At 40.7% G+C, this 69,191-nt stretch overlaps 6 protein-coding genes and 1 non-coding gene across 14 annotated transcripts; 4 read left to right on the top strand and 3 right to left on the bottom strand.

Moving 5' to 3' along the window:
• Positions 1-12,373: 12,373 nt before the first annotated feature.
• LOC142382440 (cytotoxic granule associated RNA binding protein TIA1-like) lies at positions 12,374-23,235 on the bottom strand. Of its 2 annotated transcripts, none has more exons than XM_075468288.1 (12): positions 23,017-23,235; positions 22,166-22,262; positions 21,832-21,930; positions 20,924-20,978; positions 20,586-20,673; positions 19,087-19,162; positions 18,781-18,889; positions 18,599-18,694; positions 15,972-16,056; positions 15,501-15,639; positions 15,120-15,274; positions 12,374-13,743 (listed from the first exon to the last, which is right to left on the bottom strand). In XM_075468288.1, the coding sequence occupies exons 1-12, from the start codon at positions 23,040-23,042 to the stop codon at positions 13,605-13,607; spliced, it is 1,164 nt and encodes a 387-aa protein (XP_075324403.1). In that variant the 5' UTR covers positions 23,043-23,235; the 3' UTR covers positions 12,374-13,604. The 2 variants fall into 2 exon arrangements, with proteins under 2 accessions (XP_075324403.1, XP_075324404.1); XM_075468289.1 differs by having other exon boundaries at positions 15,120-15,271.
• A 358-nt stretch (positions 23,236-23,593) lies between these two features.
• On the bottom strand, positions 23,594-23,664 carry trnag-ccc (transfer RNA glycine (anticodon CCC)). Its single transcript has one exon. It is a non-coding gene; the product is annotated as a tRNA-Gly (tRNA).
• Positions 23,665-24,109: 445 nt separating this feature from the next.
• Positions 24,110-33,096, top strand: rchy1 (ring finger and CHY zinc finger domain containing 1). Of its 5 annotated transcripts, none has more exons than XM_075468287.1 (10): positions 24,110-24,251; positions 25,402-25,521; positions 25,702-25,817; positions 26,034-26,112; positions 26,222-26,266; positions 26,365-26,423; positions 27,423-27,452; positions 31,699-31,819; positions 31,940-32,172; positions 32,334-33,096. In XM_075468287.1, exons 1-9 carry the CDS (start codon positions 24,156-24,158, stop codon positions 32,156-32,158), a joined length of 885 nt encoding a protein of 294 aa, XP_075324402.1. In that variant the 5' UTR covers positions 24,110-24,155; the 3' UTR covers positions 32,159-32,172; positions 32,334-33,096. The 5 variants fall into 5 exon arrangements, with proteins under 5 accessions (XP_075324402.1, XP_075324399.1, XP_075324401.1 ...); XM_075468284.1 differs by having other exon boundaries at positions 32,280-33,096; XM_075468286.1 differs by having other exon boundaries at positions 24,111-24,251; positions 31,940-32,190.
• A 5,763-nt stretch (positions 33,097-38,859) lies between these two features.
• On the bottom strand, positions 38,860-47,597 carry lrp13 (low-density lipoprotein receptor related-protein 13). Its single transcript, XM_075469152.1, has 20 exons — positions 47,578-47,597; positions 47,321-47,517; positions 46,860-47,075; positions 46,566-46,763; positions 46,051-46,266; positions 45,741-45,970; positions 45,286-45,415; positions 44,853-45,040; positions 44,552-44,738; positions 42,889-43,101; positions 42,627-42,810; positions 42,357-42,558; positions 41,811-41,972; positions 41,418-41,618; positions 40,577-41,123; positions 40,385-40,504; positions 40,153-40,260; positions 39,821-40,054; positions 39,368-39,743; positions 38,860-38,965 (listed from the first exon to the last, which is right to left on the bottom strand). Exons 1-20 carry the CDS (start codon positions 47,595-47,597, stop codon positions 38,860-38,862), a joined length of 4,035 nt encoding a protein of 1,344 aa, XP_075325267.1.
• A 604-nt stretch (positions 47,598-48,201) lies between these two features.
• LOC142382437 (mothers against decapentaplegic homolog 2) lies at positions 48,202-57,879 on the top strand. 2 transcript variants are annotated; one of them, XM_075468281.1, is made up of 11 exons: positions 48,202-48,374; positions 49,777-50,182; positions 51,632-51,721; positions 51,926-52,119; positions 52,535-52,669; positions 52,886-52,948; positions 53,729-53,782; positions 53,978-54,190; positions 54,335-54,472; positions 55,260-55,404; positions 55,536-57,879. In XM_075468281.1, exons 2-11 carry the CDS (start codon positions 49,947-49,949, stop codon positions 55,657-55,659), a joined length of 1,392 nt encoding a protein of 463 aa, XP_075324396.1. In that variant the 5' UTR covers positions 48,202-48,374; positions 49,777-49,946; the 3' UTR covers positions 55,660-57,879. The 2 variants fall into 2 exon arrangements, with proteins under 2 accessions (XP_075324396.1, XP_075324395.1); XM_075468280.1 differs by having other exon boundaries at positions 52,886-52,960.
• A 1,287-nt stretch (positions 57,880-59,166) lies between these two features.
• On the top strand, positions 59,167-61,319 carry LOC142382957 (immediate early response 3-interacting protein 1-like). The gene is made up of 3 exons (XM_075469083.1): positions 59,167-59,319; positions 59,737-59,838; positions 60,679-61,319. Exons 1-3 carry the CDS (start codon positions 59,229-59,231, stop codon positions 60,732-60,734), a joined length of 249 nt encoding a protein of 82 aa, XP_075325198.1. The 5' UTR covers positions 59,167-59,228; the 3' UTR covers positions 60,735-61,319.
• Positions 61,320-62,381: 1,062 nt separating this feature from the next.
• LOC142382956 (uncharacterized) lies at positions 62,382-67,141 on the top strand. 2 transcript variants are annotated; one of them, XM_075469082.1, is made up of 5 exons: positions 62,382-62,693; positions 62,781-62,944; positions 64,898-65,173; positions 65,284-65,321; positions 65,607-67,141. In XM_075469082.1, exons 1-5 carry the CDS (start codon positions 62,449-62,451, stop codon positions 65,682-65,684), a joined length of 801 nt encoding a protein of 266 aa, XP_075325197.1. In that variant the 5' UTR covers positions 62,382-62,448; the 3' UTR covers positions 65,685-67,141. The 2 variants fall into 2 exon arrangements, with proteins under 2 accessions (XP_075325197.1, XP_075325196.1); XM_075469081.1 differs by having other exon boundaries at positions 65,284-65,493.
• The last annotated feature ends 2,050 nt before the right edge of the window (positions 67,142-69,191 follow it).

Genomic DNA, 69,191 nt, shown 5'->3' with positions numbered 1-69,191 from the left:
AGTGCAGAGCCGAGCTTCCAATTCAGATAACCTCGCCTCCAAAACTACAAAATGACTACATTTGTTATATGTACCATTATTCCTAAAGGAGGCAGAGGAGTAACTAAACATCTGACACACGGAGCAGGTGAAAGCAGGAGATGGAGGGAGAGAACTGGTAGCCATGCTATGCTAGAGAACCAGACACACCGCTAAAAAGTGAAAAATTGTGTAAGTTATAGGGAGAAAACAAGTGATTATCAGTAGTCCAAGAGGAGCAAGAAATTCCACAGTAAACAAACAAGGTAACAGGAAGTGATGCAATACGTCTTACCGCAAAGCAAAGCGTCACCTTGGCCTTGATTGTCAACCTGTTACTAACCTGTTACTAAAATTAACCTAATTAGTTATAACATCTTCCTCCAGCTGTTTATTTTCAGTGCCACATACTTTTCCAGCTTTTTGCTAGTTCATAATTGCACTATTTTCTTAGCGGTGGCGGAGTGATATCAACGAACATCCAGTACAAAATGTCAAATAAAACACGACAGAAGCAACTTTTCGCCACGAAATTTGATATGGATTACCAGTGCACACCAGTAACCACTCCGGTGAGTTGATTATTTTGAAAACGGACGTTTATTGTGCTTTTACGGCCCTTTCTAGACATGCGCATGACTTGCCATTCTGAAGCAGGTTGAGAAGAATCAAAATTAGGCAAATACCGGAGACAGCAGTAAACATCAAAAAAGCGGTGAGGGGGGTTCTAAAACATTGCAGACGACTCAGAAAAGAGGCTTAATGTTGAAAATACCGCAGTTCTCCTTTAAAACTGAGATGGAAGAAATGTTGAGACATCCATCATCTAATGGATGCTGGACGGTGTTAAAAGGTGGAAACATTATCGAGGTTATCAGTTTTGACTGAAAAGTAAGCTGCATGTCATCAATATCTTAGATATTTGGAGACATCTATGGATAAGTTCATCAGATGGGCCAGAGCTAACATTTATGACAGCAAGAGAAACAGTCCAAAGGTCGGAAACTTGCTACACACAGAGGTACATAATTCACTGCTGACATGTCTGTCTAAAACATTTAACAGTTTGAAAATCAAGAAGCTAAAAAGGGACCTTTTTGGTTAATATATCATCAGTAAGTGTGAGCAAAATTAGGTTTTGTCAGTTTGCTGCTCTGGAGCATTCAGGTGTGTGTTAACACAATGCCAAGGAGGAAAGACATCAGCAATGATCTTAGAGAAGCAATTGTTGCTGCCCATCAATCTGGGAAGGGTATGAGGCCATTTCCAAACTATTTGGAGGCCATCATTCTACAGAGAAAAAGATTATCCACAGGTGGAAAACATTCAGGACAGCTGTCAATCTTCCCAGGAGTGGACGTCCCAGCAAGTTCACAACCAAGGTCAAAAACCCAAGAGCTACATCTCAGACTCTACAGGCCTCAGTTAGCATGTTAAATGTTAAAGTTCATGACAGTACAATTAGGAAAAGACTGAACAAGTATGGCTTGTTTGGAAGGGTTGCAGGAGAAAGCCTCTTCTCTCTAAAAAGAACATGGCTTAGGTTTGTAAAGTTACATCTGAACAAACCACAAGAATTCTGGAACAATGGGCCTCATGCAAGAACCATTCGTACGCACAGATTTGTTCTTAAGTCGTGTGTACGAGTGATTTAAGAGAATTTGCGCATTCACCAATCTTTTCGTATTTTACGTTTTCTTTCAGGTACGAACAGAATTTACGAGTGATCCAGACCTGTTGTAGGAGTTTCGTAAAATAGTCCGCTGTTATTCCAATTAAGTTTGCCTGACTAATGGATTGTATATTTAATTCATTTGAAGCAAACATAAATAAATATATACATTATACCCCATAATTATGCTGACATTATTCTGTTTTACTTAAATTATGCACTAATAGGGCTCGGGCACACGCGTTGCATTCTGGGATATGGTCGCCATATTGGAGGCACAATCTCGTAAACAAACCCTGAGGCAAGACGGAGATCAAGGACCAAACAGTGAGAGAAAAGTGAGAGAAAAGCATGTTAAAATCGAAGAAAGGATGTGGGATATACCGGGATACATTACAGAAGGAAGCCAGAGATCGGTACATACAGAAGATTGGCGTTTTAAACGGACTGGACCCTTATGAAATACCGAGCAAGGAATGGATTGTCGACGAAGATTTACTGCCTAAGTTCACCCTTTCGGACATAATTGCGTATATAGTATGTGGTGTCAGTGCTTATACTTTGCAACAGTTTCAATTATAATGACACTTTTGTCATGTTACTCTACTTGTAAATAAATAATGAAACACACACACTTGGCTGTATCTCAAAGCATATTTATTTCAGACGACTTCAACTTTGCACAACACTCCTGCTCATGGTGGTCAGAGTACAACATACAGACACAATCTTGTCAAAGAATGTTTTGTCTTCACCTTGGCATGGCAAAACTATGTTGATAGGTACTTTTGCTGACAAAAAGGTGTATTGTTTCTGACAGTTCCAATCGCCCTTTCCATGTGAATTTGGAGATGGGCAATTTTCCTTGTATTTTCCACATTAAATTAAGATTAAGATCAGATTTATTGTCATGTATACATGCATACACACGAAATTTGTCCTCTGCTTTTAACCCATTGAGACATCCCTTGCTTCCAACTGACAGTGTCCTCTTGTGAAGGCGGGGATCTTTACCTCAGCACACAAAAGTCTGTAACTTACCAGAATGAAAATGCAGAGAACACACTCTCATCGACACCGGGATTGAGTGGAAAGTTATGCTTGGTCGTCTTACAGCAGCGATCCATGCTAGTCAACGACGCTTTGTTATCTCGGACACTTGGTCTCCGTGGGTGCGCCTCCAAGCAGGAAACCGGTAAAAAGATAAACCATTTACGATTTCCCCCCCATTCCTGTCACGGCTTACGCTATTGCACCCCACGACACAGCAACGTGCGACCATAGTGGCAAAGACAATAAGTAAAATAGATAAACCAACGAAGAAAGTTCCGAGACCAGGCGGGAGTACGTCTGCGCGCAGTGGAAAACAATGTAAACAAAACAGTTCTGAGCCTCCAGTATGGCCGCCGCTCACGTAGTGACGTCACGTGCCCGAGCCCTATAGGGGCGGCCGGTGGCGTAGTGGATTAAGCAGCCGCCCCATGTACAGGGGCTACAGTCCTCGCTGCAGCTGGCCCCGGTTTGAGTCCCGCACCGGACGGCCCTTTGCTGCATGTCTTCCCCCTCTCTCTGCCCCCTGTTTCTCTCCAACTGCCCTATCCATTAAAGGCATAAAAAAAGCCCCAAAAAATATTGTGGTGAGATCAGGAGAGATACCTGGTGGATGACGTCAGGAGCAGTGGCTCCTTAATTACATACATAGGGCAGCTGTGACTGAGACAGGGAGACAATCTGAGCTGGGAGTGTGAGGAGCAAGATGTCTGGCGACACGGCACTCTGTCAGCTGGGGAGGGTGTCGTTCGCAGTCATCTAGAGCTGCCGGCGACGAAGACAGCTAGCCAGGGGGAGTTTGCAGCGCAAGTGTGAGGAGGGGAGGCTGGGTGCCTCCTGTAGTCAAAACAGGGTCCACATCAGAGAGTGCTGGGCCGCCATCGCTCCCTGTGCGGTCTTGACAGCACACTACCAGCCGACAGCCAGTTACCGTCTTCGCCGTCCAGCAAAGCCGTTATTTCAGACCAGGGCGGCAAAGCGTGGCGGAACGGAAGCGATTTTCCCCGGCGGAGGTGAAAATACATGGAAACAGATCTGTCCTTGCACACCGACGCGGCGGTTGTCGGGCGGTAGCGGCGCGGAGACGCCTCCGTCCCGCGCTGCTTTTGGAAAATAGAACTCGAGCGGAATTTGGACGGCAGCGGCCGGCAGCGGCCGGCAGCGGCCGGCGGTGTCCCGTTGAAATGAATGGGGAATGCAGACAGGGCTGGAGCAGAACTACCGCGGCCGCGGACTGTCCGGTGTGAAAAGCCAAGTTGAACACACCGCCTGATAACCGGCGTAAGACTGCCGTCGTTTCGCTGCCGCCACGCCACGCTCTGGTCTGAAATCGGCCTTACCCCGGGGAGTTGGACGGCGGCACAACCTCAGACCCCGGGGGAGGGTCTCGCCAAGTGGGCGAGTTAAGTATTCCTCTACTTTTAACTTTGTGTTTTAGTGTTTATGTATAGGTCGGCCTATTTTTATGTGGTATACTGATTGGTGGGGTTGCGTGGGGAGGAGTGACGGGTCTGTGGTCAAACGGGCGCCATATGCTGCAGGTTAGCCGCGTGTTTTGTGGTGTGTTGACTCTGTGTGCTGTGTTTAAAGCGTGCCTTAAAGCTAGTGAAGCTAGCCTGAATTGTAGTGGGTTTTCATTCCGTGTGCTGTGTTAAGGCTAGCATGGTTGCCGCGTCTGTAAGCGCGAGCGGTGTTGATGACGTCATGATTTCGTGCCCGCAATATATAGTGGCGCAAATCAATGCGCCAGTCGTTGCAATTTTTTCCGTCACAAAGGTGGCGCTGCTACGTTAAGGTTACCGCTAACTACTCTACAACGAAGAAAGTGGAGAAGAAAACAATGCCACTGTCAAGAGCAGGAATAATGTCATTAATGATACTGCTGCAGTATTCGGATCATTTTAATTTTTTAATTCAGTTAAAAGAGGTGAAGGTTTGAAACACCCGGCATCACTACTTGGAGTCTCTGCCCTCTTCTTTGCCTTCACGTATCTGTCCCATAGCTTCTTCCACACATTCTTACAGAACTCTCCCTCTTTCCCCAAAGTTCTGCCAATCTCTGTGCACCAGTTTTGGGAGTTTACGTGCTCCCTGTGCTCTTTCACTGCAGTTTCGTACAGCTGCCTGTACAAACGCACCTCCTGACTGAGCCTGGTCTCACAACGGTCCATCCGGTTTTTCGTTGGTGGCGCCGCCAAGTTACAAAAATCGACTGGTGCACGACAACGCGCTGCGCCGTCTTTTCAAGGGAAGCGCCATGCCTGATACGTCATTTTGACGTCACGGTCCGCCACCGCCGTGACAGACGCGTAAACCATGCTAGCGCCTTTAAAGGTTAGCCTGTCTTGTGTCGCGACCAAGGAAGCCTGCGTTCCCGATCATTCTCTCTCTCCATTAGATCGGAGCCCCCCACCCCATGTGTTTTATGAACTTGTAACTAATAAAGCTTGTCCTCCTTTTGTACATTGCCCTTGTCTGTGTGGTTGTTCTATGGTTCTGACATTCTTAACCTTATTTAAAGGTAAAGACCCACATTTACTACAATATTTAAAAAAATAATAATTATTATTACTGTAACACCATTCAAAGGATATCTGTTGGAACAGGGAAACACGAGTTAATGACCACAATAATGTCACATATACATAAAGAGAGTAAAGTGAGGAAAGGTGTGACAGATGAGGCCCCCCCAGCAGTCTAGGCCTATAGCCAGGGCTCTCACGTTCACGCAATGAGCGTGAGACACACGCATTTCAACAAGTTCACACGCTCACACGCCACACATGCCATTTCTCACGCTGAGAAATGATCAACTTCGTCGCACAGAAATTCTAATGGCCGATACTATAAACGAGTCAATGGCAGGTTACTGTGCGCTTGTACAGCTCAGAACTATAGCTCCAGTACAGCTGTCTTGATTTAGCAACCCATCGGCAAATCACAAAATAGAATTTCTCAGCCAATCAGAAAAGAGAATTTCTTGTTGCCGGGTGAGGTCTGAAATAGCTTTCAGCTGCAAGCACGCGTGCAGAAGTTGTAGACGAGCTGGAGGTGGAAGAGAACCGTCAGGATCATCAGCAGGTCATATCTTCATTTATTTGAATCTTTTATTAGTTACTATAGTTTTCCTACTCTTTGTAAAAGACCAATACCTGCCGATTAAAGTGTTCGTTGGAGTAGTAGACCTAAATATTCAGCACACACCCTTTGACGTGAGCAACTAAATGAAAAATATGTAGGAGTGTAATTAGGCTTCCATGGTTAATTTTTTTCAAAGGTGACTGGTATGAGCAGATTCCCAAATTCCCATCTACAATTGCCAAACTGGTATTAGTTCTGCCACACTGAAAAGCTGATGCAGAGAGGGTTTTTTCCATGGTGGGGCTCAATAAAACCAAGACCAGGAACACGTTGGCTCTGAATGGAACTCTGTCATCCATCATGACTGTGAAAATGGCTGTGCTTTAAATGGGAGCCCCCAATATCAGTCATCAAGCATCAAAATCTGCCACAAACACTTACAACAACACATACATTTTTTTGTTTGTTAAGACTTTGCATACCTAAAACAATTTCTTTTAAAATATAGCAGAATTTAGTGTAAAAGTGAAGATTTGTGATTTTGGTATAAATAAAACAATTTCTTTGCTCTTTAAGTAGCTAGTTTATGGCGATGGGATACTGCAAGGAACCAGCCCCCCCCCCCCAAAAAAAAACCCGAAAGAAACCCCCCACGCACACGGTCCGGCCCCTGCCCCGTCCGAATCTCACTCCAAGCAAACTTGAAAACTTGAGAGCCCTGCCTATAGCAGCTTAACTATGGGATGTTTCAGGATCACCTGAGCCATCCCTAACTATAAGCTTTATAAAAAAGGAAAGTTTTAAGCCTGGTCTTAAAAGTGGAAAGGGTGTCTGCTTCCCGGACATTTACTAGCAGCTTATTCCACAAGAGAGGGGCCTGATAACTGAAGGCTCTCCCTCCCATTCTACTTTTAGAAACTCTGGGAACCACAAGTAAACCTGCAGTTTGGGAACTAAGTGCTCTGTTAGGAAAATATCTTACAATGAGATCTTTAAGATATGATGGAGCTCGGCCATTAAAAGCTTTATATGTAAGGAGAAGAATCTTAAATTGTATTCTGAATTTAACAGGGAGCCAATGAAGAGAAGCTAAAACTGGAGAAATATGATCTCTCCTACTAGTTCTCATCAGAACTCTGGCTGCATCATTTTCGATCAACTGAAGACTTTTCAGAGAATTGGACTACTGTAATAAAGAATTACAGTAGTCCAATCTTGAAGTAACAAATGCATGGACTAGTTTTTCTGCATCACTCTGAGACAAGATGTTCCTGATTTTAACAATATTACGAAGATGAAAGAAGGCAGTCCTAGAAACCTGTTTTATATGCGAGTCAAATGATAAATTCTGGTCAAAAATAACTCCAAGGTTCCTCACTGTAGAACTAGAAGCCAAGGAAATACCATCTAGAGTAACTATATAGCTACACAATTTCTCCCTGAAGCGCTCAGGTCCAAAGATAACGACTTCAGTTTTGTCTGAATTTAGAAGCAGACAGTTCTGAGTCATCCAGGACTTTATGTCTTTAAGACATGCTTGTAGTACGACCAACCTTTTGGGTTCATCTGGTTTTATAGATAAGTACAACTGGGTATCATCAGCATAGCAATGGAAATGTATGCCATGCTGTCTAATAATGTTACCTAATGGAAGCATGTATAAAGTGAAAAGAATCGGTCCAAGCACAGAACCCTGAGGAACTTACTCTGACTTACTCTGGTGTGTGAGGAAGATTCTTCATTTACAAGAACAAACTGAAATCTATCAGATAAATATGACTTAAACCAGCCTAATGCAGTTCCTTTAATCCCAATAACATGTTCAAGTCTCTGTAATAAGATACTGTGATCGACCGTATCAAATGCAGCACTGAGATCCAACAGGACAAGCACAGACATAAGTCCGCTATCAGAGGCTAAGAGGAGATCATTGATAACTTTCAGCAGTGCTGTTTCAGTGCTATGATGCACTCTGAATCCTGACTCAAACAGATTATTTCTGTGTAAATGATCACATAGCTGAGCTGCAACTATTTTTTCAAGAACTTTAGACATAAAAGGGAGATTGGATATAGGTCTATAATGAGTCAACACCTCTGAATCAAGAGTAGGTTTTTTAAGTAAAGGTTTAATTACAGCAACCTTAAAAGGCTGAGGTACATATCCTGTCAACAAAGACAGATTGATCAAATCCAATATGGAAGTGTCAATTAATGGGAAAACCTCCTTGAACAGTCTGGTTGGGATTGGGTCTAAAACACAAGTTGATGGTTTAGAAGAGACTATTGCTGTTGTTAGATCAGAGAGATCAACTGGACAGAAGCCGTCTAAATACAAATCAGGTTCTAAAGATACTTCGAAAGCTGTTGTACTTGATGATACATCACTGATAATAGTGGGAAGGACTCCATCAATCTTCTCTAATAACCAGCGGCTGACTTGCTACTTTTGTATGCCTTAGCGCGTCAGGCTCTTGGAAGAGACCATGTAGATAACCATGTGGAGACAGACAAATGGCTGATATCGCGATTTAGATTGCCAAGGACTGTACTGCTGCAAATATGCAGCTTGCTAGAGCCACAACTCCAGAGAGAAATACGCCGATCAAACCCAATTCCACCACACGTCCAGGTCCTCACCACCCTTGGATTTTTGGCCACTGGAACCTTTCAGAAGGAGATTTGAGACAGATCGGGTGTGTCCCGGTCCTCTGTGAGTCGTGGTCATCAAAGCTCTCATCAGTTTATCACCCATGGTACATCACATTCCCATACACCGCTGTCCAACAAGTAAAAATTAAGAGGGACTTTCATCCCGTGGCTGGACTGCCAATCATAATTGGAGCACGAGACACATATTCGCATCAAAGCACCCGTGCCCCTGTCGTGGAGTGCACTGAGCTGAAGGCCATGTGGGTGTGTCTCGATACAGCGGGGGGCAAATAGCCCAGAGAAGGCATGCCAGATTTGCACAATATTGCCATGAACGAGGGTCTCCTACAACCTGAACAGGCCCAGACAGACCAAAAGGTGTGGTGCCAGAAGACCCCCCTCATGGACCGTCCCATCAAAGAGCCATCATGATGAGGCAACAACTGATTGCACGGCTTTAGTTGCAGTCATCAATTGCCTGCCCATGGCGAGACGTTTTTTTCTTAAGCTATTTTCATATTAAACTATTTATTTTTTATTTCGGTGACATTACAGGTGACACAGAATTAACAGCACTCCTAATTGCTTCCCATTTCTTTGCTTTAGCAGGTCCCGTAATTCCACTGCTGACACTGCTAAAAGACAGATTTTCCTTTTTGGATCTATGAAAGCAGAACTTCAATCTCAGAAACCGTAAAGTTGTTCTTTTTGCGCTTTGATGCCGTTCTCATGACTCAACATTCAACATTTCCTGGCACAGGAGCGAGGAAGCGCAGCCTTAAATGGTATGATCTTGGGCATGGAGTATGCAAATTTACTATCCTCGTGCACGTGCACTTAAATACGGACGGACGGACGGACGGACAAATGGGTGGTCAGGTTGGCGGTGGCGTAGTGGGTTAAGCAGCCGCCCCATGTACAGAAGCAACAGTCCTTGCTGCAGCTAGCCCCAGTTTGAGTCCCGCTCCCAGCAGCCCTTTGCTGCATGTCTTCCTCATCTCTCTGCCCCCTGCTTCCTGTCTCTCTCCAACTGTCCTATCATTAAAGGCATACAAAGCCCCAAAATAATATTTTTTTTAAAAATACGCACGGGTGGGATTCATCATTTACGCAGGTCGTTTACACGCTTTTAAGAGCATTTGTTGAATCTAACGTGGCGTGTTCGTACAAGACCTTCTTACGAAAAAAGTAAGAGAAATTTAGAATAAAAATACGAAAATGTTCTTGCATGAGGCCCAGTCAAAGTCCAGACCTCAACCTGACTGAAATGCTGTGGTGGGACCTTAAGAGAGCTGTGCATAAACCAATGCTGCAAACCTCAATGAACTGAAGCAACGTTGGAAAGAAGAGTGGGCCAAAATTCCTCCACAATACTGTGAGAGACTGAAAATGTCATACAGAAACAATTACATGGTCCTACAAGCTGTTGGATCATGTGTTGTTCAGGTTGACTTTACATCATTTTAAGACCCTGCCTTTTTCAATAATTATATAGAGAAAAGACTGAAATGTTTTCTTTTGTTCCAGCTCTGAAAGTAAACAGAAAATGATAATGAGAAAGCAAGAAAGAAATATTCTCCTTTGATTGAGTTCAGCTGTAATCTGCTCAATAAGGCATCTCCTGACATCTCTCTCTTTGTCCATCTCTAACAAACCCTCCGTCCATTAGAGCCCAGCCGGGTCCTGGCCGAGAAGCTGGGTCGAGACGACACATTTATCAGCCTGTCAGCTCTTGCCGCCTGTTTGTTTATTGTACTGTTGATGTTGTTGTTTTTTTTAGGCAACTAAACCTAAGATTAATTTACACTGAGGAGAGCTGGCACTTTGGCCTGACATAAAACTAACATACACACCACAGACCGTTTTACTGTTAACTGAAAGACTTTTAAAGAAGAGACGTGTTCAGAGACAAAAAAAGTACATTTTGCCTTGTGTTTGCCTTGAAAACTCAGTTTTCACGTGCTGACAGAATGATTGATGGTGTGAGTTATAACTTGATAAATTACAGCAAAGCCACTTAGTTTCTCCACAAAATGAAGGAAATTTGGACTGATAGTGCCATCTGGTGCACAAACCCGCATCTACAGAATTGGTTTGCTCTGTATATCCTGCAGGATTTCAGGGAATATTCAAACACCCACCTGTTTCCTGTACCGGTTACATCTTGTTGGAGGTCATGGGGGGGCAGTTATCTCAACTGCTATCGGTGAAAGTCGAGGCATACCCTGAAAAGTTCATATCAAATATTACTTCATCCATCCATCCATTTTCTATACCCGCTTAATCCAACTGTCGGGTCGCAGGGGGGCTGGGGCTTATCACAGTGGTCATTGGGCAAGAGGTGGGGTGCACCCTGAACAGGTCTCAATTCTAACTTGTCTGAGTAAAATATATCATGTCAAAAGCACTGATGAAATCTAAAGGATCACAAATCAGAGCCGCTTGCAGGTCTGGAGTATGCAGGAAGCTCTTTTTTTTGATCAGTTGTGGTAGCATACGTGTTAAATAATCAATTAAAAAGGTCAAGAAAGACAGCACAAAGGATGAGTGATGACTCATTGTATAAGTCTCAATAAGTTTTGACACTGTCAGATGTAAAAGAATACAAATAGTGTTAGCATTCCGATAACACAGCCACAGATTATAGAGGTGTGAGTTTTACAGTTTAAACCAGTGCTAAAGCTACAGAGACAACTTTGGGGACATATAAGAAAACCATAGGAGAGAGAAGAATGTGTAGTTGTAGGTGGGTGTACACCAGGTGATCGTGTTGGATTAATAAAAGTACTGTAGAGAGGAGATTACAACAAGTTTAAAAGGCCCAGGTGACATGGGAAAACTGCTATGGTAAGTGATAACGTCATTGGGTAAATCATGTAAATAAAGGAGAGTGGCTGAATCAAATCTCTTTGTAAGTTAAGTTTTATTTCAGAAATAAAAATTAAACAATCAGTTTCATTCTTTTTGTTTTCAAGCTGGAGCTCAAACAATTAAGAATGGATGGGTGCTGTTGTTTTGCTAGCTACGTCTTTGAAAATGTAAGTACCGGTAGCATAACTATAGTTGCACCAACTCTCAAAACAAGTAGTATGTCAACAAATTGGGCTTTTTGCTTCCTGTGGTGGAGACGTAATTAGGATTTATTTCAAACAATAAAGGTTTCTAAAAACTCTTTCATTCAAGAAGAAAAAACATTAAATTGCATGTCTAAAATTAACAACCCAAGACAATCACTTTCCCAGTGTTTAAAATGCAATTATGTGCACTGAATTTATGATATTTGTGTCATGCATGCTGGTTCATAGCTGTGGCCATCCGTAATATTATTAGCAACATTTTTAAGGGAATTAATCATACATCCCTGAACTTTGAAGGAACTTTTACCATTTAATCACACAATATATACTATATGTACATACTGTATTTATGCTGTCAGACAGATGAGTGAGTCTCACATGACTCTAAAATACCACCATTTACATATCATACAGTCATGAACTTTAATATTCAACATGCTAAATGAGGCCTGTAGAGTATGAGATGTAGCTCTTGGGTTTTTGACCTTGGGCTGAACTTGCTGGGACATCCACTCCTGGGAAGATTGACAGCCGTCTTGAATGTTTTCCACCTGTGAATATTTTTTCTCTGTAGAATGATGGACTCCAAATAGTTTGGAAATGGCCGAATAACCCTTCACTGATAGATGGGCAGCAACAATTGCTTCTCTGAGATCATTGCTGATGTCTTTCTACCATGGCAAACACCTTTTTAAACTATTCCACACTTCAGTTTTGTGTGACAAACTAACAAATAAATCAAGATACTTTCAGTTTTCAGACTCATTTTTATATTTAAAGCTCATTATAGTTTACAATTAAAAAAAGAAAAAGCCAACACAGTATGGTATATGTGCATTAGCATTTTAATTGGACAAAGCAAGAAAACATTGATTACAGTAGCAGAGTCATCAGTTCTCAGGGCTAACACCTTTCTAAACAAAAGGGGCTGAAAATGTCAGTAGGCACTGCCTAATTAAAAAGAGGATCTTGTCAGCTAAAAGAAACCAGCTCTGTAAGGCAACAGTTACAATGTAGGCCTCCGCATTTCTCTGGCAAAAAGAGCAAGTGTAAAGGTTGAACCCACTCAGATTTTGTTATAAAATACTGGCGTTTCAATAGATATTTAAAAAAAACATCAATTTCAAACATACACGTTCACCCTTTAACATCTAAACTGTGTTAAATTTAAGTATGCACTGCATGGCAATGCCGTTTTATCCCTGCAAGGAAGAATTCTGTGCCAGTGTCACATTTGATAGTGCCACTCTGCTACGTACAATGTTGGAGTCAGCTGTCAAATTATCAAAACAAAAACTGAAAGCAAGCACCCACAGTAAACAGTAGCATTTTACTTACATCGTTTCAAATGAATGAATGGATGGTTATTTACATGTGGCAAAAAGATTTGAGGCTGTCAGAAAGATATGAAGGAGAAATGGAATGCAAAAAGGAAACACTCTTGGTAGTCAAATTTGTCTAGTAAGTACAAGAGAGGAAAAAACTGTGCAATATTTATCTGCCCTTACAGAGAAAAAGCAGTGGCAATGATCCCTGCAATTGATCTTAATCCAAGAGAGAAAATTAGAAAAATATTTAACAGATTTCGTTCCTCAAATAATAAGTTGAGTTCACAACGGTTTCTCTAAAGAAAAAGAAAACGAAACCCCCTCTCGGTGGCTGTCACAAGTAAAGATGTGAAAATGGAAGCAAACTGTAAAACCCAGAGACAAAAAAAAAAAAAAAAAAAAAAAAAATCCAAAAGTTTCTCCTTTACAGTTTTATACTCATTTACAGTTAACTTAAAAATGGTAAGAGCCCTGGTTCATGGCCAGTCTTGCCAACCACAAAGGTGTGTAGATACCTGTGTGGGTCAAATCATTGCTCCCTGGCTCCCGTTACCTCAACTCCCCATGAAATTCCATTTACATTTCAGAGATGTCAACCTTCTCATTAGGTTCCACATCTTGTACAAAGTCTTAGTCCTGCCACAAATGGAGGCGGTGTTAAACAGCCCAGCGGGGCACCGCGCAGCCAATAAGAGACTGTTGACAAATCTCCCACCCTGCCCACTTATCAGTGTGTGGGGTATCCTGCGGCTCCCATACCCGGCTGGTTGGCTAGCATACTCCCATTCAATCCCTGTGTAGGCTCCATAACCCCACCGTTACTGATGGCGCCCATGCCAGTCCACCCAGCACTGGCCGGTAAGTGACTGCAAAAGATGAGGTAAAGAGAGGGAGAGAGGGAGAGAGACAGAAAGACAAAATGCCAGCAGGTTAGAATAGACGAGGCGAAAGGGAGCCCAAAAGATGCTTTGTATTAGAGTTACAAGAATATGGACAGGCAGGAGTGAGAACAAGAAGGCAAACAGTCATCTCAGGTTGTGAGGATGAGGAAGGTTGGGTTAAAAAAATAAAGCAACAAAAAAAAAAAAAAAAAAAAAAAAAAAACAAGAAGGAAAACAGAAAGTTGAGGGTTCTATGAAGTGACCAAAGGAGGTGTCATTTGGTTATAAATGGGTGCACAAGCAGACAAAAGGCATACAGGCTAAGCACAGCGAGCTAAATATTCCTTCCTATCCCCCTCATTAACATCGAGCAGCTGTAACCAGGAAAGAGACAGACATGCCACACAGTATATGTAGACATATGTAGACATCTTCATTTCGTAGACCACCACAGTGGGGAAATTACAGAATGCATTTTAAAGCTTTTATCATTCAGGAAATAGGACTAAATTCCAGGTTTTAGCATGAAGATTCAACAGCTTATTCAGGATAAAGTTTGAACTCAAAACAGACCATGGTCGTGTCTTAGAAACTGTGAATTAAATAATAAAATCAAACACTGCCTTCAGCTACCTCACACCTTTGTGTGGAAACTATCTGTACAGTTGTTCACCAGTGATGTTAGATCGCCAGCAACATGAGGCTTTTCCTTTATTACTCATGAGTGCACACATCTCTGCACACTGGCCATCTTAAAAACAAAATCTGAGCCATGAAGTGACACTTAACAGATCTTACTCACATACATATGCAAAACAAATTACAAAGTAAATCAAAAGAAGAAGAATGTAAAAATGCAATGACACGAACAAACAAAACAACAGAACAGCCTTGAAGCACACAGTCCTGACTCACAGTGAGCAATGTTACACTACAGGAAAGCAGGGTTCATCATCAAGTTATCCCTGGGTGCGGACAGAAGGAGGAAACTCTACACCGAATGTTATTGATATGTTCAGTCAATCATGTTTTTCTAGTTTAAAGAAGTTTGCATTGGGGCTGTGATTCAACAAACAAGAACATTTTGTAACAAACTCCTTCAGCTGTTAGGCTGTGCTGAAAATCAATTAACAACAAAATTTCAGTTCAAATCGCTGTGTGTATGTTTGTTTCTTCCTCAAGACGAGGCGAGGGGAGGAGGAAGGAGGCTGGGGGAGGGTGGGAGGCTATAGCTCCATCTCATGGCCAGAGCTGGCTCTTGCTGCCCCGGTCTTGAAGGAGGGGACTCTGGTGGTGCTGGAGTAGGAGGAGGTGGTGGTGGTGGTGGTGAAGGGGAGCCCTGTGCACACTGCGCTACTTACTTGAAGCCCTGCTGGTTCCAAGCCTGGCTGTAGACACCATAGGTGGGGACCTGCCACCCATTTGGGACATACTGGCTGATCTGGGGCCCGTTGCCGTACCACTGGCCCCACTGGCCGTAGGGCTGAGCCGCAGCAAAGCCGATCTTGTTCTGCTGCTAAGTTTAACAAAAAAAGTACGACTTAAACCTCACACAATGGTAATTTGGCATTTTGTTGTATAAACAAAAGTGCAAACTAGCAATACAAAACCACACAGAAAAAAATAAATAAATAAAATAAAAATAAAAAAAATCAATACATAAATTTGGTTACCGTTTCCTGCTGGGAATTTGAAAGATAATTACCACTATAGATGCTTTTATCTTTATCAAGTATCCTTACCTGGGGCATGGACATCTGCTGCATGGAGTTCATCATGTCTGGGGTCTCTTTACCCCAGTAGCATTTCACTATGTGGCCCTCTATTGAAGAGCCATTCACAGAGACGATGGCATGGGCTGCTGACTCATGGGAGTTAAACCTGGAGACAAATGGAGATGGAATGAGACTAAAGAAACATCTGAGGTCTGTTAGCAAACCGTGAGGTAAATTGGAATTATGGCTATTTGGAAAGCTGAACATTTTCCCAAGAAAAACTTAATTACTGCACGGAAGAAAGACCAAAACTGGTACAACAAGGAACTGCAGCAGTGAGCAGAAAAACCTGTTTGTGGACATGACTCATGCAACAACTAAGAGTATGAATACAACTTTCAATCCAGGTGCAAAGAGTTCTCACAGATTTACATGAGTCTTGTGCGGGCATAACACTGACCTTGCCTTAAAGTAGAGGGAGTTTAAGATACCACATACCTCACAAATGAATAGCCTTTGTCGGGAAAAACTCTGACTTCCATGATTTGTCCAAATGGGGAAAAGGTCTGCCTCATTAGTTGCTCTGCAGAGAGGATAAAGGACAGTTCCTGGGTAAAAACAGTTCTGGGTACAGGTCTCTTGGTGGTTAAAATTAAACACATTAAAATGAACAGACCCGAAATGATTTTGCTGCCAACATTACAGCTCTTTCGAATGACCTAACAGGGCAGTTTAACCTCAGCTAAAACATAATGACTAAAGCCGACTTCACACCAGCTGAGTAAAGTGTGTGCTGCACGAGCAGAGGTTCATTATTTTCATTTCAGCTCTTGTGTTAACACATTAGAGCTGCTCGACACACATGCTAGGCACATGCTATCTGGGGTTGGAATGTGGTAGAGACAGACTGCAAGCGTAGAAGAGTTTGAACATCTTTTTAGAGGTTAAGTTAACAGCTGAGCATGACAGAGAAACACAGATCAATTTGAAAGTCAAAACTCTTGGTTAATGCAACGTGTTCATGATCTGTGCAACAAAAGAGATGTTCGTGACTTATTATGGAAATTATCTGTCAAAGTTTAAACAAGGAAGTGCGTTGGTGTGTGCTGCTGCACACAGATGAAGATTCTCTCTGGCCAATCAGCAGTGTTTCCACATCACTGTATAATATCAACTTGGCTCGCTTGGAAACTCAGCCGATTTAGTACCAAAAGAAAAAAGTAGCAGTATCAGTTATGTGCAGTGAGGAAACAAAAAGATTCTGCAGGGTCTCCCATAACTTGGCAGCTCTCTTGCTTTCCCTTTGCAGTGTGCAACCTACAGCCAAAAAAGGCACTTTTCCCTGTTGTCCTCTTTCCATTATTTTAAGTTTTGTATGCATCTGTTATGATCAGAGCAGAACAACTGCTCATGCTGCGGCTGGAACTAGAGGTGCACCGAATATTCGGCAACCGAAAATATTCGGCCGAAAACGCAAAAAAAAACACATTCGGCTTTCGGCCGAAAGCCAAATGAGTGGCCGAATCGGAGGCCGAATAGTGGTGACGCAAAATTATCCACAGACGGTGGAGTCGACAGAACCAAAGTCATCTGTAAACTCTGCCAATATGCCGCCCATTGATTCAATGCGAGACTCCGGTTCTTTTCACAGACGCCACATCAACACCGTAGAACTAAATGTTCAAGTAAACAAAATAAAATACAACATTAGTTGTTGTAATCATTAAAGAAATAGCACTCTTAGCATTTTCGCTGGTACCAATAAATAATCAAAGTAATACTGGCCACTTTAGCTGCTTCTCAACCAGCGGCAGAGTCATTCCCCAGAGGCAATCTGCACGGTTAGAACTAGGATTCTTTAACTTACACTTCTCCTATGCATCACATTCACACAGTTACAGCAAACACCACGAAGCATGGAGTGATGAAATAAAAATAAACTAGCAGGTAACATCACGCTACAGGTGCTCTTTGGTCTCTGTGTGAAGCTCTCGGAGCTAACCGGTGCTACTTCCTGTTTTACTTGTTTCAACATAAAAGCATGTATTTCAAAATACATTTTTAAAAAACTCCTGCATTTACAGCCAAGTTGAATTGTCTTCTCACCGTAGTAGTTTCAGTCTAAAATATCACTTAAAGGCAAAACACACAAACTACAAAAAATGCTGCCACTGTTCCTGAAGGAGCAGGCTACCTAGACTCTATGCCAAAAAGGACACTCAGATAATTTGTTATATTGCATGTTTTTACATTTTTGTGTTGGAACGCTTTTATAATATGTTGTATTTTTTGTTGTTGTATGAAATGAATGAAAAAAAACCCAGAATGAATTGAAAAAGGGAATTAATTACACTTATCTCTAGTTATTAGTTATAGTTATTAGTAATAACTTTTGAAGATTTCAAATAAACATTTATTTTCTTTGAAAAACATGTCTAAACATTTATTGTAAGGCGTAGATTTAAGCAATATTTAAAAATGGTGAAAAATCTAACTTTAGATAACTTAACTGAACTGTAATATTCGGTTTCGGTATTCGGCCAAGTGATTAATTATTATTCGGTTTCGGCCACAAATTTTCATTTCGGTGCACCTCTAGCTGGAACAAAGCGTCCCTGTCAAAAGCACCAGAGCTTAAACTTTTCTATACAAAAACTGTTACCAGATAGATATTTTGGGACTTTCAGTCATCTGACTGTAGTTCTTAGTCGTCAACACTTGTTAAGCGAGGTCCAAGGGGTCATTGTTATTCACAAACGCAACAATAGACAGATGGCGAAAAAAAACCTGGTTTTGTTAGTTTGACAAACTCACAGCCACTAGTTTAGGGCTACACACACTCTCTGATTGACCCTTATTTTTATGCAAAGAGTTGCTATGATTTTCCATGACCGATCTAATGCATCAAGCCCTGAAACATATCATCCATTTCAACTCGTTGGCTCTATAAGATGAGTTGTCTAACTGCATTTGAAGCCAACTGAGACTTACTTCACAACACAATGAATGTGAGAGGACAATTGATTAAATGTAAAGAGACTGAGAAGTATATCAAATTGAATTTTGGAGAAACACAGTTTAACTACAATAGCTAAAATAACAGTGATGCTTGTAGACTTCTCTACCTGTGAGTCCTGTGCTGACTCCACCACAATACACGGTGCAGTTACTGGGGCTGGACTGACTCATCACCTCATCAAAGGATAGGTGCTTGGAGTTATCTGGCGGGAAAAACAGATAAATTCTACTGTTAACGTGTCAATTCAATATGCTCAGCAAAGAAAATCTACACATTGTGACAACCTACTTTCATAGGTGGTCTTTGGGGCAGGAGGCTTTCTTGTAGCCCAGTTGGTTCGAATCTGTCTGCCTCCTAACCACTGACCCCCCATGTGCTGAATGGCGTTCTCTGCGTCCTGGAAAAAAAAGAAAAAAAACTGGTTATCGCCATCAAGCTGGAGCCCAACAAGATTGAGTCTAAAATGCAGCCTTTTAGAAGCAGCACACAAACCACAAAACACTTCATGTAACAACAGACTATGGAGTGCGTTTCATTAAACAGGATTATATTTCTTTGAGGATCCCCGCCATTAACAGGACGATGCTTACTCACCCATTTGTTGAAGAAAGACACAAAGCCATAGCCTTTAGATTTCCCTGTAGCCATATCTTTCACAACACGAGCATCTCTGTGGACCAAAAACACCAACTTCAGCTCATCACAAACACACAAAACAACTTGATGACTCTTTCATATGAAGCGTACAGGTACAACAGCTTAGATTTATACATTAAATTGGTACCGCAACTGACATTTATTTACAATAATAACAAACATATCAGATGATTAGTTATTTTGTTAATGTTTTTTTTTTTTAGGTAGACATAAGGTAAGGAAAATGATTCCGTTTCCTTTAGCCCATGTTGATATGTTGAAAATGGACTATATAATGGACTGCTTTTATGAAGCTTTGAGTCCCAAATTTGGCTGTCTTGGTTAGTGCTGTGCGATATGGACAAAATTTTATATCCCGATAACAATATATACCGAAATACTATTTTTATATATATATATATATATATATATATATATATATATAAATAAATGAAAGGCAATTTTTGAACTTTTAATGGAAATAGCATCTGTGATTTTGCAGTGTCTACGGGACTCCGCCTTTGGTCAACGATTCGTTCAGGCTCATTTGGTGCGTTTTTTTCTTCGTTTGTGGTTTTGAGGTAGTCGCATCTTCATGCCGTCTCTGTACTGTTCTTCATGTTGTGTCTTTAAGTGATATTAGACGTGTCCGAATCGCTAGTAACGACTTTTTGACGGCATTTTTTGCAAATTACCGTTGTCTGGTCGGTGTCTGACTTTTTAAATCCAAACCAAAACCACACAATGGAATTCCGGTTCCCTCTTTTCGGCACCAATTCCTCCCTGGGTTCTGCTTCCATTGTGTTTTCCATCGTACTCCCCGCCTCTGTCATGTTGTTGCAGTAAATGAGTCTTTGCGGGTGACGTAAAAATGCTACCGCAAAGTGGTAGCGTTGATGGAGTTACATTTAGCCTTCATTCATTGTTCATACAACGTGTAATTTTAATTTTAAAAAAATATTTTTTTTTTTAAAAATTTAAAAAACACGATACAAACAATACAATAGGCTATAATCGTACGGTAGACATTTTTATATTGCACTACGACATATCGTAATATCACACAGCACAAGTCTTGGGCACCTTGGTAATTTTGGATATAGAAGCAGCCATAAAGCTAGCTGGGGTGTCTCACTGAAAAAGGTGAGGCACCAGAATACCTCTCAGAGATCCTGTATATGTTTAGTTACGAAATTATAGTCAGAAGGACAACAGGCACACTGATCAGAAGGAGCAGTTCATGCTAATGACAACATAGTGCCTTCAGGGAAGAATTTACTGAGTTAATATTTCATGAGAGAATTTTCAAAATGGAAGATCTGTTGGAGCCAGAGACGTTTTACAACCCCTGCCAACCATTGCCACTGCAGGCCGCGTGTCTTCCGGGTATCAGAGCACAGTCTGTCCTTAATTTAATCATTTTCAAAAAAAATTGTAAATGTTAGCTTGAAACTTACGATATCCTGCCAAATGGACCAAAGGCTGCTTTAACATCTTCTGTGGTTATTTCTGGACTGAGGTCTCCCACAAAGACATGAAAGTGATCTGTAGATATAAAAAATGTTTAGATCCGTCATGTGTTATGAGACACAATCAGCTTCGAAGAGTCTTATTTCATGCCTAAAAAAAAAAATAGGGAAAAAAAACAAACAAACAAAAAATCCCAGCAAAGCAAGTTTGTAAATAAACTTTTGCTGCGATGCAACGTCAGCCTTCCCATTTATTCAATATTTCTGAACTTCAGACTTTCTAGTGTGAGCGTGCACATTCCCAGTGAAAAGGCACTTGTACTTACTACTCGTGTCTTTTTTCTGGCTGGTTGGCGTTGTGGCCCAGTTGACTTTCACCTCCTGCAGACACGGGCAGAGAAAGAACAGGGCAGGTGGGGTATGTTTACATCATTAAGTCAAACCTCCACTGTAAAAGGTGAATAATCTAAAGGCAAATGTAAAACTAACTTGTTTCTATGCATTTTAAAATGGGGAAAAAAAGAGCTTTGTGAATAACATCTTAAGCTCTTAAATCTTTCAACATACAAGTACAACTTAGATATGTTACAAGGAGGGGCATCAATCCAATCTAGCAGCACTGTATTCAAAGGCATGAGCCAATAGCAAGAAGTATACGTGCTAATAGTTCATTATTAAGGATACAGTTGTCATAAACAGAGTGGTTTCACAGATGAATGCCAAAACCATCTGAGTTCTTGCTTTATGTCCAAAAAGTGAAACACTTTCATATCCTTTTATACGGCTCTGTGGTTTTTAACGTTTTAGATTAAAATGTTAATGGTGTGCTGCACTGTTCTAAATAACCTGGCTTTATAACCTTCTTCTAAGGCTATGTTTAGACCTCTTTGGAACTACAATTAGGTCCTTCATTTCTCTTCTCAAGCCTTACTTTGCTTAAAACATTCAAGCCACAAAAAGACAAGTCATACAATTGAAGCCTAGGACACATGAACACATCTCCAGACCTTTCATTTTTAGAGGTCATAAAAGAAACAGCTTAACCAGAAAAAAAAAGTGATTTTCTCCCTGGATCCAGTAGCTTTCCCTAGCCATTGAGCATATCCTCTCTAAGTAATACAACCTCCATGTAAGCAGAACAGTAGTTTTATGTTTGTTTATAGAAAGCACACAGCCTACATTTCCAATCCAAAGCCCACCCAAGCCCACTCACCCTGTAGATACGATAGCTTACCTTACCCATTATTTTCCTTCCATTCATGGCTGCCAATGAGGCAGCAGCATGCCTGTGGTCATAAAACTCCACAAAGCAGTATGGATCATTTCCAGCCGTCTGTCAATGGGAAAATAAGATTGATATCAAGACAACAGTTCAACCACTCCACAATGATAAGAGCCACCTACTGATGATTAATCTATACTAACAAAATACATTCACACATGAGTATAATTTTGTACTTTGACTTTTAGGAGTATTATGACCAGAATAACAACCTTTCAGTAAATTGCTAATTGTCAGTTCTTACAGTTTATATATCCATATACATGCATGAAAGAACAACACTCACATCAACTATCATTTTACAGCTCTTGCAGGGTCCTATCTGCGTGAAGACTTGCAGAATGAGAGGCTCGGTGACATCCCTGGACAGATTCCCCACATACCTGCAAGCAAAAGGCGAGATAGGCGAATTGAGTCTTTGTGAAACAGGAAGTAGCGTGCAAACAAAGGCTAGTATGCCGGGCTAGCAAGAACCACAACAATTCATGATATGAACACACAACTAACAACGACAAGTGACTTAGCACAACTAGGGGATATTTTGTGTTATAAAAAAGAGCTAGAAGCCAGTCCCCCGTTTACTAGAGGTGTCCCGAGCACTCACTCCGAGCGTTGACGTGGCTCATCTGCTAGCTAGCGTAAGATTTAGCTAGCCGGTTCAAACGGGCCTCTGGCTAAGTGCTAGTAGCAAACGATACATTACAAAATGAAGATAACTCATTTAAGGTCAACAAAATGCTTATCTGTTGTTAATAACAGACCACAGCTAGTATTAATATAGCTAAGATTTCAGTGAAATTAAATAAAGTAACGTGCTATGGTCTGCATTTGTAGCTAGTGATAGCTGGTACAAGCTAGCTACTCAGTTTCATTTTCATGCGAGTTACGGTTCAGTCTATTTATGCAGCTAAAGCAAACAAAATTGTATGTTCATATCGAAATGTATAGTTGTTATGACACTCGGAGAGGTTATCATCGTCTACATTAAATTGTGATTAAAATTAAGAGGCCTCGTAAGTCTACACGAAAAGGGTTTATAGCGTTTAATTGAAACAACAACGTGGAAACGTAACGGACGCGCAGAAACTAGACGAAGCCAACGCATTCCTGGACATAGACAGGCCCAACGTTACTCACAAGGTTCTGGGTTGATCGTCCTCCATCGTCAAGATTTAGTGGTCACGTCCAGACAGGTCTTTAGTCCAATGACATACAAATGGTTTGTACTGAACTTGAGCGACCGTGAACGTAAAGACTATATCTTCTATTCAGTGATAAGTCCGTGGGAGATTGTGTTCTCACTCACACCACGGACAGCCTGAGTCTGATGCAAACAATAGGAAGTTGAAGATGGCGGAGAAGCGGCGTCAGCAGCGTCAACCTGGGTGCGTGTTAAAATATAGCAACAATCTAGCGTTCCTTTTCCCACTCAAAAATGTGCTTCCACATCTGCTTGTCAAAAGCTTCGCACATAAAACGTTACCATCAGCTTTAAAAAAATATTTCATATTAACCAATGTGTGCTCTTTACTAAACTGAGTACAATGGAAACTCTACTGGACAGGTGTTAAAATTGTTTTAAAGACTAAATTAGCAGTTTGAGTATTATATTTAATTTTTGTTCAGATTATTATTTTAAGATTATTTCAGAAAATCCACTGCAACAAAAAAAAGAACTAAACGGTTTTTGCCTTAACCGGTTATAAAAATTATGTGCGCCGCCCGGGAATCGAACCCGGGTCGCAAGAATGGGAATCTTGCATGATACCACTACACCAGCGGCGCAATCGAAGTGAATCTGTGAAACGTCATAAATGTATTAAAACACAAAGCTTTCCGCCATGTTATAGGTTTATGTGTTGCAACTTTACATTAAAGGATACCGTATTTCAGTGACCCAAAAGAGGGTAGTGTTAGAAAACGAACTTAATTGAGGAAAAGCCAAATCAATCCTGAGAAAAGGCGTGGAGGTAGTTGAGCAGTAGGCTACCTGGGAGTTTACCTGGACACTCTCTACATAACATAGTGTTCAAACAATGGAGTGTGTCAAAACCCGCTATAACCACGCAAGACGGCTTATAATTCTTGTTAAAAGGTAAAAAATACTACAATGAAACAATATATGTAAAGTATTTTTTCTATTTAATTTCTTGTCATAGGTTGCACATACGCATTTCGCTTCACACTCGACTACAGAAGGTGGCGGTAATGAGTTTTTCAAGATGTTTGCCAACCACCGCAGAAGAAAGGGAAAAAAATCAAGTGGGGAGGGTCAGATGAACACGTCTCATGCGTATGGAGATCCTAATGTTAGAGGAAACATGGCAGTACCAGATGGCTGTGAGCATTATGTTCGCAGCTGTTTATTGAAAGTGAGTAAAATGTATTAAATTATCTTGAATTTGTAACAGTATATGGGCCTTAGCTGTACTGCTGCAGCGATTAGCATTAGCAGTAACCACCCGCAGCTAGCTAGTTAGTTACTGAAACGCTGTTTGGAATCGAGTCTGTGATATAATATTATAATGACCTATAAGTGTCTTGGTGTTGTGTTTCATAAATATTTGCTTCACAACAATTAAAAGATGTTTGAGGGCTTCAAAGGTATCTGTATTTAATTGTTTGCCAATTTAGCTTACTACCGACCATGTCGGTAAACAACACTTGGCAGCTAGCCGTTTAAAATGACAGCAATACGATGAAAAAGCAACTAAAATAATCTTTTACATCTTACACACCTATTGCGTGAACAGAACAAAAAAAAAAAAAACTATGGCTGGGACTACAGCAAGGTATAAGCATCACCTGCGATTTGTATTAATGTCTTTTTAATTCAAATTTCTAAAATCATTGTCCCGGGGACAATCAGCAGCTTCTTATGGGGATATGGTGAAGAGGTCTATGATTTTAGGTTTTTCAGTTATAGTTTTTATTTTTTTGCTGCGTTTGCTGTCATGATGAAAAAGTGGTTTTTCCAATTTGTCAAAAAGTATCAGTTTAACTCGTCTTTGAACGGAACAAAAGGTATTTTTCATTAATTGCCGCCATTTGCCATGTTTTTCTTAAGAAAAAAAAAGTCAATGCAAAATAGTTTAGACAACATATAGGTGATGAATAAGTGAGTGATTATTTCCTTGTGTAATCCACAAAAATCACACGCAATGTTCTATTTAAATCTTCTTAGAATATGCTTTACAAGTTATCCTCAGTGTGCAAAGAGTTTTCTTTTATTTTATTGACAATTAAATATTTAGTATTTGCTTAGTATTTGTGCAAAATTCACTGAGCTTTTTTCCAATTCAAGTCACCATATATAGTGAACCAGTATATTTGTAGTGGTGAGACACTTTCCTCCCTAAGAATGCACACAATTTGTTTATTGTTACCTTGTTTTTGTGAGAATATTCAACTCACCAATTACTCTTTCTCCAATCTGATGACCGATTTCAGTCAAAATTAAAGTCTGCCAAAAACGTGTGATATGTAAAGGATTGACTGTGTGCATGTTTGTATGTGCTCCAGGCCCCTTGCTGTGGTAAACTGTATGTGTGTCGGCTGTGCCACGATGCAGAGGAGAACCACCAGATGGATCGCTTCAAAGTCAAAGAGGTGCAGTGCTCTGAGTGTCAAACCCTGCAGCAGGTAAATGAAAAGACAACTGTGGCGGACAGGTTGCAGCTCAGATGAAGCAACACCATTCAGCGGTCATAAATGTAGCCTTTTGCCCTTTCGTCTTTGTCTTGTGTGCCAGTAAGTCATGATTGTCTCTCATAAATGGGTGGGGGGGGAAACTGGTTCTAATATTGGGTGTTTTTCTTCTAGGCACAGCAGGCATGTAAGCAGTGCCACAGGCAGTTTGGGGAGTATTACTGTGACATTTGCCACTTGTTTGACAAGGATAAGAAGCAGTACCACTGTCAGCCTTGTGGAATATGCAGGTGAGAAACGATAGAGGTCACGTACCATAAACATGTATTGATAGCTTGTTACAGTTTAAATGTAATCACCTTGTAACCTTGGTAGAAGATAACTGCAATGATATTGAACTTTGGGGAATGTTCTGAAGGTGAGTGTAAGTTGCACTCTAATATTTTGTAAACAGTAACTGAAGATAAAATCTCAATGAAAGGGTTTTTGTTTTTTTTCCTCTGCAGGATTGGACCAAGGGAGAAGTACTTTCATTGCGAGAAGTGCAATTTGTGTTTAGCCCAGGATCTGCAAGGAAACCACAAGGTGATTCCGACCGTGCACCTGTTCCAGACTCGCTCGCACCACATGGGCACATTTTAACGAGCAAACTGTCATCACTGCTTTCATTCACGGTTATTCTTTTATGTTTCAGTGTGTTGAAAATGTATCAAGGCAGAACTGCCCGGTGTGCATGGAGGTAATGACACACAAAGTGCATATGGGGAGAGGGAGGTTGGATTTTAACGTCCTAAACTCTACTTGGTGTGATTAATTTTTTTTCTGTTTTTCATTAAGGATATTCACACGTCCAGAATCGGCGCCCATGTTCTGCCATGTGGCCATCTTTTACACAAGTATGACTCACTTTTCTCATCGGTCAGGAACATTTGTAGTCTGTGGTTTTGGTTTTTTGAGTAAGAACAGAAAGCACGGATTTGCAAATCATTTAAACCCCACGTTTAATAGAAAATGACACAAAGACAAAATCTCAAATGTTGCAGCTGAGAATTCTAATTTATTTCTTTGTTATTTCTGATGCCATCATAACACTCCGGAAAGGTTGAAACAAGAGCTATATTTGACTGGTAAAGGGTCGTTCCATGGAGATGAACTCCCCGGCCTTATTCACCCAGATGTCATGCTAAGAAACAGCCATGCTTCTGAAGTGAAGATTAGTCTGTGAGCCCAGAAACACTTTGGAATTGTCACTGAACACATTTCATTGCTGTGACTCTACATTACAAAGACACAAACATTGGAAGGTTGAGACATGCCGTCACCTTTTCTAAGCCTAAGACTGAGTTTAAGTAGGGAACTGACCTGTGGTGTGCTGAATAATGAGCGTTACTTTGCGCTTAAGAGGACATGGGTCCTCTGGCTTGTTATCAGCTCAAAAGCCAGCATTCGTGATGGTCTGGGGGATGCATTGGGACACGTAGCTTGAGTAAGTTGAAGGCATCAGAAATGCTGAATGGGAAGTCCAGATTTCTTTTATCAGAAGGACAGCAGTTGATGGAGAAATGAAGCAACCCCTTTGGAAACGTATCCTTATCTCAACTTTTTAAAAATGCATTCCAAATTACAGATAATAAATAAATCAAACAAAATATCTTAATTTCAACATTTGATATGTTGTCTTTGTGCTACTTTCTGTCAGATTTATGGTTTAAATGATCTGAGAATGATTGCATTTTGCCTTTATTTCTGTTTTACTCTACATTTTACAACTTACAGTTTCTTGGAAACTGAGTTGTATGTATCCCAGTTTTAACACATCTTGTTATATCTGTTGTGCTTTAACTTCAGTTGCTTGAGATCTATTATTAATTTGTGTTTCCTCATGTTCTCCACAGGACCTGCTTTGATGACATGATCAGAACAGGGTATGTCTATTTACATAGTCCGTTTTTCTCCATTTAGCTGTTGTGAAACTTGGAGTTGAGTTTCCTTTCAGAAAAATTAGACCATCTTTATCTGCTTTTCAGTAGAACACGTGTTCTAACAGTGTTTTTTTTTTTTTTTAAAGATTTAATCTAAACATTGATCCTCTATTTACTTGTTTAAAGTTTATGTAACAATTAGGGCTGGGACTTTAGCGCGTTAATTTCAATTAATTAACTATACACATATTAGCGCGTTAAAAAAAATAATGCATTTTAATCGCACACTATAATATTTTATTTTTTTTTTAAATACAGTCGGATGGAAGCGTCGACAAGAGCGTGGTTGTGTGCAGATTATGCAACAAGGAATTCGCGTATCACAGCAGTGTATCAAGCCCAGAGGTGGCGCTAAGGGGTTGCTTGCGGTTGCTATAGCAACCCCAAGAATGTGCTCAGCAACCCCATAGCTACCCCAACTTTGGGGCTAGAGGCAGGTTTACTGCTCACAAAGAACAGAAGTGCAGTGCAGTGCAACAACGACAACAATATTAAGAAGTAAAGAATCACGTATGTTGCTGCGTGGTAGCCTATCCCCGTTTTTCGTTCTTTAGCTGATAAATATACATATGGAAAGGTATAAAACACCAGCTTTACTGGTGAAACGGCTATCCACATTGTTCCTAGATCTACAGTAGCTGTGCTGATGTCATTCTACAGTCAGCCAATCACGTCTGTTCTAAATTACCCGGGGAAATCGGAGGTCTAAAATAATATTTCCATAAAGCAGATTTATGAGATAAATAGAAGCCCTATTTAATTGTATTCTCAGTTTAATTCGTTTTTGAATAGTCATATGTTACAGTTTTCCTCTCATTTTAGCACCCATTCACTCATAACATAGCTAAACTGCAATTCTAAATGGGGGGGTGCTGTTTTGACTAGCAACCCCTCACATTCATGCAGCAACTGCATAGCAACCCCAACGAAAAGTCGCTGGCGCCGCCGCTGATCAAGCCTCAAATATCACCTCAACGCTAAACATGTAGCAGCTAGCGTGGAAGCTAACGGGGGCCCAATGCAGCTTAACATCAAAGATTCTATATACTGTGTTTTCATGCATGCTACATTCAGATTTCAAATAGGGATATGTTCTGTGTTTGTTGAAATATTGTTGAAAATGTTAATTTTCTGAAGGATAAAGTATATGCGATTAAAATGCGATTAATTACGATTAATTAATTTCAAAGCCTGTAGTTAACGCGATTAAAAATTTTAATCGAGTCACAGCCCTAGTAACAATACATAAATACAAAGTTCTATTAAAAATGCAGCCATTGCTGTGTAAATGGAGCTTCTGCCTGTGGCTAATTTACAGTCCTTGTCACTTTTTTAGGTTTTTAAGGGAAGTATTCTTCAAACAAACAGAAAAAAAAAAATAGAAATAAAAAATGGATGTAATCTTGCATGTTTTTGTAATACATTGCAACAACCGTTCGTACGCACAGATTTGTTCTTAAAGCCTCTAGCATGGTTGCTGCGTCGGCTAGCACAAGCGGTGTTGATGAAGTTCTGATTTTGTGCCGGATATATATATATGGTGGCGCAAGTCGATGCGCCAGTAGTTGCAATTTTCTCCGTCACAGAGGTGTCGCTGCTACGTGAAGGTTACCGCTACTCTACAACCACGAAAGTGGAGAAGAAAACAATGCCACTGTAGCAGGAACACTGTCATCAATGATACTGCTGCAGTATCTGGAAGATGAAATGCTTAGTGTGTTTCTGTGTTTCACGAAGTTCGTGAGCCAAGACAATTCAGTCAATAGAGGTGAAGGTCTGAAGCCCCCGGCATCACCACTTCGAGTCTCTGCCCTCTTCTTTGACTTCACGTATCTGTCCCATAGCTTCTTCCACACATTCTTAAAGAACTCTCCCTCTTTCCCCAAAGTTCTGCCAATCTTTGTCCACGAGCTTTGGGAGTTTATGTGCTCCCTGTGCTGTTTCACTGCAGTTTCGTACAGGTGCCTGTACAAACGCACCTCCTGACTGAGCCGGTCTCAAATTGGTCCATCCGGTTTGTCATTCTCTGCGCAGCCAAGTTACAAAATTTGACTTGTTCACGACAACGCACTGCGCCGTCTTTTCAAGGCAAGCGCCAGGCCTGAAACGTCATTTTGACGTCATGTGTCAGCTGCGCCGTGAGCGGCGCGTCAACTGTAAATCCATCTTAAATCGTGTGTACGAGTGATTTAAGAGAATTTGCGCATTCACCAATCTTTTCGTATTTTACGTTTTCTTTCAGGTACAAACAGAATTTACAAGTGATCCAGACCTGTCGTAGGAGTTTCGTAAAATAGTCCGCTGTTATTCCAATCAAGTTTGCTTGACTAATGGATTGTATATTTGAAGCAAACGTAAATAAATATATACATTATACCCCATAATGATGCTGAGATTATTCTGTTTGACTTAAATTATGCACTAATTGAAGGTTAATTCGACTGTATATAATAAGGTCAATGGGAAGCGTAACCAACGACTGACTTGCTAATTTTGGATGCCTTAGCGAAACACGCCGATCAAACCCAATTCCACCACACGTCCAGGTCCTCACCACCCTTTGATTTTTGGCCACTGGAACCTTTCAGAGGGAGATTGGAGACAGATCGAGGGTGTCCCAGTCCTCTATGAGTCGTGCGCTCTCCTTGGTCATCAAAACTCTCATCAGATTATCACCCATGGTGCATCAAATTCCCATACACCGCTGTCCAACAAGTACAAATTAAGATTCATGCAGTGGCTGGACTGCCAAACATAATTGGAGCACTAACCTACATACATATTCGCATCAAAGCACCCGTGCCGTTGTGGAGTGCACTGAGCTGAAGGCCAGGTGGGTGTGTCTCAATACAACAGGGGGCAAACTGCTCTATAGCCCAGAGAAGGCATGCCAGATTTGCACAATATTGCCATGAACGAGGGTCTCCTACTACCTGAACCAGCCCAGGCAGACCAGAAGGTGTGGTGCCAGAAGACCCCCCTCATGGACCGTCCCATCGAAGTGCCATCATGATGAGGCAACAACTGATTGCACGGCTTTAGTGGCAGTCACCGAGCGCCTGGCCATGGCGAGACGTTTTGTTTTTTTTTTTGGGGGGGGGGGGGGGTTAAGCCATTTTCATATCAAACCATTACTTTTTTTATTTTGGTGACATTACGAACTACAGGTGACAGAATTAACAGCACTCATAATTGCTTCCCATTTCTTAGCTTTAGCAGGTCCTGTAATTCCACTGCTGACACTGCTAAAAATGACAGATTTTCCTTTTTGGATCTCTGAAAGCAGAACTTCAATCTCAGAGCCCCTAAAGTTGTTCTTTATGTGCCTTGATGCCATTCTCATGATTCAACACTCAACACTTCCTGGCACAGCAAGCACTTTAATGGTATAATTTTGGGCGTGGAGTATGCAAATCTACTATCCTCGTGCACGTGCACTTAAATACGCACGGGTGGCATTCATCATTTACGCAGGTCGTTAACACACTTTTCCGAAGTTAAGAGCATTTGTTGAATCTGACGTGGTGTCTTATTTTAGAATAAAAATACAAAAATGTTCTTGCATGAGGCCCACTGTTTCTAAGTGTTCACAGATCTGTCTGTTTAAGCCATTGTTTCGCTTCATAACATGAAAGCTTTGAGGTTTGTTTTAGTTTGTATTTCTGTTGGTAAAATGTTCCAAATCTCAGGATGTTTTAATGAAAAAGAAGATTGTGCACATTTTACCTTTCACTGCAGAGTATTTACATCTAACCAGCTCTGGAGTAAGGTCATGGATACGTTTACGAATTATCTTTCTAAATTAAAAGCTTCTGAAAAAGCTTAAAACAAAACGACAACCAAATGTTTTAACCCGTCTGCTTTTTCAATTTCTTTCTGAATAATTTAAATAGTAACATTGACTTTGTGTCTGATTGTAAAGCACATTGAAACAGTTTTTGTACAGTTTAGGAACAGAAAATGAATCGTAAGCCACCATTTGCTGAATCAGTAACTCTGTGGCCTGTTGTTGAGACTTTGTCACACACATGATAGAATAGATGGAATAGAACAGGCCTAATGTTTGAACTAGAGTTTAAATACATATGGTTACTAACCTGCTGTATGTTTGGATTTACAGGGACCAGGTTACTGCAGTGTTAAGGGCCCCAAATGATTCCTGCCACCCTTTTTTCTGTGTTTGTTTCAGAGCATATCGGTGCCCTCTGTGTATGCATTCTGGTTGGGACATGAAGGACCACTGGGATCAGATAGACAAAGAGGTTGCTCAATCACCAATGCCCCCTGAATACCAGGGTGTTACTGTCAAAGTAAGACCTCAATAATCCAATAAATAGCATGACATGCTCAATATTTGATTTAGTTTGGATAATGTATAAGAAAGTTTTTTGTAACCCAGAAAGCATTGTTTTCATTCTTTGTCACTATAGGTTATATGTAACGATTGTCAAGCCCACTGCACGGTGCCTTTCCACGTGTTGGGGATGAAGTGCACTGGCTGCGGGTCCTATAACACGGCACAGGACGGAGGACTGATCCAGCAGCAGCAGCAGCAGCAGCAGGAGGAGGAGGATAACGAGAATGAAGCTGAAACAGACCCGGAGCCAGAGCAGCAAGATCAACAGGAGTCCCCTCTGCCACATCAATAGTACCTGCCCAGCTGGTGGGGATGACATTTACTGTATGTCTCTGACATCTGACTGGTACTCTTAAATTCAAACTTAGATCCAGTGTAACAATAGACTGAGCCAGTGTTTTGAATTTGTACAGATCAGGAAAAAAAAGGAAATCCATCTATTTTGTGCACCTGCTTTGGCTCCTCAGCTCTGCCATCTATCCCATCATGCAGCGAGCGAGATGAAGGAGACACAGTGGAGAGGCTGCCAGTCAATCGCAAGACTTTCTACACTGACAGTTTGGACCTACATGCCTTTAGACTGTGCTAGGAAACACCACAATCCTGAACAACTGAGTCCTGAACAACCCAGGAAGGTCCTGTGACCGTCGACTGTGTGGCAGCTGTGACCACTTGGGACAATTTGAAGCGTATCTGATGGGTTTAGGGAGTGTGGCCAATGTTGTTAACTACTGTCACGAAAAAAAAAGTGTCTGTCATTTATACACTATTTTTGGAAATGTGCTCTGCACAGTTTCACGAGTGTGAGACATTAGAAGCTTGTATTCTTTGGCTGAGTGTTTACTCCACTGGCAGTTTAATATATAGTTGTTCAAATACAACTTGTGTTTTAATTTAATGTAAAAGCCTCCTTTGATTAAAAGTACTTGATTGAAAAATAACAAACAGAACTTGAAAGTATCTAAATACTTAGCTTAGTTTGTCTATACTTTCTTAAAACAGATCCTAACATTAATTTTTGGTGAAACTGAAATGAAACAATACATTTCAGGTATAAACTTAGTGAGATAGTTCCATCTACAGTGTATGCTGATTCTTTACTGCTCATTAACTCAACACTGTGACAAAAGTTCCTGAATTCCAGGATCATTCATCCTTTGGAGTATGTGCCATCTGCAGGTGTCAGTGATTGTAATGCGAACCCTCCATTAAACATGAGCATTCTTTAAATCTGTTCGAAACAATTTTATTGAAGGAAAAAGAAAAACATGTAAGCACATTGTCCTTTTTTTTTTTTTTTTTTTTTTCAGCCAAGGTGTCGGTTCTGCATGTAAAAAAAAAAAGTCAAATTTCACTATTACAAGAGTTCAAATATGTTTACATGACATTCATATACAAAACTGCTACCAGTCAACATCAAAAGCAAGATGCTGTTTGGATGTTTCCAAATCAACTTGTTTACACACAGCGATCAGCTGGCAACAGGGAATAACAGGCAGCTTCTGTTGGGGTCAGATGTTGTCTCCTCTAGGTGGAGCTGGCTCAGGGGTTGTGAACTGGATTGTAAAACCAAAAGGCGCATCAGTGTTGCCAATGGGGATTTTCAAAGGTGTGGCTGTGGAGAGTGATAGAGGTGTTGGGGGTGGAGCAGCAGTCATGTGGTGTGTGTTGGTGATGTTTGTTTTTGTCCTGCTTGCGATTATATCGAGGTGCAGTGAGGCTTCTGGTGCAACCTGCACCATGTTGGCATCAAAGTCCCCACCCAGGTCAGCTTGAGAAGGATCATCTGGTATGATTTGTGAAATGGTGGCGGTTTGTGGGTCTTCAGGATGGGGTGGGCTCGACATATCCGTTGTTGCTGAAGAGGGGAGGAGAGCGGTGTTCAGTGAGTCAGTCTCCACAGCATTTGGTTTGTCCGTCTCTGTAACCGCCGCCTGCGTGGGTCCAAAGTGAGAGGCCCTCTCCTCTGATGACCTGGACTCGCTGGACTCTGCAGAATCCTCGCCCACACTGAGACACACCTGTTTTAAAAAATACAAAAAGTCCCAATCCCATTTATATTTATTTACAATTTTAAAATGAAGTAATAGATAGGTAAAATCACTCACTGGTTTAGATGCTACTACAGTCACCATGAAGAAAGCCCAAAGTGTGGGCCCCAGAACTGCCATCGTGGTCTTTTCTACATTTACAGAAACAGATAGTATAAGCACTGTTTCATATTATTTTCAGGTATTATCAGCTTCCAATATATGTTGCAGAAAAAGAAAGAAGCACAAAAAACATCCCACATACAGCTGCAAGTCTGCTCTCACCTGTCAAGAGAAAGCCATTTCATAAACAAGCTGATTTACATTAAAAAAATGTATCAATCCATTTTCTACTACATAAATGTTGCCCCTCTGAAAAGGAAGGTAATCAGTCAGAAGAGGTTGGCTCCTTGGTATAATTAACAGCTGTGTGCTTTAAAGCAGACTGCAAGAAAGCTGGAGAGACAGTGGCATTCCTCTAATTTAGAAGAGTCTCAATTAGTCTGGAAAGATAGTTTAATAACGTATAAGAAAGACCTTCGTAAAGCTAGAACTGCTTATTATTCATCATTGATATAAGAGAATAAGACTAATCTCAGGTTTCTTTTCAGCACTGTAGCCAGTCTGACAAAGAGTCCGAGCTCTGTTGAGCCAGGTATTCCTTTAACTCTCAGCAGTGATGATTTCATGAGCTTCTTTATCAATAAAATTGTTTCTATTAGAGAGAAGATTGATGGAGTCCTTCCAACTATTATCAGTGATGTATCATCAAGTACAGCAGCTTTAGAAGTATCTTTAGAACCTGATTTGTATTTAGACGGCTTCTGTCCAGTTGATCTCTCTGATCTAACAACAGCAATAGTCTCTTCTAAACCATCAACTTGTGTTTCAGACCCAATCCCAACCAAGCTGTTCAAGGAGGTTTTCCCATTAATTGACACTTCCATATTGGATTTGATCAATCTGTCTTTGTTGACAAGATATGTACCTCAGCCTTTTAAGGTTGCTGTAATTAAACCTTTACTTAAAAAATCTACTCTTGACTCAGAAGTGTTAGCTCATTATAGACCTATATCCAATCTCCCTTTTATGTCTAAAGTTCTTGAAAAAATAGTTGCAGCTCAGCTATGTGATCATTTACACAGAAATAATCTGTTTGAAGAGTTTCAGTCAGGATTCAGAGTGCATCATAGCACAGAAACTGCACTGCTGAAAGTTACCAATGATCTCCTCTTAGCCTCTGATAGCGGACTTGTGTCTGTGCTTGTCCTGTTGGATCTCAGTGCTGCATTTGATACGGTCGATCACAGTATCTTATTACAGAGACTTGAACATGTTATTGGGATTAAAGGAACTGCATTAGGCTGGTTTAAGTCATATTTATCTGATAGATTTCAGTTTGTTCTTGTAAATGAAGAATCTTCCTCACACACCAGAGTAAGTCATGGAGTTCCTCAGGGTTCTGTGCTTGGACCGATTCTTTTCACTTTATACATGCTTCCATTAGGTAACATTATTAGACAGCATGGCATAAATTTCCATTGCTATGCTGATGATACCCAGTTGTACTTATCTATAAAAACCAGATGAACCCAATAGGTTGGTCAGACTACAAGCATGTCTTAAAGACATAAAGTCCTGGATGACTCAGAACTGTCTGCTTCTAAATTCAGACAAAACTGAAGTCGTTATCTTTGGACCTGAGCGCTTCAGGGAGAAATTGTCTAGCTATATAGAACCTTGGAGTTATTTTTGACCAGAATTTATCATTTGACTCGCATATAAAACAGGTTTCTAGGACTGCCTTCTTTCATCTTCGTAATATTGTTAAAATCAGGAACATCTTGTCTCAGAGTGATGCAGAAAAAAGTCCATGCATTTGTTACTTCAAGATTGGACTACTGTAATTCTTTATTACAGTAGTCCAATTCTCTGAAAAGTCTTCAGTTGATCCAAAATGCTGCAGCCAGAGTTCTGATGAGAACTAGTAGGAGAGATCATATTTCTCCAGTTTTAGCTTCTCTTCATTGGCTCCCTGTTAAATTCAGAATAGAATTTAAGATTCTTCTCCTTACATATAAAGCTCTTAATGACCGAGCTCCATCATATCTTAAAGATCTCATTGTAAGATATTTTCCCAACAGAGCACTTAGTTCCCAAACTGCAGGTTTACTTGAGGTTCCCAGAGTTTCTAAAAGTAGAATGGGAGGGAGAGCCTTCAGTTATCAGGCCCCTCTCTTGTAGAATAAGCTGCCAGTAAATGTCCGGGAAGCAGACACCCTTTCCACTTTTAAGACCAGGCTTAAAACTTTCCTTTTTGATAAAGCTTATATGATCCTGAAACATCCCATAGTTAAGCTGCTATAGGCCTAGACTGCTGGGGGGGCCTCATCTGTCACACCTTTCCTCACTTTACTCTCTTTATGTATATGTGACATTATTGTGGTCATTAACTCGTGTTTCCCTGTTCCAACAGATATCCTTTGAATGGTGTTACAGTGCCCCCCCCCCCCCCTTTCTGTCTTCTCAAACCCCAGCTGGTCGAGGCGGATGGCCACCCTTCCTGAGTCTGGTTCTGCCAGAGGTTTCTTCCTGTTAAAAGGGAGTCGTTTCTCTCCACAGTCGCCTCAGGCACGCGCAGGACGGGAGATTGGACCGCAAAAAAAAAAAAAAAAAAAAAAAAAGTTTCGGTGCAATCTGTTGGTTTCCTTAGCTAGGAAATTGTTTTTGAATTGGCTCTATATGAACGAAATGGGTTATTTTATGAATAATTATGATTACAATTAATTAAATTCCAATTGGCTTGAATTGGACTTTATCATCTAAGTGCCTTGAGATGACATTTGTTGTATTTGGTGCTATATAAATAAAAATGAATTGAAATGAATTGAATTGAACCAGAACCAGGAGAGAGCAGCAGGGATTCCCAGAACTCAGAACCTCAGCCTAGGCAGCTGCTCTTTCAGAAAGTCATCAACACCTGTTTAAAACAATAACTTCTCTATCCTGATAAAAAGTTATTGGAACCTATATTCTTTTTTTAAAATGTGTTTCTTCTGACATTTTAACCGTCTTGTTGGTGTTTCTGAATGTATCGACTTGGAAGCTAGAAACAAATGGGATTAATAAGGTTGTTTAAATTTTAACTTTAGCACCATTTTGAATATAGGACTTTCACTTCTGAGCATTTAAAAGCAGCCAAAGGCCACCTAAAGAAAAACTACTCTTGACATAAAAGTGCATTGCTAAATATTGGTTATTGAGCCACAATAAAGTATCACATTTGCTTTCAGACCTACCTTTACTGTATCTTCTCACCGTAGGGACAGTCCTGATTAACCAAAAAAGTGCCAACTCTGGCAAAACCTCTTTTCCGTTTTGAATGAATGATAGAATATCTGAGCTGAGCATGTTTTTATATGGCTGCGGATGCTATGACACCAACGTAATGTACAAAAGACACTCCAGCTCTTTTTCACCAATCATTAAAAATGAATAATTTAAACATCCACAGATAGACTGAAATTAGAGGGCTAAGAAATCTTAGAAGATAATGAAAGAGTAAGTGCACCAAAAGTGGCTTCATAACTAAAGCAAACATGTGTTTTGTGGTTGCGGTGTAAACAAGAACACGCTGGTTTAGACTTTAAATAAATTGACAAATTCTTGGTCATTATGGGCTACATAAATTAAAGTGTAGTTCCACTACATTTCTTACAGAACTCATTTCACACTCGACTTGCTCTTGAAAAAAAAAACACAGATTTATCCCTTTATGCTTTTAATTTGGTGTCAGGAGAAAATACAAATCACAAAATACATTTTCCAGTGAATGTACTCAAGTACTCCATTTCACTTCACTGGATTCTTTTAAAACTACCAGTTATCAGGACTGCTTCAAGGTTGAGCTTTTAGCTACTTTGCTAAAATACATGAGCAAAGCAGTCCGATCTTAGTTCTGGGGCTCAGTTTCTTGTAAAGTGTTCTGAAGTTACTTTGAGCAAAGCAAAAAAAAAAAAAAAAATTCTGTACTTTAGTTGAAAATGGGCAGCATTTAGAGCTTTCCTGGCATTGACCACTCAACATGACAAGCCACATTTAACATCTCCACACATAGGGTGCCAATATTTAGACTGAAATCTGCTTCAGCTGCCTTTTAATCATTTCTGCACAATGTAATTTCTCCCAAATAATTAGCACAAGTTAAATTTCTAGCCACAAGCAAACTACATAAATTTTGAAATGATGCAAAGATCAGCCAACACCATTACATTTACCATTTTAGCTCCTTGGATCGTTATGCCCATTTGTACTTAAAGTAGCCCATTCCATCAGCAAGCTGACCTTTCTGGTAAATGCATTTTATTTGCTGCATAAGACACATGCAGGGAGAAGCCTGTGAGCCATCTAAGTTTTATTCTGCATTTTTGGAAGTTGACATCAAGCAGGATATACAGTCCATTTATTTAAAAAAAAAAAAAAAAAAAAAAAGCCTGCATTGGTTGGCATTTTAAATTGAAAAATTAACCTTGGTAATAGCAATAAGCCAATTACCATCTTGGTAAGCCAATTATTGAAATACTGTTTTAGGACTAAACCATGAGTCAAGGCAGAAAGATTAATTTAGGGAATGCTTTTAAATATTTCCTTTGCATTTTTAACAAGATGTTTGTTACCACATGCAAGGGGGAGAAAAAAAAAAAAAAAAAAAAAAAAAAAAACCGATGTGATGTCCAGAGCCAAGCTGTACCAGTGCTAAAGAGGGAGCTACATTTATAGGCAATGTGCAACCAACAGTAAACTATACTGAAATAACTTCAGACAACAATTGAAAATGAAGACCATTTATTTAAAATGTCACTGTCCATATATCAGCGTCAATCCACAGACGATGCTGCTTCCTGTGAAGAGGAACAGAAGTCAGAATCCCAGAGGTGCAGCAAAAGACAAAAACAGTTTAAATTTAGAGGAGATCCACCTCTGGTTTGTCTGCATCTGCCAGGGTGGTCGCTGCTTTGTTCTCCAGGTCAGTCATGCTCATTGCTTTTGATGCCTCTGGGCTTGCCCTCCTGCAGAAGAGAATTACATCAATCTAATTTTGCAACTCCAGAAGTCCACTACCAGAAAAACAAAGATATGTTTGTTAATCTTTACTTTAAATTTTGACTGCAATTCAATTCTATTTATATAGTGCCAAACAACAAATGTCAAAGGCACTTAATAGTCTAATTCAAGTTAATTGAGTTCAATTGTAATCATAAGCAAATCAATTTCAAAATTAACCCAATTCAAAAAATTCCTAGCTAAGAACAAACAGAATGCTCTGAAACTTATATTACCTTACTATTCAGAGACATGCTCAACACTTCTATACCTGCTCAATATAAGAGCACTCAGTATTGCGTTTAAGCTACAGAACACTCCAATTGATTGAGGGGAACATAGATTGGAAGCCAAGATTCATTAGTAACCTTGATGCAGCACTTTTCCTTTTAACCACCACTGCAATCACAGCTATGACCACAACCCCTGCGCAGAGGCCCACCACGCCGTAGATCATGGGACCCTGGGTTGCCTTTGAGAGATGCTCCTGACAAGAGTCACCACTGTAGCCCTCAGAACACACACAGGAAACTTGTCCCTGAATGTCCACACAATGCCCGTTGCCACTGCAGCTCCTCTGGCTGCACTGCTGGGCTTCCAGGTTCATGAGCTGAATGCTGACATTCAGGAAGGTGTCTGGGTCAGTCACTGCAGAAGGGGGAGGGTGTGTGGAGGAAAGGGAGGGGCTGCGAGGCTTGGGGGGTGGCGAGACCTTTGCTCCTGACCACTGCTTAAGACCGACACCTGTAAAAGAGATTTTTGCCAAAAAGTGTCAGATGCTTAATCGATTTTAAAGTTTGCCCTTAAGTGCAGAGACTCACAGTTTTCATCCGAGTGGTCTGAGCAGTCAACATGCCCATCACAGAATTTCTCAACAGGTTGGCATGAGATTTGATCCAAACAAGGCCTGCTTCCAGCTGGGCAGCTTTGCTCAGGGATGCAGTTTGTGTCTTTTACACTGACGTGGTTGTGGGCACACATGCATGTCCGACCTGCTGGGGTGGCGAGGCACAGGTGCTGACAGCCGCCATTGTTTTCTGCACACTGGTTGGAACCTAATTTAAAGAGCAATGTTAAGAAACTGCTAGATACTAGTGCAGGTCATTTTGACAACACATCACTGCATGACTCAAATGTCATGCGATGTTCTTACCTGCCTGCAAGGACTTGCTAAAAGCCTTCAAGCTGACCACTTGAGCACCAACCTCAAACCACAGTTTTTTTTGTTGTTCATCATCTCTGTACCAGAGCCTGGTCATGTCTGAAGGATATGGATTCATTAAACTATACAAACATTTGAGCAAGTCAACAAGTTATCTGAATTACTGATATTAAAGTAACCCAGTGACTGAGGGGTTGTGAAGTAAAGGAAAAGGATCCATTACCGCTGACAGTCATCCAGAGCAGCGTGTTGTCACCCAGAGCCACAGCAGTCAGGCCATCACCAGCCTCCAGCTCCCTGTATCCAGAGCCATCAAAATTGACAGAGCCAATTGTCCCCATTCCTAAGAAATTCCAAGAATACCAATCAGAGCCCATTTTGCAAATGGCAATACAATTTATTTTTAAGATCTTACCAGTGTTAGCCCAGTAAACTGTATCCCCGTTTTTAGAGAAGACTAAAGATTTGGGCTGAACTGCATCCTGGCACACAACTCTTCTCTCTGCTCCATCCATGTGGGCGCATTCTACTGCAGCTTTGTCATTTGTATCTGGCAGGTTCAGATTTGTGAAGCAAACTCTCCCTGTGGGAGGGTGGAGGGCAATATCCTCAATTCTGCCAATGCCATCCTTTATGAGAACAGCTGTGTGTGTCCCAGTTTTTGAGGTGACCTGCAGGCGGGGCTGTTGGTTGCTGCTCCAGAACGTGTTAAGGGTTATCCAGTCGAGTGCCATGGCAGTGATTGAGTCATCCAGCAGTTTGAAGAGCTGGCCTTGGGAGGTCAATGCAGAGTCCTTCAGCTTGAAGGAGTTGAGTGAACTTGAGCCACCATCACTCAAGATTAGAGTGTGCTCACGCAAACTGTAGTCCAGGATGGTGGCTTCGTTGACACTGGGGACCTGCAGAGCCAAGTGTTCAGGCCAGCCCTTCAGGTCTGCTGCTGCTTGGGACTGCAAGTAGATCTACAGAGAAGGTTGACATAATTTGCAGAAATGCATTAGTATTGTACAACAAGTAGACATGTGGCCAGCATTCAATTAGTCTAGCATTAAGACCAAGTCAGCCCTCCAGGGAATTTGTGCCCTAGGGTAGTCCAGGTTTTAAGATATTTAAACCAAAATGTTTAAACTTTAACCCAGCTCTAGTCAGGGACAGAATCCAATTTCCAACTGATTGCAATAAGTTGACAAGAGTCTTCTTCCCCAATGTTCCATTTGTAATCCTAGTGAGTGAAATTCTGCAGGAAAGCAAAAAACCTGTGTGACTGTAGATGGAGACAGCAACAGCAGAAATGTTGACGTGACCAGGGTGGAGCAGGTGAGGCCATCCTCAGCCAATAAGAGACCAGAGGGACACTTGCACACAGCCTTGCGTCCAGGGGCCAACACACACATGTGGGAACAGTCTGTCTTCTTGCAGGGGTTCCCAGTATCCATCTGGAGGCTTGGGTGGATGATCTGAAACAGCAAATTTGTTTACCGTTGTTCACCCAATACAAGTTACCTCTTTAAGAATTTTCCAATCATGTTACATATCAAAGATGGATTATAATGACAACTGCTTTATGCACTTTTATACAAAATAAACCATCAGTGTCCATTTAACACCATCAAGCCTGTTCCCACCAATGAGTAAATATCTTTGCTTACCTTCACAGCAAAAGGTTGCCTGAGTCTTTTCAGGATAACTTGATGGTTTTTACCAGACAGTCTAGCAGCCTGCACAAGTCTCCTCTTAGCATCTGACCAGTACAGCATATCATTGAACACTGCCACAGAGAATGGATTGGTAGTCTCTTTCATCTGAAGAATCTGAAAGTAGAAGTTATACATGGTACATCCTTTAAAGTCAATGCCAATTTGACATAACCCTTTAAAGTAGATCAATTAATCTGTTCTTGAGCAGTGCTGAAGGAGTACAACAATTTCTTTCCATTTTAAATCAGCCTCTTCAAAGGATATTCCCTGTGTGGTAGAGACTTTCAGAGAGACAAGTTAGTTCACAAAAATATTAGGCACACTACAGAATGAAATAGAAGGGGTCAAGTCTGTATACCCTTCAAAAACGAGGTCATCTCTGGGCCACTGAGGGGGAAAGTCCATTGTAAAGCCACTTATGGTACATTTAATCATGGCCATTACAACTTTTACATTGGTGTTCAAGTTGATTTAAGCCTGACCCTGAAATCCCTTTACCTTAAGGTTGTCACCATCTAATGTGGCAGATCCGATCACCCTCAGTCTCTCATCTGTCCAGTAGATCCTATCAGAAATGGTGTCCACTGCTATGCCACCTGGCCAGCCTAAACTGGAGTTTACTACTGCCCTCCTGTCAGAACCATCCATCCCAGCACGCTCGATCTTCACTATACTCCCAATCTCTGTCCAGAACATCAGTCTGGAAGAAAAAAAAGATACTTTAAATATTGGTCTTCCAGAATATTGACCTTAAAAATAGATACCAACCCTTTTTGTGGCAGCAGCACCAGAGAACGGGGCTGATCCAAGTCTTCATCCAGTATTATGCTTCTATCCAGTGACTTCACTGAGGTTTTTGCTAGTTTGATGGCAACAATCTGATTGTTGACCCCATCAATCCAGTACAGGTTCCTCCCGAGCCAGTCCACAGCTACAGAATCAGCTCTAACACCTGTTGAAACATACCAAGGTTGTATCCTCAACTACTAGTCCTTAGTTCACCTGATCTAAATTATTGGGTTGTGCCAACCTTTAACCACAGTTCCTGTGGACTTCTGGTCCAGCGAAGACCATCTTATTGTCTCAGTGTCCACACCAACCCAAAAGACCTTCCTATCTCTCCAGTCATAGTCCAGTGAGAGAATGGACTTCTTAGCCGAGGATGACAACATATCTAGGCTTCCACTACGCAAGCCATACAAGTAAAGGTCCGTTTGAACTGATGACAACAGGAAGGGTTCACCTGAGAAATAGAACCATCAGCAAGTCATTAGTGTGCTTCATCGTTTCCCCTTATGGAGGCCTTTCAAAGGCAATAGCAAAGAAATATAGCTGCAAGCAGCGATGTGGGGGTCCTAGCAGAATGGCCCAATAGGCAAGGCTCGGGCTGCTCAGGAAGGTGTTGTGAGTCCATGCATCAAGTTTGGCATCGATACAATGCATCGCAGAGATACGGCCAAATGTCCCGTTTGCGCGTCGGCGTAGAGTTTGATTGGCTGCTGTGGTTAAACGGAAGTGAAATAAAAACATCCACATGATAACTTATGTGCGGCTTGGTCTGAAGATTCTATGTGCCAAGTCCCGTGGAGATTGGACAATCTCAGTGGCCTGAAATGCTTTTTGAAGGTTTTTGATTAAATTCAAAATGGCGGATAATCCAAAATGGCGCAGATGACGTCATGAGGTGCGTTGACCTTGTCTGCATCCAGGGATTCCATTGGTACCTCATTTGTGAAATGTGGTCCAAAGATATGAGCAAAAATACATTTTGCTACTTATAGCACCACCTATTGGCCAAACGTCAAACTTCTTGGGCCTCTTACCGTTGTGGTCATAAGTTTGATGTCATAATATCAAATGGTTGCCAAGATATGGCCTCACTTCCGGTTTGGCGGCGTCAACCTCGAGTTTGATTGGCTTTTATGGAAAATTGGAAGCCTAATTCAAATTTCCACACGATAACTTTTGTGCGGCTTGCTCTTAAGAGTCTGTGCCAAGTTTTGTGATAATTGGACAATCTCTGTGACCTGAAATGCTTTTTTAAGCTTTGATAAAATTAAAAATGGCAGAAAATCTAGGCATACGCAAATTGACGTCATAGGATGCGTTGGACTTGTCATGATCCAAGGATTCCAACGATGTCTCATTTTTTAAATTTGGACCAAGTAGTCAAAAGTTATTAGGCTGAATGCACTTTTAACTTTGATGTGTTGGTGGTGCTAGAGAGTAAGCTCTTGGGGCATGAAAATTCTTGACTTTGGCACTTGGCTGATTACATGTGCCAAATTTCACAACTGATCAATAATAATAGGAAAAGCTACTAACACAATGGGTTCCTGCAGCTTTGCTGCTAGGACCCCCAATTAGTCTCAATATCGAGAGTGGTTGACATTTCTGGAAATATACTTTAATGGACATTTTAAGCTGTTGTCAGGTACTTCAAAGAGATAGGAATGGAAAAAGAATGTTTTAGATGCATTTTAAGTGGATTCATCATCTTGGGAGTCTTTGGCTAGACTGATTTTCCTACATTCTAGACTTTGGCATCTGCTGTTTCAGACATGACTGGACCCTCTGAGATCATTCATATCCCAAAAAGCAAACTATACTTTTATGTTCCAAGACATCTCCTTAAACTAGACTTTGGCAGTTTTGAAGTAGGAAGAACACCCCCAGTATGGACAGGACTTTACCTGTGATCTTGCATTGGTGTCCACCTGCTTCCATTATAAAGCCTGGATGGCAGTCACACTGGTATGAGCCGAGTGTATTGATGCACAGATGACTGCACACACCAGATGTCTGGCCTTCACACTCATCAACATCACCACATGTCAGTCCATCCTCCAGGAGTTTGTACCCTGCTGCACAGTGACAATGCTACAGAAACCACAGAAAACAGAAGCTGTAATCATGTAGAAGGAAAGCAAGCAGGCAAGCCCTGCAGTTTCATATTGTCCCAACATGTTAAGTCCCTACATAGTCTCTCCTCACCGTTCCCTGAGGTGTGCTGTAGCAGCTTTGAGTGCAGTGCTTATCAGCCTCTGCACAGGCTACCTGGCAGCTGCCTCCCTCATCTGAGCCATCTGCACAGTTTGTAATGCCGTTGCATACCAGAACTGGATCCAAGCACTCCTGACTCCTACACTGGAACTCATGAGGGAGGCATGTAACCATTCCACCTGGTGAGTACACATTGCAGAAAGGGGAACCCACGCACACCAATAGTGTTAAGATTTGTGATAATTTTAGGTTGCCGAGAGCACAAGCATGTCACCAACTAAACTTGGTGGTGTGCCCATTAGCCATTTACCAATATATTTGGTCACGTACACTTAGATACCAACTAGAACTTATCAGTTAAACTGCCATTACCATTCCACTTGAATTTTTTTAATACCTCCAATCATACAATGTATCTACTCACATTCAGTTTCATCACTACCATCGTCACAATCCTTCATGCCATCACACCTCCATGGTGCAGGGATACACTTAGTCTTTGACTTGCAAAACCATTGGAAGTCTCCACAATTCAGTGAATCCACAGGACAATCCTAAAGAGGACCAGATAGTTAATTTCATTATTTAGTCTGCCACTATGATTTGATCTGGTTTGAAAAATCAAGGCAACACAGCTCTGAATGTTTGGCCTTGAAGATAAAGTACTTTTCAGGGACACAAGCCTTCTACTTCTATAGGAGTTTCCTGATCCACAACCATCTTACAGGGGCAACTCAGGGGGAGAAAAAAAAAAAAAAAAAAAAAAAAAAAAAAAAAAAAACTTAGGAGCACAGACTGCAGTCATTTTTACTTTAAATTTTCTTTCCTTACTGTTTAATCCAGAAGAACTACCCCAACAAACCCATGTTTAGCATTCACCTTCTCATCAGTGCCATCTATGCAGTCCTGGTCTCCATCACAGATCCACTCATGCACCAGACACTCTTTACTCTGGGGGCAGCGGTGTTTGGTGGCACAGTCTGGCGCTTTAGTGCAGTCCTCTTCATCCGAGCGGTCCCAGCAGTCTGGGTGACCATCACAACGCATAGTGGCAGACACACACTGGCCACTGGTACACCTGAACTCTGTTGCACTGCACTCCTCATCAGCTATAGGAGTGAGGGTAAAGGTAAACATTACAGACAAGAAAAGGCATCTTCCAGGTAGTGCACAGTCACATCCAACATACCACAGGTGGCCTCATCACTGCCATCTGCACAGTCCCTCTCGCCATCACACAGGAAGTTACTGGGAATGCAGCGGCTCTTGTCATCACATTGGTGAACACAACCTTCCATGTATTTGGCACATTCCAGTTCATCAGAACGGTCTTGACACTGAGGAACGCCATCACACACCTGGCTCTTGTCTATGCACTTCTTTCCATGGGCACACTGGAACTGGCCTGCAGTAGACAAATGAAACAGCCATGTTAAGCAGATAAGACAACTGAGACCATAGAGGCTGTATAGCATAGAAGAAATATATAAATAATCCCTGAAGTCATAAGTTTACCAGCTATAGTGATACCTGCAAAGTCTTCAGTCTTGGAAAGCACAATATTTGTATGAACAGGTTTCCTCAAAGTACGTCACGAGTATATGCTCAAGTCTTTGCATTCACAGAATACACATTACTGATAAGGTGGCTGAGCACTATGCTAAATTTGCCTCCAAGAAAGACAAAGCTGCATAAATTAGTTACCAGTTTCACATTCTGATAGGCAGTCTTCCTCATCTGAGCCATCTCTGCAGTCTGCTTCCCCATCACAGACATGGTTGTAGTGGACACAATCAGAGTTATCCTTGCAGGGTTTGGAACCTAAAGGACACCTTATGGGAACAGACTGACTAGAGACAGTTGACACAGGAGCTGTAATGGGCTCTTCTTCCTCTTGGTCATCTGAAGTATCAAAAGGATGGATAAATATTACTGAAAGTTTAATACCCTCTATATATATACACACACAGCAACAGACTGAAACTTGACTGAACATACCACATTTGGCCTCATCAGTGCCATCCAAACAGTCCCTCTCCCCATCACAGACAAAGCTCGCAGGCAGGCAGCGGCTGTAGCCGTCACACTTGTGAACACAGCCTTCAGTTTGCTTAATGCACTGCTGTTCGTCAGAGTGGTCCTGACACTGAGATACACCATCACACACCTGGTCCTTGTCAATACACATCTTTCCGTGGGCACACTGGAACTGAGCTGTTTGGATGCAGATATTGATTAAGATAAACCAAATCAACTGTGTAGCTTTTTGGCAATTGAACGTTTTGAAAATTTTTTTTTCTCATTGAACAGGGTTGTTTTCTTGCATAAAAAATAAGTGTCGGGGTTTGTGTAGGTCAACCTGGTTTTAAAGAAATGCACAGATCTAATTTGTCCATTTCCACAAAACATTTTACACATTTGATATTTTTAAAGTGTGAAAAAAAAAAAAAAAATCTTACTTTCACTGCATCCAGATTCACAGTCCTCCTCATCTGAGCCATCCTTACAGTCAATCTCTCCATCACACACATGGCTATAGAGAATACATTCTGAACCATCCTTGCACAGTTTAGAGCCCAGGTGGCACTTCTTTTGACTGTCTCCAGGTGAAACAACTAGATTGATCAAGTGAAAAACAAAGGGCATAATGACTTGACTGCAAAAGCGAAAACATACAGCAAATAAAAACGAGAAATTTTAGTAAACTGCCCCTCACCTTGCAAGGCCCCTGCCCATAACGCCACACAGAGTAACAACCATCCTCCCATCGCCACAGACAAAATACAAGAGACCACATTCAACCAAGCACTGATGTGTGGCGTTTATATAAAGGTACCAGGTGACGCTAATTCAACCTAATTGAACACCTGAGAGAGGGGAGGAGCATAAACGTCATCATTAAAAGTTGTTTTAAAGAATAAAAACAGAATAAAAACTTGTACAAATAGCAGCTTCTTCGAAATGCTTAGCTTGTTGTTGTTTTTGTATCATCATCATTATTATCATTATTATCATTATTATCATTATTATTATTATTATTATTATTATTATTATTATAAACTATTCGTGTACTCTTAGAGAGAATTTAATAATTTATGGGGGAAAAAATAATGTTCTCTTTTATGAAAGCACAGCAGACGAACTTATTTAGCCTTCGTGTTTATTTGAATGATGGGACAATGACATTAATAAATATCAGCAAATAAATACTAAGAATTGCCAAGGACATCAACCAGTATTCAGAGTACGTCCTCTTGCAGTCTTCCAATCAGTTTTTGAATAGGAGGGATTAAGAGCTCTTGCGTAGCTATCACGTTTGTTTTTCTGTTCCGGTCTAGCTAACCTAGCTAGCTAGCTACAGTAGCGCTGTTAGCAACTTGAGAGGAGCCTACAAGCCTTGTCAAAATTAGCTGCTGTACAGTAACGTTCAGGTGTTTTAATGTGAACAAAGTATTCAGAGGACTGCCCGCATCTTTTATTTCTAGAAGTGGAAATTTGGACATTAAAACTGGGGTAACTATGGAAGTGCTTTTAGCTGCTTTCTCGACTTTGAAGCATGTTGTTTTGAGGCAGAGATGATGTAGCCTCGTTAGCCAGCGGGAGCCAGGGCTCAGTTTGGAAGAGTTCGTCCAAGATGCTAACTCATTTTGTTTGGTAAAATGCATACAGTCAAGTTGCTACGTTGAAATGAAACATCGCAGCGTTTAAAAACACAAATTAACCTTTTGTAACGTTGGGTTAACCTCATTCCGGGTGTTTCTGACAAGCTGAAATTAGATCACAAAGTCGCGCGACTTGACTGTTGCGCACAGGAGGTTTTTTCGCGGATCACAACAAAAGGATTTTTGATAACAAGCTGGTAGCTAGCTTAGTTAAGCTAACGTTAGCTACTTTAGCTATGTACATACTTCCCAGTGAATTGGCTTTGATTTAGTGGGATGCGTTAGTTACAGGTTTCCACGTATACATTTCAACCAACATTATTTCAGCATCTTGAAAGAAAAATACTAGTGAATATTATGTTGTGATTTGAGTCCAGCAGGCTCCCTCGCCAGGTAGCCAACAGCCGGCCTGCTCAAGCCAGTTTGTGGTAGCACCGGGAGGGGTGGGGGGGTCTGTCACAAAATACTCCGTTCACATAAATTTGGTAGCGTTCTCTAGGTTATTAAGTAAGCTTGTAAATAGCTCGTCGTGATTGCTTCAATGTACAAAATGCAACAGCAAGTTAATTTTACAAGTTTGCAGGCTGGCTATTCGGATGTCAATGCAATGTTTGTGACAAGCTAATATCAAGTGGACATCCCTGCTGATTACTAAACCTTCAGTTTAGCACAATGTACTGTTTTGTCAAAATGCTAGTGACAAAACAGCCCTAATATTTAATTTTTCTGTGCTGTAACAGATAACTGCATGCTATTTATTGGGGTGTAACTGGTCGCAAAGTTCCCGGTACTACATGTGTTTGAGTGTTGGGGTCACTTTTGATTGCCATTGTAAATGTGAGCTTTAAGCACTAACATTCTATTTGTAGCCATTAATCTTGTATTAATGCTATGTTGTCAGTATTATTGAATAAATGCTATAGATTTTTTTTAAACTTGCTAGTCTAGATTTTCAGAGTGTTTGTCAAGCTTAAATCTTATTTCTCATATACACGATGGTAGCTGACAAAAAGGCAGGTTATCAGATCAGCATTTCCTGAAGCGTGTCCCAGCGTGGAATTCAGGCTTATTAAATTTGGTACTTCGATCTTCAAACTGTATTTGTCTTCATTCAGACTGGGACTGTTCATGACAAACATACTTACCATTACACTTTGTTTTGTTTTGTATTAATAGATGAACAAATAGGATTGTTTTTCTGGTACCATTTTGTTGTTTCTAATTACGTGCTTTGTGTGTGACTCTCTTTCAAGGTGTCCATATCTTTTGAGTGTACTCTGCTAGCGCTGGGCTCCACCCTGTGACTCATTGGTCACTGGAGGGGCTCCTCAGAGTAAGGGCCAAAACTATTGCTCCAGGTCCCCTCTGTGCGTGAGAGAGCTCAAGTTGAGTCCTCTGGAGACTCCCGGCTTGTCTGGCCAAAATGTCGTCCATCTTGCCATTCACCCCTCCTGTGGTGAAGAGGCTTTTGGGCTGGAAAAAGTCAACGAGTGGACCGGGCGTAGCTGGTAGCGGAGAGCAGAACGGCCAGGAGGAGAAATGGTGCGAGAAGGCTGTGAAGAGTTTAGTGAAGAAGCTTAAGAAAACAGGCCAGCTCGATGAACTGGAGAAAGCTATCACCACACAGAACTGCAACACAAAATGTGTCACCATCCCAAGGTATACTGGACATCTCTTGGTTCTGTTCAAAGCTGTGTCAGAAAGAGATGCCAATCTTACATTTCTGTCCAATTTAAAACAGTGAGAGCTTGGGCTGTTACTGAATGCTGATCTTCCTCTCACTTTTATTTACTTTTTTTTTTTATATATATATAGTTTCTTGCACCAAATCTTAAAGATGACAACGTTTTGAAAATGTGAACAAGTTTGATACAACATTATTCGCCCATTTAGGATGAGCTTAATATGTATCTATTTATTTACAACTTTACTGACAGACAGTCTAGCTTTTTCCTGAGAAAGGAAACATATTAAGGTCAAGAGAAGATGTTCTCTTTATCAGTCAGCCAGCCTTGATGATCCAGACTCATGCTCAGTGGGAACGTTGTGTAAGCAGATTCATTACTCACTGATGTGCTGCCAAGTACATTGTCAGATGTTTGTGTGTCTATAGATAGTGGGCTGGTTGCTATCGCCTGAGAAATGTTGTAGACCACACAATTATGTTTGCAGAGATGGAGTGGCTGGCTTGATGTGATTTATTTATTCATGTATTCACAAAAGATTTGGGAAGTATAAGATATATACATGACTCCAAGGGGCATTACTACCAGCCATACTTAAACTGCTACAGTCTGATAATGACCAGTGGGCTCATTCACCCCGCCTACCATTTACAAAGGTTGTCATTTAACGTTTGTGATGATTCTACAGTAATTGCACTGTTTTCTGCTGTTAAAAAAAAATAGTTGATTGTCAAATTTTAGTGTCTAAAATATAAAATGGCTGGAGGATAAAAGTTAGTTTCCTGCCCTGTAATGAAGCAGGCAATTGCAACTTCAGTAGGCAGTTGAGATCCCACTATAATCATATCTAGTACATGCTGTTGTATGTATTTGTTGCCTTTAACATGTAGAATTTGTCACTGCCCTGTTACTCAGAAGCAACGACCCTCATCTGTCTCCACTCCACGTTTTGTTTTTTTTGTCTTTTTGTGCATTTTCTTGTAAATGTTTTGAGAATGTCTGGAAGTGTTGGGTTTTTTGTTTTGCCAAGGTTGCCTCCTCCTTTTTTTCCCCTCCTTTGTGCCATTGTGTGTCTTCAGTGTTTTGTTTGAATGTCTCCAGATAAGTTGTGACATAAACGGCTGGAGTGAAAAGTTTTGAGTTATTTTCATTGTTTGATGCCCTTTGTCTCACTCTGTGTTCACTGTGTTGGCAGGTTCCATGTTGTATTCTTTTATTTATTCAGTTAAAAAGGCTTCTCTTATTTAAAGTTCCCATCCATCATTTCCACAACAGAGTCAATTTGATGTCTTTATTTTGCCATAAGACCCTAATAAAAGAGGCCTTTTAATGTTCACACACCCACACTGATATTTCTGAATGAGCATGTCCCATGTTTATCATTTGTTTTTTGTTTTTGTTTTGTTGTTTTCTCTGTGCACAGCAATTGCTCTGAAATATGGGGACTGAGTACACCAAATACGATAGAACAATGGGATACATCAAGCCTATACAGCTACCCTGACCAAACCAGGTGACTATCCTCAACTACTGTATGGTGTTGCATACAACTTTGATGTGGGAGAGTTGTCATTACTTTGTTGGAGGTGACGGACATTGATCCACTCAGCCAAATCCATCTCCATTACCTCCCCTTCCTGGTCATTTATAATGTGTACCCATCCCCTGTGAATCTGCTGCCCGTCTCTTAACCGTCTCCTGTATGCCCTTGAATCAGATCCCTGGATGGCCGCCTTCAAGTCTCCCACAGGAAGGGACTTCCTCATGTTATCTACTGCCGCTTATGGCGATGGCCGGACCTTCACAGCCACCATGAGCTGCGTGCCATTGAGGCCTGTGAGTATGCCTTCCACCTCAAGAAGGATGAGGTCTGCATCAACCCCTACCACTACCAGAGGGTGGAAACCCCAGGTGAGATGAACCTTTTTATCTACAAAAAAAAAAATGTGTTCAGATAGCATGTAAACATTTTAAAACCTTTGTCCATTCGCATAAATTTTAGCGTGAAAGAAAAGTGTGTTTCTCTTTCGTTTAGACCGTCTAGAATTGTTACCATATGCCATTACTACTCAGTCTTTGTGCCTTATGAAGCCATTAATCAGTTCAGTTATTCAGCTTCATTTTTCATGGAGGCTTTCGATCTTTTGTCATTGTTTTATTGCTGCTAAAAAGATGCGTATATATTCTTTTTTTCTACAATACATAAACTTGTTTCAGAGCACTCAATTATTTTCCAAATTATCATCCATAAATAAAACGACTGTCAGGAGAAAAGTTTTGAACTGATAAGGATCTAACTAATCTCTTTTGACACCCAACTCTGTAGTGCTGCCTCCTGTTCTTGTGCCAAGACACTCAGAAATCCTGCCAGAGCTGCCGCCTCTGGACGACTACACTCATTCCATACCTGAGAACACAAACTTTCCTGCAGGAATTGAACCTCCAAACAACTATATACCAGGTGGGAATGTCAAGATTTGACTGGAGTCACACTAGTGTGAAGTAAAGAAACAGTTTTTCTGAGTTGCTGTATGCACCCTACTATGAAATCCTCTGACTGTGTGTGTGTGTGTGTGTGTGTGTGTGTGTGTGTGTGTGTAGGTTTAACAAGTTATTTATTTATTATATCATGACATTAAATCAGCATATTTGTTTTCTTCTTTCATTATTTAACCAGAAACGCCTCCGCCAGGATACATCAGTGAAGATGGCGAAGCCAGCGATCAACAGATGAATCAAAGTATGGACACAGGTACCCTAGATAAGCCCATTAGTCCTTCTTTGTCTTTTTGACTGTTGCTTGTTATCATTTGTTTGAGATTTTTTTAGATGTCGTTTCACATACAGATGTTGCCTCTGTCTTAATTAGTGCTGACCTGACCGTTCTTATATTGCTGGAAAATGTCAAAAGAAGTTGCACCTCTCTTTATCAATCAATCCATAATTTCCGGTTTGTTAGAGGGAAAAAAAGATTGGCTTCATCAGGTATTTGACACGCAAGACCAGGCGGCATAGGGTGTATTTATAATGTATGAGAGCAGCATTTAATTACTGTTAAGTAAACATCAGCTCTGAATGATATTTGAGATGAGTTTCATGAATGATCAGAAAAGGTCTTGACAGCTATTTTACATCCTATATGTCAATCTCCATAAGTCTGACCATCAGTCTGGCTACATTCATTCTGGCTTGTTGTATGTTGAAAGTCATAAACAAATGTCACAAGGAGAGGCATATGTGATTCCTGTTTTAACACTCCTGGATGCTACCAACGCTCAGCTACTGAGTGTGTATGCAGTTCATGATGATCATAACAGCAACATGTCACTTATTGTTTTATATGGAATTCATTTCACTTTTTGGATAGCCAAACAGTTTATAGACAAACTGTATAATCTCAGTAAACCATCATTATGCACGTTGCAGGTGTTTATGACCATTATAAAATGTTTCTCTTTATCATTCCTTATTCAAACTGATCAGTTTTTGTCACATCCATGACTTCCTGTCTCTTTTCCAGGTTCTCCGGCAGAGCTCTCCCCTAGCACTTTGTCCCCTGTCAATCACAGCATGGGTACGTGTTTTTAGTAACACTTCGCTAGTCTTGGTATTGAATCAAGTTTATCTTGCAAACAAATTAAACAAAAAGAGTGAGGCAGTTTCAAGTGTTTGCAGTAATTTACCAACTGCGGTAGAGGGTTTTATCATTTGGAATGATGCTGAATATGTTTGACGGGGTAAACCTCACTGATGTGATCCCATTCTGTAGACCTGCAGCCGGTGACTTACTCAGAGCCAGCCTTCTGGTGCTCTATAGCCTACTACGAGCTGAACCAGCGTGTGGGGGAGACGTTCCACGCCTCTCAGCCCTCGCTGACAGTAGATGGATTCACAGATCCATCAAACTCTGAGCGGTTTTGTCTGGGCCTGCTCTCTAACGTTAACAGAAACGCCACTGTGGAGATGACCCGAAGGCATATAGGTATGGTGTCAGCTGCTGGTAGCTTTACCCTAATAAATTGTCTGTAAACAGCTTGTTGCACTCTGTTACAGCCTTCAAAAGGCATTAAATGTCTCGTAGCAGTCCCACACAAGTCTTGTTGTAATATTGTTTATCCGTTCACAGGAAGAGGAGTTAGACTCTACTACATTGGTGGAGAGGTGTTTGCTGAGTGCTTGAGTGATAGCGCTATCTTTGTCCAGAGTCCAAACTGCAATCAGAGGTATGGCTGGCATCCAGCAACGGTGTGTAAAATTCCTCCAGGTAAGAGGCTGAAGATGCCACTCTGTTACCGTTGTGTACACTGATGATGCTGATTGAAGTATAGACTGGGTAATAGTTTGTTTGTTTGTTTTTTTTTTGGGGGGGGGGTTGGTTGGGGTTAAGGCAAAGGCTGCAAGAATTAAAGAATTTGACTTATCCTGTATCCAGTGAATGTGAAAACTGTCTTTGAAATGTTTGTAGCTACTACAGAAACTGCTCAAACCACTTTTATTTACAATTTGTCTGATTTTAAAAAGAGAGATTCAGGCAGCACAAGATTAAACGTTGGCTTGGTGTTACAGCTGAGTGATGCGGACAAAAAAAAAAATCATACCTTTGTATTTATAAAAGAAACCGATAATAACATAATTTTGGTTGTGTTTACCTGTGAAATGAGTTGAATAAAGTTTGTTTATATGGTTCACTCCTGCAGTCAGGCTGCAGCTCCTCTGCAGAGCGTAGGAAGAAAATCGGGTGCTTGCTCTGTTCTAAGAACACAATTTGTCAAAGATGTTGCTCAACTTGATGGTAAATGCATTAAAGTAAATCTTGGAACAATGATGGAAAGGAATTGTAAATGAGTCCACAGCTCAAATTGTTCTCTGAGTGAAGGGAGGAATATACACTGCAACAGCTTTCCAGGGTACACAAATTGTGTCAAATAAACTGTATTCTCTGACTTTATTTATATAGATTAACAAGTCCATACAAGGCCCAGACCTAAATATTGTGTCAAGGTCATTTTTAAGAATTGCTGGTAAAACCCACATTCTCTTCCTCTTTTTAGGTTGTAATCTAAAAATCTTCAACAACCAGGAATTTGCTGCCCTGCTGGCTCAGTCAGTTAACCAGGGCTTTGAGGCTGTCTACCAGCTCACCAGGATGTGCACCATCCGAATGAGCTTTGTCAAAGGCTGGGGAGCCGAGTACCGGTGAGCCTGCAGAACTTATGTTCCCTCTTTCCACGGCTGCCAAATTACATATTTCACCCAACAAAGCGTTTTGTTAACCATGATGAATCGCATGTTGTAAGGACTGAAAACAGTGTTTCTTTATTTTCCAGGCGGCAAACTGTCACAAGCACTCCTTGTTGGATCGAGCTGCATTTGAACGGTCCCCTGCAGTGGCTGGACAAGGTCCTGACCCAGATGGGTTCTCCGTCTGCACGCTGCTCCAGTATGTCCTAAACAGCTAATGAAACACCCAAAAAAGCCCATTACAAAAATCATGAAACTCTAAAGTTATGCGTCCGTAAATGGAGTTAAAAAAAAATGGAAACCCAACTCAATCGGTTTTTACTTCATAGTATTTGTGGCCCAGTTCCACATCCCACTTTTAACTTTATACACAAACATACACACACACATAAGTATATATGTGTGCACACACACACACAGAAGATCAACTGCACCCACATTCTTGCACTCTCATAGATAAACATACAGACTTCTCAGTGAAAAAGGAAAAAATTGGCACTTTGTTACCCATCTATGTCATGCACCTTCTTAAATTGCTTTGCCCCAAATCCTTAATATTAGATCTATTTGTGGTACAAATAAAATGTATATTGGTTTTTAGTCTGGGAAGTAGGGGAAATACCAAAAATATCTGTGAATTGTTTCTCAGTGTTGAAGATGGCTTGTATAAGTAACATGAGCTTGAATGCTAAAAGGATTTTTGTTTCTGCCCACCACAACCATTGTTCTGAACCATAGTTTAGTTTTCTCTGGGAAACTTGGCCCCATCTTTTGTCAGGAGGTGGGGAGGGGGGAGGCTTGGTGACGAAACGATGGCCTTAGTGGCTGCTTTTTCTCTGAAGGAAATGCCACAATATGTTTATAAAATTTGATTGAATTTACCCTGCCACAATAATAGCCCTTTTTGACCTCGTGAGGTGTGTCGTTCTAAGACATACCTCTAAATGGGCATATAGGAATGTTGGTAAAAGAAATATTTCTGCAACAAACTAAACAAACCGCAGTCTCGGTCTGGCTATAGCTTCTTATTTTAATTTTTTATTTGTCATTATATGTCACTCCTTGTTCTTGGTGTAGTTGATTTGCATCCCCACTGAACAGCCTGGTTATAAAGATACTGGCCATGCTTGGCAGGGTGCGCTGGGCAGGGACCAGAGAATATCAGCGGTTATCAAAAAGCTTTTTTTTGGGTTTTTAACACAACACTGGGAATCCTGGGGCTCTCCAAGGTGATGCATCAGACATCTCACCAGGAGAATACTGAAAGTATTAGTGAATTAATTGTGTTCTTAGCCTATATCCCCATTGTTTTGTTACTTTTTTGTATTCTCATGTATTTTTATATATAAATATACTTCAAATTTTGTCGTTCACTTTTTATTAAAATATTTCCACAGTTGTTTCCTAAAGTGAAACGGAGGGCATGAATCATTCCTAAGTTTTACCCCAAATTTCCAACAGCATATGTGTCTGTTTAAAAAATAAATAAAAAATTTGAAAAATATATATTTATCACTGCCCTACATGTGTAGCCTATGTGTGTGTGTGTATATATGTATATATATATATGTATATATGTATACATATATATACATATATATGTAAGCCTTCATTATTTTCCAAAGAAATCTGGTGCATTTAAAGTACACAAAACAACAGACTTGACTGAATCCTCAAATCTACTTCCCTGATGATTCCAGAGATATAAGACTTTATAACAGCCATTCATTCATCTCTTCTTCTTTTATTTTTTTAAAACACATGTGACCTCGTGTAGCTTTTGGTGCTTAGTCATGCGAGTTAAAGTCAACCAGAAATAATTGGCTTTCAAAATGTTACATCAACAAGGGAGGAGAGTGACTGTGCCTGCACAATGGGACATTCTGTGTTAATGTGTGTATTGTATTTGTTCAGTCTATAAAGTACAGTATGTACAACAAACCTACTACCTTAAACTCAACTTATATGGCTGTTGCAAGTTTAACATGTCCCCCACCCCCACCACGCCTCTTGATGTAAATGCGTTTACGATATGGCACTAGTCTGTACTTTAAGTGCATCTAGTGACATTTGGATTTGGGGAACAGAACCATGTGTTAAGGGTCCAGTGTTACATTGTTTTATTATTTTTTTTATTATTATCTTTGGCCTACAACATATGAATGTGAAAAAAAGAAAAATACAAAAACTGACGTGGACCAGACATGCATATACATAACGGTAGTACAGTATGTGTGTATTTAACAGTAATCTTTTTGCAAAGCAGTCAGTACAGTAGATGTCGCAGTTGTTTTACCAGTAGAGGGCGGTATTGATAGAGCAGTTCTTTCTTTCTTCTTCTATTTTTTTGTTCTGACCATAAGCTTCTCAGGCGTGTGGCATATTATGCAGACTTCATAAAAACACTAATAAAGATTTTTATTCTCATGATTCTGTCAGCTGTTGGGTGTATTTATTTGTATCAGTGTGGGATGTTGGATGGACACATCACCTCTAAAGCAGAACAGATTCATGGATTCCTTTGGACTTTTGTCATATACGACTTAATGTTGCTGTCTCGTTGGGTTCTGGTGACTGACAGCTAAACACTAAAGTCTAAGCTTTCACTTATCAACACATAGTTTGAAACCATCTCGTCCTAAAATTAGATAAATACAATTTCGGGGGAAAAAATGCTCCCATGGGAATTGAGAGGTTAAGTAGCAGCCAGGTGCTGATGATCAAATACATTCATTAATTTATCATCAGTAAGTGTGAGCACCTCTATACAAGCAGACGTTTTGTCAGTTTGCTGGTTTGGAGCATTCAGGTGTGTGTTAACACAATGCCAAGGAGGAAAGACATCAGCAATGATCTTAGAGAAGCAACTGTTGCTGTCCATAAATCACAATTCACAGGTGGAAAACATTCAAGACAGCTGTCAATCTTCCCAGGAGTGGACGTCCCAGCAAGCTCACCCCAAGGTCAAAAACCCAAGAGCTACATCGCAGACTCTACAGGCCTCAGTTAGCATGTTAAATGTTAAAGTTCATGACAGTACAATTAGAAAAAGACTGAACAAGTATGGTTTGTATTATATAGTATAAGTTTGCAAAGCTGCATCTTAGCAAACCACAAGACTTCTGGAACAATGTCCTTTGGACAGACCAGACCAAAGTGGAGATGTTTGGTCATAATGCACAGCAGCACATTTGGAGAAAACCAAACTGCTTTTTATTCAATAAATAATGTTCATCTGAGGTTGTCGTTGCCTCATTTTAAGACCTGGTAGGAATTTTACATATCATGCCCTGATAGGTAAGACCTTAGAATAGAAACAGGCTGTACTTTATTTCAGACATGACTGTATAACTTTATATTAAATCATAGTTTGCAACGAGCTTGTGAATAATAATGCACTTAAAATATAGATAGTCACATTTATGTAAATCAATTACCCACCATGGCAGCTATCCTATTGCATCAGTATTTCCAATCTTATGGGTGATTATAAGAGAATATTTTGCATAATATAATTTTTTTAGGACTGAATTGTACACAGTTCTTGTTGGTTTGATATAAAGTTTACTGTAGTAACTTTAATTTAGTTTTATCCTATTAAAAGGTGTAGGTGCCGCTTCACAATTATTAATGAACCAACGGTCTCCTCCGCATTTAAGAGAAGCGCTAACTTTGACAAGTTCTACACAATTTTCCTTCCTCAGTTGCCGTAGTCTACGTCACGCATATATAGTGTCAGTTTAAGCTAATCAGCAGCTAGCTCCTATTTGAGAGGCAACATGGCATTTACTTTGTATTCTCTTATACAAGCTGCCATCCTGTGTGTCAACGCTGTGGCTGTATTACACGAAGAAAGATTTCTAAGTAAAAGTAGGTTTAAAACTTCCCGCGCTTTGTACTTTTACATTTTTTTACGAGGAAAAACTGAGTTAGCTGCCATGTTAGCTAATGCTAACTGGCTAGTAACCGCACAGCTGTTGAACAACTTTTAAATGATTTAAAATGGCTGTACGAGCGTCTAAACTCCGTTTTTTAACAGAGAGATCAAAACTTTTAAATCAAACCAATTTTGAAAGCAGTGTTTGTTTAGGTTTAAGTTTGGCTATTTGGGTCAATCTTGCGTTTTTAAAATAAAGCTATATGAATAAAATTGAGTTTAAAGACCTCTTATTATTTCTACCACTGAACAGATATCACAGGCTTATGGATGCTATTATTGGCGTTACGAAAGCTAACAGGATGTAACAGAAAATCAATATTTGTTTGGTTTTGTTTTACTATGTTTAGTTGGCTGGGGAGTGGACCAAAGTGTTGGAGGATTTGGTGATGAACCAGGCATCAAAGTGCAGATGATGAACCTTATCCGCTCTGTGAGGACAGTAATGAGAGGTATATGTCCGCTCCTACACTTAGCCGTTGGCACAAAGCATTCCCCAGCCCCTAACCCTACCCATCCCAACTAAATGCCTAACCTTAACCCTGACCCTAAATCCAAAGGTCTGGTCAAATAATCAGTTTTGCCTCGGAACCATCCTAACTGGTTAAAAGGACCAGGAAGTATCTATGCATTTGCCATGATAAGAAATGTTCAAAAGGATCTCCTTTAGCGTATGATACACTGGGCCATCCTTATTGTAACAAAGGAGATAATTCTGTCCGAAGCTTGATTTTTTTTTTTTTTTTTTTTTTTTTTTTTTTTAGTTTAAATATATATCTCGTCATGCTAACTGTGATTCCAGTGGATAAATATGACAACGTAAGGTGAAAGTGAGCAACCTGTGACCTTTTGTTGAAAATAAAGTAAGATTCTAAATTATCATTACTATATGAGATAATCTTTTTGTAACGGGGTAATGAGATTGCATTAGACGAAATATCCAAAGCACTTTAGAAGAACATCTATTGAACGTCAATGTTGCAGACAGCTTTGTCTTTTCCAAAGTCCTTCAGAAGTTTTCCTGCCACCTTTCTCTAATCCCATGAGTTCTTCATCAAGATCATGGAAAAGAGCTTCGGAATAGACAATAGGTCTTTTTTTTTTTTGCTATTTGACCAGACCCCTAGTCTTAATTCTTATAAATCCCTTAATACATGTGGGAACAAAATTCTGGTCACCATAGGTTGTTTTTATTTTTTGTCAGATTTGCATCCACATCGTGTAGGAAAAACAAGTGCACATACAAATATTATCTGTGTATGGCTCTGATCATAATTTTTATTGCCTTGCAGTACCTCTTATAGCAGTGAATTCGGTCTGCATTGTGCTGCTGCTTCTGTTCGGATGAAGACGAGCGAGTAAAGTTGGTACGACCTGCTATGTTGCCAGGAGAAGATGTTCATCACCTCAGGAACTTCAGTGAAGAAACTGTCCCCCGTCGGCTTGGATATGAATGTCGCATGTTTATATTTCCCACCATACAAGGCTTATTTGCTAAAGGCCTGTTTTTTTTTTTTAAACAACCTGAAGCTATGTGGAATGAGTTAACTTCTACTTTGTTCTGTGACTAACTAAAGTGCTTGGTTTAAAAAGTTGAAAAGATAAACACTTTTTACATGTTTCTAACTCATTACTGTCAAGAGTGAACTGCTGGAAATGTTTGTGATTTATACTTCTTAAAGATGTAAACAGATTCCTTGAAAAATGTTTTGAGAATAAATGGTTTTCAAAGACCTGACTGTGCTAACACATTCATTCCCAAAGTTTGGGTTCCACATAAAGTGTGTGTTTTGTTGTGTTTTTTCTGTTTTTCAGTTTTTATTGATGATAGGTAGAAAAATAAAGTATTAACTTGCATTTATTTTGTTTCATTAAGTATAAATTGTGTAAACTGTACCAATGAGAATATAAAAACAATTGGATGCCCTGTCAACTCTTCTGAGATGCATTTATTTCACCTCGCTACATTTTACATGAGTATAAACTATAATGCCAAAAATATTCACTCACCCTTCCAAATAATTAAATTTAGGTGTTCCAATCACTCCCATGACCACAGGTGTATAAATTCAAGCACCGAGGCGTGCAGACTGAAAGAATGGGTCGTTCTCAGGAGCTCAGTGAATTCCAGCGTGGTACCATGACAGGATGCCACCTGTGCAACATAAACAAGTCCAGTCGTGAAATTTCCTCACTACTAAATATTCCACAGCGACTGGGAATGAACAGAAACTCAGCCACGAAGTGGTAGGCCACATAGAATAACAGAGCGGGGTCAGCGGATGCTGAGGCGCAGAGGTCGCCAACTTTCTGCAGTCAATCGCTACAGACCTCCAAACTTCATGTGGCCTTCAGATTAGCTCAAGAACAGTGCGTAGAGAGCTTCATGGAATGGGTTTCCATGGCCGAGCAGCTGCATCCAAGCCATACATCACCAAGTACAATACAAAGCGTCGGATGCAGCGGTGTAAAGGACGCCGCCACTGGACCCTAGAGCAGTGGAGACGCGTTCTCTGGAGTGACGAATCACGTTTCTCCATCTGGTAATCTGATGGATGAGTCTGGGTTTGGCAGTTGCCAGGGGAACAGTACTTGTCTGACTGCATTGTGCCAAGTGTAAGTTTGGTGGAGGGGGGATTATGGTGTGGGCTTGTTTTTCAGGAGCTGGGCTCGGCCCCTTAGTTTCTAGTGAGAGGAACTCTGAATGCTTCAGCATACCAAGTAATTTTGGGCAATTTCATGCCCCTAACTTTTCCTGTTCCCTTCCTGTTCCAACATGACTGTGCACAAAGCAAGGTCCATAAAGACATGGATGAGCCAGTTTGGCTCGATAAACTAGGCCTAATTTAAATCCAGTAACGAGGATTTATCGACTTTAAAAAGTGGGTTCCCAGAAAAAAAAAAGTTTGTGAAACAGCTGCGCTAACAAGTGTCATTCCCTGGAATACTCGAAGACGTGTTGTTTGTCCCTGCGCGCTCACCGTAGAACCTTTAGTGAAGTCCTTCTCTGATCTTTAGTGAAGGCCAACTTTCTCTGTTGTAAATGCATGTTTTGAGGAATAATGGGGAACACGCAGAGTTGTATTGGGGCGTCGCTCTCTTTGTGCTCCATGTATTTATTTTATTTTTACATTTACTCTTCTCATCAGCTGCTGAACGCAAACGTGCTGAGTAGCGACAGACTTCCAAGTTTTATGTATCTTTATGTTAAATACCTGGTCAGAGCTATTACAAGGAGATCGGGTTACCTGCACACGACACCTGCGTCAAATGAGCGCGCAGCTGTTTACACGGTCCATAACTGCAGGTGAGCACCGTCCACTTCCGCATGGGCTTAAAAGTTCATGCAGCTCCACAGTCTGAGACAGTGAATTTGTCTTTTTTTTTTTCCAAGGCTGGAAGTGTCCATGTTGAGGAGGTTCTGCAGTGCTGCCGGTTATGGTTGGGATTACCCAGACACTGAATTCAGAGACATTCCGCTGTGCTTCCCAGAGTTCCTCTGTAGCAGAATGCTGCTTATGTTGTTAACTCATGAAAACTTTAGACTCAGCCCAGCAGGTAAGAAATAAGAGTTACTGAAAGTGTCTGCCAAACGGGACAGAATATTTTAAGCTGATTGCTCTAAATGTGTAAATAAGCCCTAACTCTGGTATTTTATTGGAAAATATTTGAAATACTACAGCTTGTATTTTAATTCAATTGAATGAATAAAATGAATGGCACACAAACATATCAAGACTGGACACCTCCGACAAAGCCGAACAAAAAGTCCTTGACCCCAGTTGATACTATAAATTAAGCCCAAATGTCAATAACTATTACAAATCCTGGTATCAAGCAGACAAACTACTAAAGCTTACAAAGAAAAAGGCTCACTTTGAAAAGTCCAACAATCAAAATACGAGCTGTGAGAACCCACACGTGACATCTCCATTCACCATTTAGCTGAAATATTTTACGCTCTTACAAGTTTTGTATTTTAATAGTTGACGAGCACACATCTAAAAATGGCTACCGGTTTGAAATGCTGTCAGAGTTTAGGAGTTACAGCTCTTTCATGTGTGGGACTTTCTTTTGCTGGGGTCACAATTAATTGGACAAATTAGCAAGAGAGTGATTGAAATTTTAATTTATAATACTGAAAGATTGCTTTGCAGGCAAAAAGTCTAAAACCACAAATGAAAGAACCAGTGTCCTCCATTCTGATGCTTTGCTGGCTTTTACTGTGTTTGTCTTCACCTGTTGCTTTCTGTTCAAATGAAGAGCACAATCGGAGCCAGTATTCCACTTCTTTATCTTCAGACACTCCTGAGCTGCTTTCACAGCATAGTTTGGCTCATTTTCCATCTGTACAATTACTTTATGTTTTACTGTCAAGCAGCCAGACTTTCTTCTAATCTTTTAAAGTGGTCTTGAGCAGTAGTTCTTCAGGCTTTCTGAAGGTCTTTCAAAGTTTTTCTTTGGACATTGGCTGCTTTTTCACTCATTTTCACTCATTTTCAGTCCAGTCCTTGTACCTGACCTTTCTCACGTGTTTTTAAAGCCACTTACTACTGACCTGAGTAACTCAAGCACAAAAAAGGCTGAACTCAGTGGCTGAACCAGTGTTGTGTAAACACAGAACAGACAATTTAGCAAAGAACCAATTGTTACTAGCAGCCTGTTACAAAGACGCATTTGTTCCTATTTCTTTAGTTTCATCTATGAAAAACATCAAAGATATTATTGAAGACATTAAATAGTATGTATGATTCCCAAAGAGCTATTAGCTAAAACCTAAAAACTTGAGGTAAGTGGAGGACAAGTTAAGAAGTGTTAGGCCTAAAAAACTATCTACAGCACATGAACAGTATCTGAAAGTGATGTCCTTAAGAAAGAGACCTGACACAGGACCTGAGAGATGCATCTGAACCTTCAGTTGACTGTTGGCCCAAGCCTCATCAGAAATGGTCTCCATGGAAGGGTGGCTGTCAAGAAGCCATTCTTAAGGAGTGGAAACAGGGAGGAAAGGCTGAGGTTTGCCAAATGACACAAGAAGTGGACTGAAAATCTGTGGCAACAGGTCTGATGGAGGGATGAATCCTCCCTAGAGCCCGGACCTCAACATAATTGAAGCAGTGTGGGATCATGTTGACAGAGAACGGAACCAACGGTAGCCAACATCCAAAGAAGAGCTTTGGGATGTCCTTCAAGAAGCCTGGAGAACTATTCCTGAAGACTACTTAAAAAAATGACAGAAAGCTGGTCTAAGAAGGTTCAGGCTGTGTTGGAGAATAAAGGAGCTCAGACCAAATACTGACTTTCAAGCTCATTAGATCTGTACAAACTCTGTTTTTGACTTGTATAGTGTATTTACATTGATGTTTGCACATGTTCCAATAAATAGCTGCACCTATTTCCCATTTCCCTGCTATATATACAGAAATGAGGGGAGGTGTTTTTTCAATGCTTTAAGTTATAGAAAAAGAAAAGGCTGGTGATATGGCAGTGATTGTGACCCGGTGTTTTCAGGTCTCGTACGTGTGCGTCAGAGTTTGAAAAGCCTTCAGCCAGTTGATGAGCTGAAGAAGGGGCCGTTCATGCTGCAGGTCAGAGTCGGGGGCTACCAGCAGATTGCTTCAGGGGTGGAGGTGGACATCCATCTGTCTGCCTCTTCCCGTTCCGGATGCCCAGTCTGGGAGAGCGTCCTGACACTACTGTCCAAAAACAAGCTCCATAAAGCCAGCGGATGCTTACCCAACAATGAAAGCAAGAGCGAGCAGTGTTGTGGGGATATCTCCTCAGAAAGTTTGTAACCATTTTAATCCAAAATAAAAAAATTCCTGTTGGAATGGCAGTCCTAATTGGAAATTAGGTTCATATATCTATCACACACAGGGATGTCTTTGTTCTTACAGGCCAACCAGATGAGCCAGTGCCAGAAACTGTGAAGCAGGTAAAGCTCAGAGTTCCCAGGACTATTGGTGTGCAGTGTGTATGGTCCTTCTCTGACTACTCCCCCCACCGGCTACTCTTACTGCCGGCCAGGTTCTTCGGCTTCAGATCTCAGATCACACCAAGTCTCTGGATGTTGTCCGTTTGCTTGGCAGAAATAGAAAAACATAAAGGTTGAAACACCTGATTGGTGGATGTAACTTTTAGCAGCTTATCATACATGTAAATTCTCGAGTGGGCTCAGCTTTACTGGTCAGACCTTCACATAGTTCTGTTGTGCCACCAGGGGTCGAAGTCATCACAGCTCCTGTCAACATCACTGCCCACTTTAAGGAACCTCTGCTGGTGCCAGGAGAAGTCGTGATCAGGTTTTGGGAGAAAAACAAAGATGTGGGTCAGTCTTTTGCCAAAGAGCTGGCCTTCCACATGGAGCAGCGAGGATGCAGCATCTCTCACATGGTGGGACTGATTTCTAGGTCTTAATCACCACAGAAGGCTGGAATTTGTAGTTCTGTCCAAATACTATGAAATGTTTTGTCTGTTTTAGTTGTTTTAATTTATACAACATGATGTACAAAAGTGTTAGCATCTAATAACATAACATATCTAGGTCACCTTCTTAGTGTTTGAGGAAATTTATGTTTAAACACTGCTGAATAATTTATGAACAGTAACACTGAGTTGAATATAAAACACATCAGTTTATTTTTGTATGTAGTTTGAATACTGCAATTGTACAATCCCAGTTACTGTACTGTGCTGTGGTTTAATTACAATTAGATACATTTACACACCCAAGAATTGTTGGGAATGATTTCTGAAAAGACCCCACCTCTCGCCCATTGACTGCTGGGATAGGCTCCAGCCCCCCCACGACCCGACCGACGGATTCAGCGGTATAGAAAATGGATGGATGGATTTCTGAAAAGAGTAACTGGAACATGTTGGACTTCCATCTTTAGATTTACAAATCTATCAGCCATGCTGCAGCAGCCTGAGCCTGCAGCAGCCTGAGCCTACAGCAGCATGGCTGAGAGATGGTTCAGGGTTGCCTGAGGCAGCACCAACTACCAGCTTTATAAAAAAGGAAAGACTTAAGTGTAAAAAGCTTCTAAAGTTCTATCTAAAGTACTGAAGTGTACACTTTTTGGATAGAAGGCATATATGGACAGGAGGTGGACAGGAGGTGAACAGGGGGGAAAAAGAACTTCAGACAGTAGGAGGTGGCCTCGGATTATCACCGACTAAACCACCCAGGTGAGGAGTGTGTTGACTGCAAAACATGTTTATCAGGCAGGTAAATGATGACTTAAATGACATAACGCACCCTAACAGCTCTTGAAGTGTTCATATAAGAGCTGAATAGACATTCAGTAGAAAAAATGGTGGTTTACTTTCACAAGTGTCTCCTTCACTCATTCCCTGCTAAGATATCTGCTGTAAAGAAAAGGCCTATTGATCTGATTAGCCATCAACAAGCAAGTGATTGGCTTGAACTTATGACTGTGTACCACATTTAAACTGGTGAATCATCCACACGGTACGGTAGAATTTGAATATGAATACTTCGGATCAGGTTTATTAGCAGGTTTCATCTTGGATGGGGCAGGTGTACCTCAGGTCAGTCGATAAGTCGCTGGATCGATCCCCAACTTCCCCGGTTTCTGTGCTAAACTGTTTAGATGCTGAACCCCACTTTTGCCCCTCAATGTTTGTGTTGCTTTTAAGTCTCTTTTTGCTAAATAAATGTTTTGAAATCTTCATCATCACAACTTTGACTTGTTTTGTTGATCTACTGTACATAAGCACTTTGTCAGATGCTAGTATGTCTACCAGTTGACTTTAAAAGGCTAATGCAGACATCAGCCCTTCACTAAATAAAGACTTTTCAATAATTGATCCCTCCAATGTGCCTGTTTGCAGCTCACATGTATGAAGGTCTGTCCTCCTGTATTATTTATTGGAACATATGCAGTGCATGCCACCGAGAGAAGATGTTTTTCATGCCCCCCTGCACCATGGCAACATTTCATAAAGAAAACGGGGGCATTGTCTCCAACATGAAGGGAAGAAATCACATTAGTTACTGTTTATTCTGGCTTTCTGAGAGAAAACAATAGGCTTGCAGGTGCATTTTAGACAGTTGGCATGCCACTAGCTTATTTCTTTTATGAAATAAATGCCTTTCTGCAGCAGCTGTCATGTCAAACCCCATACCTTCTGTTTGAAACCTGTATGTCTTCTTCTTCAATTCAATTAATTTTTATTTATATAGCGCCAAATACAACAAATGTCATCTCAAGGCACTTGGATAATAAAGTCCAATTCAAGCCAATTGGAATTCAATTCATTGTAATCATAATTATTCATAAAATAATCCAATTCGTTCATATAGAGCCAATTCAAAAACAATTTCCTAGCTAAGGAAACCAACAGATTGCACTGAAAACTTTTTCTTTTTCGGTCCAATCTCCCGTCCTGAGCGTGCCTGTGGCGACTGTGGAGAGAAACAACTCCCTTTTAACAGGAAGAAACCTCTGGCTTCTGTTCTGAATATATTCAGCTGTAAATGGAAACCAAACGAGTTCAGGGAAAGTCACGGCAATAAAACCAAGGGACACTGCCGGTGCGATCACAGCCAGAGGATCATTCTGTGTGCCTCCTGGCGGATCCCACGAGCAGCTGTGGCTTCTATGATAAGGGGAGGGCGTGTGTGAAGAATCTTTGTTTATAGACTTCCAGTCGGCAGAAAAGCCAGTTTACAGCAGCTGTGCAGTAGATCAGAGGGAAGCACGCTGCTTTAGTCATCTAATCTCTGCCATGTGATTTCCATTTCTGCTCAACTGTGAAGGCTTCAGGTAAAGGTATTTTTTTTAAATACTTAATTTAAAGTGTATTTTTGTGATTATTTTGAATCCTTATCTATTCCTGTTACTCCATTTGTGTACCAGAAAGAAAACTTAATAGTGTAGCAAGTGTAACATGCAAAAGTAATATGTGTGGCAGTGTTTTTCGTTTTTATTTTAATTGATTTGTTTGTCCTAACTAAGTGAAGAAAACTACTTAACAGATATTTTTTATTTACCATGCCATTGAGTTAAAACTTCTGATTGGCCGCTTGTGCTCACTGCTGAAACAAAGAGTCAACGGCCTCATTCAAATTAATCCAATGTTTGTCCAATGCATGTTTTTTAAATAACTTATCTATTTTTCATTTGCTAGCGCTCAGTTACCATCACAACCTGGAGTGGAGCATGTTTACGTGCATAGTGATATGATTCATTTATAGAGTCCCGATTCTGTCAGACATACGAGTCAGTCAAGTGTAACAGGGTCAGTTTGTGAGGCGTGCAGCACATTAAGTAGGCAGGGCCATAAACTGGAAACACTCCTGTGTAAATATTAGATTAGTTGTAACATAATTTCTCTGTCACTTATTCTACTCTTGAAAATGTTTACAATCAAATTAAACCTTTCAGAAATACATCGACTTTCCTTGGGGAAAGTTGTGGGAGAGAGTATGTACCTTCATACGCCTCATATTCAGCCTCTGAAGAGCGAAGCATTCTTCAATGTTTCTGAGTGGGGGAGGGAGTGTTTTACAGAGATGAAACACACACTTCCTTTCCTTGGTTAGAGCACTTTAGAGGAATTAATCTGTCTCTATGTTTAAAGAACTAGTCCTCTGGGAATGCAAGTTATTTTCTGCTTCTTTTGAAAGTAGCAGGTTCATTCATTTATTCACAGTGGCCAATACTAAATGACAGCTCGTGCTCTCTCCCTGGTCCACTTATAAAACAACTCATAAAAGTTCATAAAACAACTCCTCCGCTCTTACTGTTACCTGTCCCCAGTTACTACATTAGAAAAA

This window comes from Odontesthes bonariensis, chromosome 6 (assembly GCF_027942865.1).
Source record: "Odontesthes bonariensis isolate fOdoBon6 chromosome 6, fOdoBon6.hap1, whole genome shotgun sequence".
Classification (NCBI taxonomy): domain Eukaryota; kingdom Metazoa; phylum Chordata; class Actinopteri; order Atheriniformes; family Atherinopsidae; genus Odontesthes; species Odontesthes bonariensis.
Note: the sequence above shows the minus strand (reverse complement) of the source record. Positions and strands in the feature narration are given on the sequence as shown.

What these genes read in the sequence shown, in the direction of transcription:
- LOC142382440 (XM_075468288.1), bottom strand. Translation starts at nt 23,042, where the DNA reads ATGGAGGACGATCAACCCAGAACCTT. An exon ending in GCTGTAAAATGATAGTTGAT is followed by an intron (nt 21,931 to 22,165) that starts GTGAGTGTTGTT and finishes TCCCATTGACAG; the next exon opens with ACGGCTGGAAATGATCCATA. An exon ending in CCAGAAAAAAGACACGAGTA is followed by an intron (nt 20,674 to 20,923) that starts GTAAGTACAAGT and finishes TTATATCTACAG; the next exon opens with ATCACTTTCATGTCTTTGTG.
- rchy1 (XM_075468287.1), top strand. Translation starts at nt 24,156, where the DNA reads ATGAACACGTCTCATGCGTATGGAGATCCTAATGTTAGAGGAAACATG. An exon ending in AGTGTCAAACCCTGCAGCAG is followed by an intron (nt 25,522 to 25,701) that starts GTAAATGAAAAG and finishes TTTTTCTTCTAG; the next exon opens with GCACAGCAGGCATGTAAGCA. An exon ending in GATGACATGATCAGAACAGG is followed by an intron (nt 27,453 to 31,698) that starts GTATGTCTATTT and finishes TGTTTGTTTCAG; the next exon opens with AGCATATCGGTGCCCTCTGT.
- lrp13 (XM_075469152.1), bottom strand. Translation starts at nt 47,597, where the DNA reads ATGGGCAGGGGCCTTGCAAG. An exon ending in CACTGATGAGGCCAAATGTG is followed by an intron (nt 46,764 to 46,859) that starts GTATGTTCAGTC and finishes TTGATACTTCAG; the next exon opens with ATGACCAAGAGGAAGAAGAG. An exon ending in ACACCAATGCAAGATCACAG is followed by an intron (nt 43,102 to 44,551) that starts GTAAAGTCCTGT and finishes TCTATTTCTCAG; the next exon opens with GTGAACCCTTCCTGTTGTCA.
- LOC142382437 (XM_075468280.1), top strand. Translation starts at nt 49,947, where the DNA reads ATGTCGTCCATCTTGCCATTCACCCCTCCTGTGGTGAAGAGGCTTTTG. An exon ending in GAATCAAAGTATGGACACAG is followed by an intron (nt 52,961 to 53,728) that starts GTACCCTAGATA and finishes TCTCTTTTCCAG; the next exon opens with GTTCTCCGGCAGAGCTCTCC. An exon ending in CCCTGTCAATCACAGCATGG is followed by an intron (nt 53,783 to 53,977) that starts GTACGTGTTTTT and finishes CCCATTCTGTAG; the next exon opens with ACCTGCAGCCGGTGACTTAC.
- LOC142382957 (XM_075469083.1), top strand. Translation starts at nt 59,229, where the DNA reads ATGGCATTTACTTTGTATTCTCTTATACAAGCTGCCATCCTGTGTGTC. An exon ending in AGAAAGATTTCTAAGTAAAA is followed by an intron (nt 59,320 to 59,736) that starts GTAGGTTTAAAA and finishes TACTATGTTTAG; the next exon opens with TTGGCTGGGGAGTGGACCAA. An exon ending in TGTGAGGACAGTAATGAGAG is followed by an intron (nt 59,839 to 60,678) that starts GTATATGTCCGC and finishes ATTGCCTTGCAG; the next exon opens with TACCTCTTATAGCAGTGAAT.
- LOC142382956 (XM_075469081.1), top strand. Translation starts at nt 62,449, where the DNA reads ATGGGGAACACGCAGAGTTGTATTGGGGCGTCGCTCTCTTTGTGCTCC. An exon ending in TACACGGTCCATAACTGCAG is followed by an intron (nt 62,694 to 62,780) that starts GTGAGCACCGTC and finishes TTTTTTTCCAAG; the next exon opens with GCTGGAAGTGTCCATGTTGA. An exon ending in CTTTAGACTCAGCCCAGCAG is followed by an intron (nt 62,945 to 64,897) that starts GTAAGAAATAAG and finishes CGGTGTTTTCAG; the next exon opens with GTCTCGTACGTGTGCGTCAG.